Below are 72,089 nucleotides of genomic sequence, written 5' to 3'. Positions count from 1 at the left end.
CTGCTAGACATGAGGCAAATGCATTCCTGGAAACTCAGTATGGACAAATTTGACTTAGTAATTTTTTGACTTTTCACCCCAGAATTATATTGAGGAAGACATAGGGATGTGGGGTTTTTTCATGGATCAGCTTCATATTAATCACTTTTTAAAGCTGTTTACTTATAGCAAATTTTCTGATTCTTACGGCAACACCTAAAAAGTACAGTTATTCATGCTTTATTCTAGATTCCAGCACAGTCAGCATATGGTACTTAAGCATTTTGTATTTATTTGGGGAAACTTTGAAATGTGATGTGCTAGATCATTCCTACAGACTTGGTGAAGAGGCTATGCAGTGGCCATTTACTCACTTTTATTTACCCCTAAACTTGTCTTTTTGGTGTTACAGGTCTGGCAGTGAATATAACTAAAAACTATGTTGCCCAGATAAGAAGCAAACTTGGTTTGATATTTACCCTTGACTCCTCTGCTGCAAGTAACTCTTCCAGTCTTCAGGAAAAGATTTTTCTGTCCCTGATCTAGCTCCAGTTACACTTTGGAGACCTTTTCTGAGGGATATATCTCTCAGGATGTACATGTCACTTGGATCAAAAGCTTTTCCTGTGATTCAGATTTATATGAAACCTTGTAATTCAGGTTTGGTCCTTAATGTTTGACACTGAAAGTAGTTTGGCTTTCTCCTCCCTTTTAGAAGTGCTATTTCCTTCATATGTAGAATTTCTTTCCCTCTTCCCTTCCAAATTTTTGGGCCGTGTTGAGAGGAGGTTTGATGATAAAGGACCAGAGAGCCAAGTGCCGTGTGACTTCCTTGAACGACGGTAAAAACAACAGGAGACAAAACTGATGCAACAAATCTAAACCTCCTAATCCTGTGGTGGTGTCCTCACACATCTCTAGAAAAAGGCAGCTCTTTGTAAGATGGCTGGCCTAGGAGAGCTCTGAATGAACAAATAAAAACCAGGTTTCTCGCTTAAGCTGTGGGCTTTTTTTCCTGTCTAGCTGTTAACTTTTCCAGCTTTAAGATAGAAGCACTCTCCTTTGTTTTCTCCCACCTACCCTCAAACATGATGGAGTGTTCCATCTGTCCTCACCTCAATTGCCAGTGCCTTACTTATGCTAACAATAATTTTTGAACTGTACTGAAGCACCACTTTATACTTATTGCCTCAAGGAATGGGAAAACCTTTCAAATTACTTAGCTCCTAGGGATTATCAAGCCTTATTATATCCATATACCTACTGTCTGATAGAACGGAGCATCATATTGCTCTGTACAGATGTTCAGAGCCTTGCATTGTAATAATGATGAGATTTTCTCATTTGGCTGCATAGTACCACTCTGCCAGTTTAAATCTGCTTTTTTGTGCACATTTTGCATCTGTGTGTCGCTGCACTGTCTTCTGCATGTAGGGGCAAATGAGGAAATTAACCCCACTCAGTATCTGTAAACTTCCTCCTTGATTCTGTCTTCTCTTTCAAAGGTCCCAAATCAACTGTTGCATGCAAGGGGATGCATGTAAATAACTCCATGGTTACTTTGATGGCTTTTATCACGTAAAAAAAAGCTGAACTTTCTGAAGTTAGGTTCTGGATGACAGTCATTGAATTGTAATTTCCAAACTGAATCCCATATTTTTTTGACATTAGGTCATTCTTACTTGAAATATTGGGTTATTGCAAGAATTAGATATGGTTGGTACATACAGTTGAATGTCATATTTGTTTATAAACTAGTATCAGCACTCCATATCCATGATCGCTCAGGCAGAATGGCAAGTCCAGCCTAAGGATCCTGTAGAATGATTGAGGTATCTTATCCCAAACTCATTCGGGATAAAAACACTGCCTCCTTGATACTGCCACTGCCTCCTGCCGCTCTGGGAAGTCAGAGCGATGGATTATTTCAAGGCAGATCAGTTTCCCAATGTAGCTCCAATTCAATGATGCAGTCAGAAACTGTAGTTCCAATATAGTTTTGAAACTGGAAAAATCTTTCCTGAAGAAATATTCAATGCTAATAGGATGACCTGTGTCTAGAGTATTTTTCTTCCCTGTTTGTGTGATTATGAGAAGTTCAGAGGTAATTTCGCAAACTTGTATCCGAATGACTCAACATTGTTAAATGTTCAACCACCCACTGTGAATTAGCATAATAATCAGTTTAAGAATATTCTATATTGAAAAATGATCAAACATCTCCTGTATTCAGTTCCCCAGGGTTTTCCAGAGCTTTTACACTTATGCAAGAATAAGGTTTTAATAAAAAAACCTCAGTGTTTCATTAAAAAAAAAAATCAAGTCTACCTACAAATTTGTGCTATTGTCCTAATAATTGCTTTATACTTTAAGTAGGCATTTTTCTTTAGCTAACCTTTGCCATGCACATTAAAATACATTTCAGAGGAAAACTTTAGCAATGGTGGCATCGTAGTGCTCTGAGCATTAATTTGTAGCATTACCTGAAGGAGCAATACTTACAGGGCATGTTTCTCATGGAACATTTTTCTTAGTAGTATTGCATCATTTGCGTGGTAAGAGCTACAGCTGCAAAAGTCACTTCAGTGCCAAACCACAGACAAGTTGTTAATAATGACATGCTACTGAATTGCATTACATTAATTCTAGATTTTTTCACTTTTCATGAAGAGATATTGTTTGGTGGTCTGAGTATAATCCTGCACGTCGTGATTTTCTGCTATACTCGGAAACATTACTGTCAACGGTGTTTTGGAGAACTGATTCTATCATAGTGACTAATAAATGTTCTCTTTTCTGTAGAATGAAGATGCTTTCTCAATACTCTACTGAGAACTAATATTTGGGCTTTTAAAGATGAAAAGCCTATCAAGTTTTTGACCTGGTGGTGTGTTGTGTAAGAAGCTTTGAAAGCTGAATTTGACAGTGATTGTAAAACCCACCGTGTACCAGGAATGGTTGCTTTTGGTTTGGGGTACAGATCAGACAGTTCGGAAATCAAGCAGCAGAGACCCAACCTGCAATGACCTTATGCTTCATTTCAATAATAATAATAAAGTCTAGAAGAAATAATTATTTCATATGATGTAAGACTCATTTCCTTTGATATTGAAGTTATCCTGGGTAATAGGTTGTCATGACAAACGTCTCTCTAGCTTTTTCCTTATCTATGGTGTAAATACCAGAATACTGGGAAACAGCCAGGATGGCATTTGGCTTTCCCTGTTCTGAGGACTGATCTTTCTGGGAGTTAGAATCACATCACATCCTTGCCAGAGGTAATAAGGTGAAAAAAAACCCCTCTTTTATTTAGCCCCTAGAGATGTATTTGTCTTGTTAACGGCTCCCAGCAGGTGTCTGTAGAAAGTTTACCTTCTCTATTATGAGTTGAATAATGAGCTTGTGAGCACTAATTGTTTCAGTATGGGTTTTTATTTGGTATCAGGGTACCCACTGAAACAAGTTTAGTGGTTTATATAATTGATCTTTTCCAACAGGTCCTACCACTGGATCACCTGATGATAGTGTATTTGAAAAAAAAATAATTGAATACCTTAACTTTGCTAAGCAAGTTGTTTTCTACTGTAGACTAATAATCAATATCAGAACTGTGAGTGAGATCAGTAGTAGGAAAATACCTTATTTTAAAGCTTCTTGAAACCATCTTTTAACTGCCTTCCCTTCATATCCTGTACCTTACTCCAAAAATAGAATAGTGTTCATTCATAAATCCTGTAATACATGTCTTCTTTTTGGCATGAAAATGTACACAGAGTTCTGATCAAAAGCCTATCAAAACAATTGAAATATATCTACTATCTTAGCTAATTTTTAGATTGGACCTATGTAGTACTGGTAGTTGTTCACGTGGAGGAAAACAAGCAGGGGTGGGAAGGTGGATTCCCTGAGCTTTTCATTAGAGTAACCCCTGTTCATAATGACGTGGCAGATACATCCTCATCCAGATGGACAAATAAATGAATGCATGAGGTTTGATCTAAAATGTCAGAGCTTAGTCAAAATCAGTTCTGAACATGTACTGGAACATTTTAAGTTGGTTTTTGAGATGTAAAATATAACTGCATTGTTTACAGGGATGGTGTTATGCAGAACAGTTTCCAGTTTGCTGATTTTTTTTTCCCACATCTAATAAGCTTTGAGCATATCTTCAGGTCAGGCAGTGTAATTGCATAGCCATTGAGTTTTACATGAACTTAGTAATTGATTCAAAGTTAAACAAAAGGTGATGCATGTGGAAAGAAGAAATTAAAATTTTATTAGGTTCAGCAGCATCAATCCTGATGTATTTTCCACTTTATCTTTCTTTCAATCTGAATTTTAAAATGCTGCTTTTCTTGACTAATTTTATTATTTTATAACTCACTTCAAAAATTTATATCAACTTCAGATGTTCAGTGTTTTTTGCAAATGTGGGCCCATGACTGGTCAATTTAAACTGCAACAAGGTCATGTCTACCACCCATAATTCTTATAATGAAATGCCTCATAAAATCTGAAAAATAATACATGAGAAAGTGCAGAGGGAACAGGGCCTTCTGCAGCTGTTGAAAAAGCAATAAAATGTTACAGTATTTCACTGCAAAGGAGCAATAACAAAAACCTTTCCAGCCAATAATCTGACTTGATTTTAAAGAACATTCAACTTGCTTTATAGTGAAGACATTTTCTGAATGTGTTATATATGTAACACAGAACTGGGTGCCAACCCGGGTAAATAATGTGGTGCCTGTTCTGATTTTTCTGTGAAATAATCTCTGCTAGGCTTCTATTTCCATATCGGAGTGCCAATGACAGTAAATAGGGATTGGGACTAAAAGCAAAAATATGTTGTGGGAAAACAAGGGCTCCCAAAACTACTTTGTGATGTTTCCACAATAACAGTAGCATTTGTTTTATTAATACCATTACACTTGAGTGGCTCTTCGGAACATGTTGGAATTATCTTAAACTGTTGATTTTCTAGCTCCAACTAAAACTGTTTTAAGAACAAATTAAACCAGCTTTTTTTGTCAAAAAATGTTCTGGAATTCTATTAAATTATGAACTTCAGAGAATGTTGCGAGTTCTATTAATGGATTACCTGCATCAAAATGACTAAATGCCATCCCTACTTACAGCCTGGTTTCATTGGGTTCTTCTGAATTGATGGTGGTTTAATTGAGATGAGTTGGGGCTTCTGTTGCTCCCCAGAGATAACTGCAGGTTATAATGTAAATATATAATGTAAATAAGGTGCATTTGTTGCTGTGTGACGGAATAAATGACTTTGCCCTGCAGTTGCTACAGCATAACACAAAAACACACCAATCTGTGGAATACCGGCTCATGTGATTTTATTTATATATATATATATATATGCATGTATGTATGTTCTAGGGTTGTCTGTGTCCTAGTTATCTATATGCTTGTCTGTGGATTAGGATTACAGATTGTTTTAATGTGAAGCATAGGGAGGTACCAATGACTTTTATGTATTTCTTTAAATTTTGATCTGACAAAGCACATTAAATCCCATATTGATCAGCAGGATTTAAATGCACATTAGCCATTCTGCCGAGCTGCAGCCAGAATGTTTAGAGTTCAGTGGCAGTGGGACGAAACTCTCTTTTGTAAGCTATTAAATAAGAAATTTGTGTGAGGAAATTTCTGTCACATTTCTCCAACACTTAGAATTATCTACATTTCAAAGTAAACTGGCTTGCTCCTGTGTAAGTGAAACGGGATTATTTCGCTTTGCTCTAAGATTGAACAGACTATCGTGTAGCTTTGGAGCCTTGGTCAAAAGCTGAGACTCAAGTGGGAAGAGTATAAATGACACATTAAAGTGGTGAGTCATAAAACCTGTGATAGGTTTAAAAATGGATCCATGTTAAGAAAAAAACAAAAAAAAAGATGAAAGGGCAATTGACAAAATGGCATTACTCTAATAGCAATCACCATATAGCTGAATAAAGAAAGCTAGTGGGATGGTTCCATAGTTTCAGGAGAAAATACTCCATAACATACTTATTTATGTATGTGTATATATATATATATATATATATATATATATATATACTTTTTACAGCTTTGAAGTTCTAGGATTAAGAAAAATCACATGCTTCCAGTATTGCTTAGAACCCAACTTCCAAACAGATGATATATCACCATAAAAGTCCTTTTATAAATAGCAAAGTTGCAGTAGTTCCCTTTCTATACAGGAAGTGTGTGACATACGGGTATGTGACTAGCCTCACATGTTGCTCTTACACCTTTCCTCATGTTTTTTATATGATATGTACCAGTGACATATAGTTGTGCCTCTGTGTAATTTCTGCCCAAGGGTGGAAGAAATGCAGATATAATTGGAATTCTTGATGCTTGGAATCACTAATTTATAGTTGCAGACGATGCATTGGAACATCTGTGAAGTCCCGTTAACCTCTGATTAGACCATCTGAAACGAGTTTCTTGATTCAGTTGCCTGAGGCTCATGTCCACCCATCGCCACGTTTGGTACTAGCTGATGTGGTCTGCACCCAGCATAATTATGAACAGGCAAGCTAGCTGTGAATATTTGTGTGAACACCAACCTCTGATGGCTGCTTTTCTTCCTGGGCAGGAAATGGCTTTCTTCTCTTGCAAAAAAAAAAAAAAAAAAAAAGTTTTTTTTAAAAAAAACCTGTTCTGCTCTGGTCAAAATGAGGTCTCTTGTTGGTTGTGTTTTGGGTTTTTTTTTCCTTTTTTTAATAAAGACAGAAATCTGAATACTCTGCAGCTCTCTCGTCTGGACCCTCCACTGATACGTGGAAGATGGAGGTTCTGGGTTCAATCTGGTCCAGCAGAGATTTGAATCTATCTCCTTAAGTGTGACATTATTGGATGTTTTGGCCAGATCCTGCATTTTGGTGTTGAAGTACTCAAGAAATCAGTATGAATTTTTGAAAACTTGTTGATCTTCATGAATTTAAGTTGTCATGGAATAAAAGAAAGGAATGGAAAGTTCTGACAGGTTTGGTGTTAAACCTCTATTTGATGTGGAGTGAGAAGGGACAGGCAACCCGTGAGAAATACAAGTTGCTTTCAGTATTGTATTTGTTAGCGTGAACAGAGAAATGTTTCTTCAGTTGCCAGAGCAGCATCCTTCCATTCCTTGAGTTCACATGAGTTTAAAAATGGTCATTTAATTTATAGTGATGCATACACGATATCACATTAAATCCTGGAGCTGGAAAACACAAATTACAAACAATAAATCCGCTATACTCTGTGCGTTTAATGGTTAGGGTAGTATATAAATTAGCTTTGAGGAGTTGAAACCATTTTGAATTCACCTTTGTCTTCCAATAAATAATCTCTCCAGACTGAGAATGTAGTTGTTTATTGTTAATAACTTTGTTTAAATATCACATTGGTTCCTGTAGTCAGAAGAGCAAACCAGGGCAAACTTGAATCCTGTCCAGGTGTTTCTCAGTAGTAGCTTCTGCATCTGTGTTCATCAGACTCTTTACTGGATAATCTGAAGGAAACCACTCACCCCACTATCCTTTTCTAGAGATCAACTTCCTAAGGTTTAGTTCTGAGTTTGTCTTTTAAAGCAGTGCAGATGCTGGGGCCATTTGCCAAGTTAATAAGTTCTGCCCGTGTGTGAAATAATTGCAGGGGACAATGGATGCTTCGTGTGTAACTGCTCAGTGTGTGAAGAAAAGGGCAGGGTACGGTGTTAGTATCTCAAAAGTCTGAGGAGGGTGTCGGCAATTTTCAAGCCTTTGACATAAACAGCCTGTTCTAATTCTGTCATTTTGACTTCTAGACCAATGGGAAAGTTATAGTCCGTTGTAAATGATGTGAATATGTAACGTTAGTTTGATCATCAAAGAAGTAATAAGAGAAATAGCAAAGACAATGTTGGCTTGCTACTGACCCAAATAACCTGATACAAATAAAACTTTCTTGTTTGTGCATTTTTGTACTGCGTCATCCTTCACAAAGAAGGTGACTTACAATGAGATTGTTAATCCAGTTAATGCCAGAATTCCTCTACCTAAAGACAGCGAAAAACAGGCTATGGAATATTTATGTAATTTAGAAATCCTGAAGACAGGGATGGTAGAACTCTTATTTCAGATGGTGTTAGCCAGTGCTAGCAATTGTCTGAGAACTGATTGTTCAGGATGGATGAGGTGCTAGAAACACTAGAAAAGGCGGCGTTGCTCAGAGGGCTCAGGGAAATAAAGGGGAACTGGCCCAGCTTCAGTTCCAGGAAAAGTACTGGAAAAGTCACCAAATGATTGGGAAAGTAGAAAAGAAAAGAGACATGAGTAAGAACCAGCATTGTTTTTAAATCTTCTCCTGACAAATCTATTTTATTTCTTTGATAGAGAAACCACTTGTGGCTACAGGAAAACAGTAGATATCCTGTCCTGTCATCAGCAAGATTTTTTTAAGCTCTCTTTAGTGACATTTTCAAACAGAAAGTGGAAGTATGTCGTCTTTTGATTCAAGGATTTTGATCCTCTCGTGCAGTTTTTTTCTCTTTCCCAGTAGCCTTGTGGGTGGGAATTAGTGTTCTAATCCGTATCAGAGCTGGAACACTTTTATGCATCACTTAGTGATGCGTAAAGTATGCTATTTTTCCACAGGTGTCACAAGATCTCTGTCATTGTTGCAGCAGAATCAGGGGAATATTTAGACAGAAATCTGGCCAGAACAGAGATACCCATCTTGGAAAAATGCAAACCTGAGCAATAAACAAGTTAGTGGAAAAGGTAGAAACATATCAGACAGGATGTGACTGAGCTGAAAATTCAAGAACCTAATCCAGGCTCTCACTACAAGAGTGCTTTAACAGTACCTTTCACTGTTCTAGTAGTGTGTACAGGGTTTGAGTTGTTAAATTTTATAACTTGCTGCAAGAATAAAATCAGAGGTAAATTTTTTTCTTGGTTAAATGTGCGGGCTTGCTCGCTGACCTTTGTTATTTATTTATTTTTTAACTGTGTACCCAGCAGCTCCTGGGTCCAACTGAGGAAGACAACACATATTGTAATACATTTCTGAAAGCTAGATATTGAACTGTGACTTTAAATCTGGGGGGTATAAACGTAATTAATAGCTCTACATTTATGAATACTATGTATTTAAGGAATCTTGCCCATGTAAAGACTTGTTACCTTGTTTTAGCATTAGTGTTATCCTGTGGGAATGGGAGGGCTGCAGGACAGAACAGCCTAAGTGAACCGGTTCACCTACTGGTAATAGGGGATGGAGAGCAGCGTAGCACAGGGGGACACCAAAGTTGGCTATTTTGGTGCTTAACTGAAACAGCAGGTGGGTTTCACAGCCTTTGATGACTCCAAATTTTGTCATGACTGCGCTGTTGTCAGTCCATGCAACCTGTTTGCAGATTCTAAGGGTTCCGAGCTGAATAATATAGTGATCAGGCAACTCATTCCCTGTCAAATTTCTTTCCTTTGTGTCGGATGTGTCCATCCCCTGCTGTCTTTCATCAAGGCCTCTCTTCTCAGGCACGTGCAGCAGCAGCGAGTACCGATTGCAGGACCAGACTAATGCTGAGGGCTTCTTCGAAGACGTATTTAGCTTGGCAGTTTAGTTATTCTGGCCCATCTGTCTATTCCAGTTGGGCTGAAATGCCACACCACTTCTTAGCTGTTCTTCCAGCCATCGTCTGGTATGCCGACAACCAAGCATTTGGTGTGATTCATAGGAGAGAAAGAGGGGGGGCATCACTGATGAGAGAAGCTAAGGTTTTGTTACTGCTAGAGCCTTAAGACTTTAAAGCGGATGTCAAGAACCTGAAGATAATTTCATTTCCCCTTATTATGTATATTTAAAAATAAATCTAACCACCTGATTGTGAGAAACAGGGATGGTTTCCTGGGCTTTTTATGTAGACTTGAGTGCAAAGTAATTGTTTTTGATGGATGTAATTTTCATCAATAAATCATTGAATTTTTTTGACCCAGTTCTGATGTATGCAGCAAACATTTACCTCAAGCTTATAAAATCTGGATGTATCACAATGAAGGTTTTATGCTGAGGTTAAAAGTTTATGGCGATCTTTCTGGTATATCAGTTTTCAACTGGATCCACATATGAAGAGCAATTTTATAGGAAAGTCATAAGCAGTGGTGGTTCTTTCCAAACTTACTGCTTTGCTAATAATATTCATTTAAGGTAACTTATTGCCTTTAGTGATCTGTTGCTTCCCAGGAAGTAAGCCTTCAATATTCGGTCCAGGCACTGTCTGAATAGTTTGATCTTTGGCTTATTATTTTACTACTTCATGCCTTGATGCATTTCTCTGAGAAATAAGTATTAAAAGAGAGACTGTCTTGAGAGTAGAAGAGGAACTGCCTTGTGTTGAACAATTACAGAGCTTGTTAAGGGTGCTTAGGTCACCCATCAAATGCTGTAATGCCTCCTGGCACTCCCTCCTGGTTGAAATGTAGTTATTTTTGTTTGCTATTTTATTCCTAAGTTATAAAGGTTTTACTAAAAGTAAAACTACTACTAAAAGTAGTGTACTGTAACTCTTAAAAAAAAAATAGTTTGTATACATCTTCCTGTTTCCATCCAAAGGATATTATTCACAATGGGGTTTCAATTCATGGTGATATTTTGGGGCTCTTAAGTGAAGCTTATCAACTGCCCGTATCATCTGTCTTGAGGCCTCTATAAGAACATAGGATGCCTCGTAGAAAAGCTTTCTAAAATAGTATTGCATTGGGTGTGACTAGCACTGCTGGGCTTGGAATTCGGTGTTAAAGGCACTGGAGGGGAGTGGGTGAGCAGCAGCGTGAACGGCGACGCTGGAGGACTGTCACAGTCCCACATAATGGGCAGCTCTGAGCTGCACAACTGCCAGACTTGCAGCCTTGCTGCCTCCTCTCTGTGTGTGCTTCCACTCTTCACAAGGGATTTCTTGGCAGTGTCATCATCTGCCTCTGTGAGCATGCTAGGAAGCAGCTCAGCTGCTTGGTGCCTTCCACACGAGATCGTCATGGCCCTTTGCTGCAGGGACAGCCTCAAACAATGCAGCAAAGTCTGCTGTTACAGCCGAAGGGATGCTGCTCTCTGCACACTCCTGGGTGGTATCAGTCAGTCCCCAAACCCCACAATTAGCCATCCTCTGCCTTGCCCTATCTGCTGTTGACAGGCCAGTCTGGTTTTGAATAACTGTAAAAACTGTCACCTGTCTAGAAAGCTGCAGCCCAAGGCTCTGGCGTTGCCGTACAAAGGGACCATTAGCATCCGAGCTGCTTCCTCATCAGCCTGTTCATTCTGCAGATGGCAATAGCTCAAAGTCTGCCAGGCGTTCGCAGCTTTCGGGCTAATCCTTGTGACAGCACGGTTCTCCTCAACCAGGAATGCTACTGCGGATCTTGAGGTTGCTGCCTTCCAGCCCCGTGAGATGCTTTTACAGAGATGGAAGGGTTTACTACAGCGTGCACAGCTATGTGAACATACGCAGCCTGGCCTGGGCTCTGCTCTACCCCCGGTCATAGGGGACAATGTAATGTTAAGTGTCTGTGATGTTTTATAAAAATAAAAAGCTATAGCATTGCCCATTGGTAGCAGCGGTCTGTGCTGCTCTTGTCAGTGTCCTCTGTGAAAGGTGGAAGGCTGTGTGTGACAGGTTTGGTTACCCAGGAACAGAATTATCAGGGAAAACTGGCCTTTCCACAGCTTAAGCAGAGATGTAACATCTGACATACCGTGTGTCAGGTTCTTGTTTGGCCTGTGTTGATGTGACTGGCCCAAGTGAGACGCACAGATTCCTTCTGCCACTTCCCAAATATTCCAGTTTGCTCAGCTACTTGCATTTTTTATCTGTAAAGATGCAGCAATTTCCAACACAGATTTTTCCATTAAATACCACTGAAGTAATACAATGCGGGTGAGGGGAAAGCCTGTATTCTTTGCAATTGACAGAGTGTCTAGTTCTGTCAGTTTGTTCGGTCCTGAATTCAAGGGTTTTTTGCTACTTTTCTTAAATGCCAATTCTATTTAAGAAAAGTTTCAGCTCCTTCATGTACTGTGATAAGATGTCCCATGGAAAAATGTGGTTTTGTTGAAGCCCTAGTTATATCCGTACAGATTAAAGAACTGGAATTATAGTACACTTTCTTTTATTTATTTTTTTTTAAGACTGATGTCTGTATTCCTTCTAGGTGAGTGCATGCATTTTCCTTCTAGTTTCCTCCCTTGTATTTTCTTTTCAGGCCATTAAAGGGTACAAGATAGAGCAAGAGTACTTATTCTGCCAGAGGTGTCAGACAGACTGGCACCTACCCCTTGGCTGAATAGCACTTTCTTTTTGAAAAGAAAAAAAAAAGGGGGGGGGGGGGGAGGGGGAGAAAGGATGGAGGGGAGGGAGGACATCAGCTGCTGTGTGAAATCAATCTTCCAGTCTGTTGTAGAACAGAGTTTGCTTTGTAAAGAGGAAGAAAAAAAGACCTTATAAAAGATGCATGCTTCATTTGTGTGTTTGCTCTTGGCTTCTGTATCCTTTGTGCTTTTCTTTCAACACTGCATCAGATACTTCATAGAGTACAAAATATTAGGTGTAATTAGGACCTGTGGCTACTAGGGTACTAATGATGGAGTTATTGTTAAGTCAGCCTTTCCCATTTTGAGGAGTGACTCCAGCTTGATAATTTTCTAATTATCTGCAGGGACCTGTTTCCTGACAGTTGCAGGCTCATAGTCATTTTGCAAGAATGATACTTGAGAGGTGAAAGGTGTGTTTCCAGCTTGCTGGAACACCAGAAATCTACAGTGTGTCCATTTCAATTTATTGCCCTTATTAAGCTCTGTTGAAGAATATAGTATCTTCTTCATCAGTAACATAAGGAATCTCAAGTAACAAAACTCATCTATGCTCAGCTTTCCTGAGCTAGCTTCTTAATATGAGTAAATTGAAGTCCTCCCAGGTTAGCTTGAGATTCAGAAGTCTGCCTGTATCCCGAAGGGTAGTCCTATTAATACAGCTGCTTAAAATAATTAGGCATCTTTTTCTGTCAGTTATGCTAGGGAACTTTTCACTAGAATGAAACCCTCTTTCTCGTCCGTAATCCATGCGGCTCAAGTTATGTGAGACATCGGCAGGGAAAAGTTGGGAGAATGGGGAAAGGCAGAGAGATCAGTAGTGCTTAATTTTAGTAAAATATATTAGAAGCTTAGAGAAATTAATCTCCTAATATGATAAATAGAGAGCAGAGCTCTGAAGTTAAGCTCATGCTCTGAAATGCCTAATACAGGAACCGACCACTTGTCCAGGGAACTGGAATCCAGCCGTGGGTACTTGAGGTTGTTGATTTGGGTCTCTCCCTTTCACACCCTTTAAAAGACCAGCTTACTGATTTGCTCGGGATTTTGAAGAAAAGAGCAATAACATTGAACTGGCCATTTAATAAGGGTAAACTTACTATGTAGGTTTGACTGTCGTGAGGTAGATGCTCATCTCTTTTTCCCCTGGAGCACTACGTGCGCGCTGCATCTGCCTCCTGCTGCAGCTGATCCTAACCTCCCGAAGGTCTCCTGCAGGGCTTCGGACTGCTTGGCCTGGTGCAGGAGGAGGCGATTTAGCTGTCCACAAGCAAATAAAAAGCTCAGTCCAAACTGCACAATGCCACACACAGTTTTGGTGGTCAGAAGACACATGAGTACATTCTTACCTGGTATAAGTTTCCCCTGGTGCTTTTGGCATTTCTGGATCAAATTGTCTTTTGTTTGCATCTCAGCTCTGTTAGAACACCGGGCACACAGGTAGATTGGAAAACTGGTGTTAGTAGTATGATTTTCCTTGTAGTTGTTATATATGTAGCAAAATACAGTGTATCAAACATTGTAGCATCTAGGAGAATTGCATTTTCAATCTTGATACTTCTCTTCTATCACTTGAGATCCCAGGTATCCACATCACTTGAGATCCTTTTCCACATCAACCAGTTAATGTGGAGAGCCATCACAAAACTATCACTTTTTATTATTCCTTCCTGCCATTTTTCTATTTACCTATAAAAGAATTTGCTTAGATAGCTAAACTTGATTTTGGCTATTCGTTTCTGAAAAGAAGCAATTCTATATGGCTTGAAATTGTGTGCCTATGCTGGGCAGTTCTTTAAGGAAACCAGAATGAAAGTGCAACACCTCATCCCTCTCCCACTTCTGCCCAGCTAGTTTTAAATTTCTCCTTTAAATGCAACATCTGTCTTGCAACCCTTAGTTCACATTTTTCAAGCTGTTGTAAAATTTCCAGCCTTTCAATAATCTTTGTATTAATTTCCTAATACTGAAAATAAGTAATTACTCACATTTTTCAAAATGTGCTCCAAATTAAGAGGCTAGACTGCATCTTCTTTTACTAATTATTTCAGGAGAGCTAATCTACAATGTGTGTGACCTTTTTTGAATTTGGACCCATCTGGCACTTTCAAATGGAATTGAGTATTGATCTCCACACTGTTAATTTATTGTTTAATTAAAAAATCATAGGGCTGTGATGTGGTTTGATTTCACATCCTTTTCCACATCAACCGGTTAATGTGGAGAGCCATCACAAAACTATCAGGTTTTATTATTTTTTTTTAGTGGAGCTTCCCAGAAATGTAGGTCTCCTCTCATATACTATACTAATGGTTTGGAACGCATTTTAGCATAAATGACCTGTGGGAACTGCTGTAGAAACTATATTCTGAGTTTATATCGTTTTGGTATGACCAAGGTGCTATGCTTCCTGGGCTTGATTGAATACCTAGTATAAATATATATACCTAGTGTAAAATGTAGAGAAGTGGTTATTAAAGACCAGTTGTCTTCGTCAGGGGTGGGTTTGCTGTACTGCCCTCGCTTATTAGGGAGAAGAAACTATGTTTCTTCAATGAGGCAATATCATCAAACTTTGTACTGTCAGAGTTCCCTTCCTATAGGTGAAAAATGTTTAAAGCAAGCTTGTGTTGTTGCCAAACTACCTATACTTTATGTACCTAGAAATGTGCTTAGGCAAGACCGAGCGTGGTATGTATTCTGCAGAACACTTGTTTCCCAACTGTCTTAAAAGACACCTCTTAGAAGTGGTTATTGTTCCTGCCTTGTATTTTTATGACTTAATACTTGTTTAAATTGAGGTCTTACTGAAGCGTAATGTCTTCTGCCTCCTCAACCCTTACTTAGTACTTCATCTAGAATCTCCTGTGAATGAACATTTAAATCTAGAAATCCTGGTAGGGATACTTTAGCCAAGGAATTCTCTTACAGCCAGATCTTTTGGAATATATTAAAGTTGTTCTAAAATATTCTTGTTTGACCTTCAGCACACCTGTGTACAAAATATTAAAACCAGATACCTATGAGATGTGTTCAAGTAGCAAAACTGATAATGGGAACTTAAATTATATGCTAACATCTTTAAAGCAAGCCTTTAGTTCTACAAGGCTGTAGAAGCAAGGCAGGCTGGAGCAGGGTGCCATGCAGCAAGGCTTCGCTTTGGCTGGGTCCCTTGTAATTTGTCTGATGTGAGGATTCCAGAAAACGGATCAAAGGGAATTGTGAGGACTGCAAGACTGGAAGCCTTGCTGTGCTCGCTGGTTAGCTGGGCAGCGTTTCTTAGACATCTTAAGGTGCTGATTACATCGTGATTAGCAAAGTATTATCAGGAGTCATGCATGGGTCAAAAATCTCAACCTCTTGAGCAATTTAACAAGAAAGTGGATAAAACATGTATATCCAGCCAGGCTTGGAGAAAGGGCAGGAATGATATTTTTTTTCTTCTCTTCCTTCTCTTTAAAGTTCTGCATAAAAGAATCAATATTTTTCCTACATGACCTCTTAATTTCACAATATTAAAAGCAGTAACCCTTCTGTAGTGTCAGTTTCTTTTCCAATAGTCAGTTTTGAGGCAAAAATTAAGAATATTTAAATTATTTATCAAGTCATATCTGACCAGAATGAAAACTTGCCAGTGATACTTTGATTTCTTAAAAATAGATATTTTTCCATCACCAAATAATTTTTGATAGAAATAATATGATCACACTTAGCACAAAAGAATCCAGAAATAAATCACAGTGGTGTTAAAATTAATTTGGCCTACACCTTCAAAAAAAAATCTTTATCACTTAATAACTTGGGCTTAGTTATTCAAGTCATCTTTGCTTTTCCTAGTCCACTCCAAAATAAATAGCATGTCAAAACAACACATTGCTAACAGATCATACTTCAAGAAATTACAGGACCAAGAGCTCTCCCAAATTATGGCAGTTTGAAATTATATAGTTTGTTTTTCATTTCAAAATAACATTATTAGGAAATCAGGTATCACTTTGGTGTAGAAATGAAACCACGGTGTTCTTTGCAGATAAAGGTATGTGTAAACGCTAGCACAGTTTTTTATTCAATCAGTCAGAATCCAGTAAAAGCAATTTATCTTTGATCTTCTGAGAAGAGCCTGCAGTTTGTTGTTATTTAATATCTTAACTGTAATTGGAAATGAAAAAAAAAAAAGGAAGGGAATCTGAAATAATCCCTTTCAGTTGTATTACTCTTGGAGATTCAACTCTTAAAAAGAGAAAAAGTCAACAAATTTTTACTTGCAATGTTGTTAAGGTTCTTTCTTCACAATGCAAATCCCTCAGTTATGCAGAACTGTGACAAAAGTACGTGTGGAAAGGATTCAAAACCTATTGGCAAACCAATAAACAAAAAGTTGTGATCTGAAGCCCACAGAAATGGACAAGTGGAATCTTTCTATTAACATCTCTGGCCTTTGTTCAGGCCCTTGGTTTATTGTCAGCAAAAAGTCCTTAAAACTTGTTTTCAGATGCAGTGTCAAATGGAGGTTTTCTTTTAATACACCATAAAAGATGGATGGAGGGTTAGAAAGCTGCAGAATTACCAGGTAAGGTGGGAAAAAAATGCTTTTTAGCAGGTCAAAGGAAGGTCACTTGTTTTACAGTATAGAAATAAGCCCTCACCTGAGAGCGACAGTAAGCCTTTTACTACTCCAGTTCAAGGAAAGTAATGGGCATCGGTGTAAACTGTATTCTGAAGGGCTTTCACTGCTGTTATGGTTCAGACATAAATTAAAGGGACAGGAGAAACTGGACAGTTAAGAAACAGTGAGAAGAGCTGGTTTTAAGAAAGATAGAAGGCCAGAAGCAGCAGTTGTGAAGCTGCCTGGAAATAGCCAGGCTGGGTGCACGGTTGGTTAGCCAGGATTTTTAGCAGATGCTGTGAGGAGATTGCAAATTCCCTGCTTCCTCATGCACATAGAGAAAATCATAGAAAAGGAACCTGTCGAGGAGAGTTGCCGGTTTCCTTTAGGGCATGTTATCCATACCAGTTGCCTGCTCCCCTAGTTTGAGCAGGGTCGGTTGAAGTACCTGGTGTTAGGAGCTGCCAGATGCAGTAGGCTGTAAGGGCTCGGTGTCCCCAGGTCCAGCCAGGAGTGCCCCTGAGCCTGTTGTCCCAGCAGATGTACATGCAAACCATGCACACGCACATGGCTGGCTGCTCCTGATCAACACGAGCAGCAGCACTGAGGAGGATGAAAGCCTGTTAGTGGAAAATGTGCACCTATGTATGACACAGATCCCTTCAGTAGCTGCTCTGGGACAGTCTCTCCAGTAGCTAGCCCCTGGGTCCTCTGATCTCCCTGTTGCCCCATGCAGACACACACACACACAGATGGTTACTCTTAGGTCACTTGTTTTCTCTAGTAGCCAACCCAGAGTTACAGCCACTCCAGTACTTGGCTCCCAAGCCTCTTATCCCACTTGCTGGTTTATCGAGCTTGATGCTCACTGGTAAATGCACACACAACATGCGCACTCACACAGTGTGTATGTACTCGAGTCTCTCCAGTTGCTGGTACCTGAAGCATGTGGACCTGTAGGACCTGTGGCTGCATCTTCGGTAGCTGACACTTAAAACTTCCATACATGCACAGATATGAGAGAACCTCACCCAGGAAAATAAATGGAAATTGAGCTGAACACAAGGCAGGAGAGTTTGCTGTGGTGAGGTGCAGGGCATGGCCACACAAATGTACTGAGCAGACACCTGCTTACATGTGAGCAGTGAGAACCTCTACTGCTGATCCACGTGGTGAGTGACACGTGTGGATCGTGGCCTGGCCATCCTCTTCTAGTAGCCCAGTAGGAGCAGGGTCTAGGTGGTCCCTTTGCTCTGGTGACACACCGGGGCTGTCTGCCAGTCATTGTTCCTCTGCTCATTTGTGTATATGGGCAAACTCAGTGATCCAATGCAAATGTCATTCAATTATTCTACCCTCTGATCCTTCCAGATTTGCAGTCTGCTTTCTCTGATCCTGCTCTGGCAGGAGATGAGCCTGGGGCCCTATTCCTGGTTGTTTCACACACAACTTCCTATTACGCTCCATGACATCATTAAGGTGGAGCTAGATAAAGCTGTTCCAAAAAGCAGGTTACCATATAGGTCAACACAGAGTTTCACAGCAGCTTCATGGCTGTTATACCAAGTACTTAGATATTGTTGTAAATATTGCTTGATTTACTGCATGTGGACTTGAATGGTATAGATGGATCACAGTGTGCATTTAGAAAGCATTCGGACCATAAAACCTCACTTTTTGTAACCATCTGAATATGATTAATTGTTACAATACAACTTATTAATTAAACTTGGGAAGCAGCATAATTGGAACTAGCATCCTCAATTCACTTGAATGAATTTCAGCATTTATTCTGCAGCTATTTTAATGAAATGCTGAAATCATCTGCGTATCAATCTACTCATTACCAAATGAGATGAATGCAACAATCCTAAGTATTCATGGAAATATCTTCATTAGAAAAATCATGTAATTAACCTGGAGTGTTCTCTAAATGAAGCGCCTAAAATGTTACATACTTGCTTTCATAATTGCAATTTGAGAATATTAGTTTCTCATTCTGCCTGATTATATTTAAAATAAAAATAGCATTCAGCATGATTTAAGCATTTTGCACAAAAGAATAAACTTTAGGAAAAAGCTAGCAAGCAGGGCATTAACCTTTCCTGTTATGTTTGTTTTATTTGCTTTTAGTATCAAAAACTGCACTTTAGCAAGAATTGTTTGGTTGTGGGTCTTGTCTTTGTGCTGAAGTCTGTCTGCTGCTCTCCTCATGCTGCTGCTGCTTGAAGGATTTATCAGCCTTAAGGACACTTCACTGCCTTCACCCCATCCCCAAATACTTCAGCTAAAAGGTAAAAATTATCTCTGTTCTGAAATTTGCCAAGAAAAGTAATACACTGAACCTAAGTGTATGTCAGCTACCTGCTTTTAAGAGCCTTATTTTTAAGGAAACATCTTTTCTTCTATTTGAAAAATATGAATGGTTCACACTAAAATAGAATCGCTACTTTAGATAAGTAATGGGTTTTGCATAGCATGCACTTGCCTCTCTTCCTTTTCAGTCAGTAGTGACATGATAGAAGGTCCTGCAGAGGTAATGGTGTGAAGAATTTCTGGTGCTTTAAGACTGAAGCATTTCTTACCAGGTGGAATATAAATGCAAACTGTTTGTGGATTTTCTAGTGAAAAAGAGTTTCCCAGAAATACTTGTAGGGACCCTAAAGCTCTTGCGTTGTGCTGTTTTCTCCTCCTTCAAGCACATTGTATCTTTCTGTAGTCTGTCTGCTTCCCCCTTCCTCCTCATGTTTTTCCTCTGATACTGCAGGCTCCCTGGGGCTAAGGATTCTCTCATGAGATTTTGTTAACATGATGTGACTTGATTCTGGCTGAGTCTCCTATGTATTAGAACACATAGAACAGCCAGCTATGGACTGGCTTCAGTTGTGTTAAAGATGCTCCTTTTTTTTTTTTTTTTTTTTTTTTTTTCTTTAAGGAAATGAAGGAAGCAAATGGAAAAGCTGTGTAGGAATTTGTCCTGGATCATTATCAAGAAAAGGCTGGTAACCTCAACATAGAATGTTCCTGGCTTATTTTGCGGACAAGGGGATAACCCTAAATAAATGATGATTTAAAAAAACCCAACCCCAATGAAAAAAATACAACAACAACCAGGAAAAAAAAAAAAGAAAGAAAAAAACCCAACAAAAACCAAACCCAGCTAACTGCCTGAAGATATTTTCATTAGGTACTGGCAGTAAGTGCTTACATCTCAAGGACACCTGGTCTAACAGGGAAAAGATTATGTGAGTGGTATATGAATTCTGTTTATTTTTACCTTGAGGTGTGAGGATGAAAGGAAATGGTATACTTTAAGATAGAGAAACATGACAAGTACACTGTACAAAATCTGACAACTTTTAGGTAGTCTAACAGTTAAGCAATGGTGTTGATGTTACTCTGCGTTTCATTCATCAAAGGGTAGGTGTGGATCTGGCTAGCAAAATCTGTAGTAATGCAGTACCTCAGATCTCGTGTTTAGATCTCTGAATACTTTGCAAAGGATAACTGGTTTTCCACCCCTCTTTAACACAGCATTTTTTAATTGACTCTTCAATTAAGTATTAGGCTATGAGTTAATGGTATGCTTGTCTCTAGAAGTCTTCAGAAATTTTATTATAAGAATACAGTTTAAAACATTAATTTCAGCTTATTTGTAAGGATGCAGCACACAAGAGTTAATAGAAGGAAAGTTCTCATATCCTAGAGGGAGCTATGCAACAGGACTTCAAACAAGTATGTGCCCAGCTGTAACGAGTGCCTGAATTTTTCTCCTGTACCTGCTAGATGATTGTGATCTCTGGTTAAACAAAAGGCTTCTTTTTGATCCATCTATTTTTCCTCACTTCAGTGAAAGATTCTTTATTCATTAAATTAAGAAGCTACTCTCTAAGAGATTATGGTGACACCACAGCTTAACATTATAACTTTAAGCAATGAAAAACCACCCCTTCAAGGAAATTGACTGAAAGGCACTTCTTAAAATACATGTTATCATCAATCATTATCATCAACAGGTGAACTATTCAATTTCTAGTACAGGATTTTTTATTTAATACAGCACGTTATCTCTTTTATTTTGGTTTCTTAAAGAAACAAGATTTATTAATTCACTGTCTCTTTGTTCTTCTAATAACTTTGGATCCTATTAGCTCTTTTCAATGAAACTTGATAGAGATATCATGGCATCAGTGATATTTTCTGTTAACACTTCTGTGAAAATAGGCAGCTGGGCAGGGAGAAGAAAGCCAAGTGAATGGTCTTACAGTGGAAAAGGTTGCTACGTAAGCTCAGCCACGTTATCAGACATCAGTGAATCTACACAAGACAGTATAGGTAACCTAGATTTATGGAGTCTTGTGAAGAAATAGTTACTGTTGATAACAAGATAAAGAGTATTTTTATGCAACTACAGCAGACATATCCACTATTCCTGTTATTTCTACAGACTTTCTACACTACCTTGCCAAAATAGATCTCTGCTATTGCACTACATTTTGAACTTATTTCTGAAATATTTCAGTTTCCTCAACTGGTCATTTTTGCCTTTCTTTGAATTTGAAGATGTCCTTAGTATAACTCCTGCATGGTCAGGGAGAACTTTGCTTCTGATTTTGATGGGAAAAGAGACACGAGGGCAGTAAGAACTTGTAGAAGTCCAACTTTGTCGTGCATCAGGCCTGTGTGGAGCCTGGCCCACCGAGGGAAGTGTCAAAAGAAAAAGCAAGAGAAGACTGAAGAGCAGGTCCTGTCCAGGTATTGCATCTCCATAGGAAAATGGAGATGATCCAGAAGCAGGATTTAAGTTTGAATGTTCCACTAGGCAATTAAATCTAAGCCTTGTGCAATCAAAATGTACTTACAGAAAGCTACTGATAGTCTTGACACAAAGATTTTGTGGAAACTGCAAAGGGTCAAGACTTCTTTGGAAAATTCCTGTCCAAAGATCTGAAATCTTTAGGATCCTTGCATCTCAAAAGCCAGAGTTCTTGGGCTTTACAGGGTGTAAGCTTTTCAAGCTGAGAAATCCAGAGGCAGTTCAGAAGCTTATTTTAACCTGAGGAGGTGAGGAAAAATTGCAGTTTAAAGCTGCCATTCACTTTTTTGGGGTAGATCAGTAGTTTCCCAAAAATACAGTCTCAGTCAGAGCAACCCAGTCATATTTTCCTCCTCGTGTCCTAAGGCTGAAAGTCTGTTACTGTGTCCATGCAGGGGCAGAGACCACCCTGCCCACCTCCTCTTGGTAGAGAAGACAGTGTTTTGTCAGCTTGCTGACTCTGAAGGGAATTCTCTGCTGGCCACAGAAAAATGAGTTTCCAAACGATGGGTTTATCTCCACCCCGCTGCCTCTCATTTTCTTTGGCTCCAGGATTTCTCCCACATTGATTCTGCAGCATTTTTCTGTCCCTCTCATGCCACGCTGTATTGCCTTGGACAGTTTCCCCACTACAAATACTGAGCCTGTAAAAAAAGCTGCAAGCTACTGATCTGACATTGTGAAATTTGTTGTGTTTAATGGGTTTCTGCAAGGGGGATTGTTGAAGGCTTTTTGTCTCTTGTTTTTCCTACAATGTCGTTGAGTTAAAATGCTGCTGGAGCAACGTTTTCAGGCAGCAAGAAGCTTTTTATTTTCGAGGCTGTAGATGGAGCATTCCGAGTAGCCTTAATCACATACATAAAGGTTTTAGTATTTCTTTTGTATGGTGTTTTATGTTGTCAACTGCTGTAGTCAGAACCATTTCTGAGATTCAAGATCTATCACATCATTGGGTTAAGTAACTTAGGAAAGCAAATCTTTATGGAAGATGTAAAGAGACCCGGAATATAGAAAATGGGGCATTTTATTAAACGATGTATTAATGAGGCTTTACATTTTCAGCATAGCACCTGTTTATACTGACAGCACTAGAGTTCATGAATGTAACTTTCCATATTGAATATATGGCTTGTTCTTTCTCTTGTTACAGCCTGATTATTCTGGTGTAAATGCATCACTGCAGGTAGATTCTTTTTTTTTATTGTAGAACAGCCATCTGTGTTTTTAAAAACTTGATGAGGCTTTGAAAAGCCAAGCAGCATCAACTACTTACAAAAGCCAATTCTGATAACTTTAGAATCAGAGCATTCAAAAAGTCTTCAGCAATAAGTGAAACTAGATTGTATGGTGCAATGGGAGGCTTATGTGCTGGTTATCTATGTGTGTTCTCCTTAAGCACCTTTTCCTTCCACTTGCCAAATTTAGATATTAGATTAAAGATTTTAAAATGGTGCCCTGGGCTCCAGTTTGGCGATCTTAATTATTTACTGCCTGCCTGCACACAGTCTTCCCTACTTAAGTAATTGCACTAACAAATTACAGTATTAAAATGTCTGTCTAAACAATTTGTAGGCACAGTCTGATATTTAGATGCTTAAAGTGCTTCTCTGAAATCCACAGTTTATTGTGCATGCAAAATTACACTTGAAAAAGAGGAGTGTTTCTGAAAAATCAGGGTCATTTATGTGAATATATCCAGTGGTTGTAACCAGAGTAATTTGTATAATTATAGAAAAGTACTGGGCTGGAATCCACGGTAACTTCATCTGAGTCTGTGATACCTGTCAAATGGAATAAGATGCATTATAGCCTTTGCCTCTTTAAAAATACCCAGGTAAGTGATGCCTTGTCTTGATTTTGCCTCTTTCATGGGAGGATTGAAGGTTCTCTGTAGACATTATTTTTATACTGGGTACTGCTGTTGTGAGGCACTCTGATTTGTTTCACTTACATGAAACACCAGAAACTAACTTAGCTGAGAGAAATGAAGTGACTTGCCCAGGGTGACATACATCATCAGTGGCGAAAGCCAGGCAAAGAACATGGATTTTTATTTTACCTTAATTACTCCCTTGGAAAAACAGATCTTTGTGCTGTGTCAGTGCACAGTGTCATGTGTGCAGTGCTGCCGAGGTGTGAAGCAGGTACAGGATGCTCTATGAAAGTGAAGTTAAGGGTGGAGTCATTCAGCTAACTTTACTTGCCCTCAAACAGGCGTTGTCTTTAAGCTTGATCTCTATGGGAAGACGGGTCACCCAGAAGGCGATGATTCCATGCTAAGAGTGTATATGACTTGCTCCCTGGAGGCCACTCTCTCTCTGGCTCCGAGGCAGTGCAGATGGCAAGGTTAGCCTCAAAGAGCAGCTCAGCTGAGTGGAGTAGATGAGCTGGACCTCACCCTGAGGAGATATTGAAGGTCTTCATACTCCTTGTGAAGTCAGTGATGAAAAAGGGCTCCCCACAACTTAATTGAGCCAGCATTTAAGGTAGAATTCAGTTCCACTGAGCTTTCAAACGTTTCGGTTCCATGGTCAGTCCTGGCATCCCTTCTGAGGATGCTTAGAAGCCTCCTTGGAGGTGTACACTGTGGGGGAAGAGGTACCTCAGCACCTCTCTCTTTTTATAATTAAGACTCTGTGAATGCAGGCTCACAAGCATGCAGCAACTAAAACACAGGGCTGGTTGTTGATGCCTTAGATGAGAGTAGGAGGATGTATATGAGCTTTTCTTGTGAGCATAAACAGAGGAGAATGTTTTGACAAGTCTGAGCCCCACGGGACTGGGAAATAGCAGTTCACAGCTCCACTGCTCTGCAGTGATCCCTCACATCACTCCGTACAGAGCATCCATCACGACCTGCAGGGGCGGCAGGTTTGCTTGCAGAAGGCCATGGGTTCACGTTCAAACACGCAATATGGCACACTGGAAGTTAATTGTCTGTAGCTAGGTGGTACGAGTAACTCAGCAAGGTGGATAATACTCAGCACGGAAAAAAAAAAAAACATCCCACATGGCTGTGGGAAAATTATGGTCCTTTTGTGCAAAAGGCCTTTGAGTCTGCCTGTGTAGTGGCTGCAGATGTGAAATAAAGCTGAAATGTAATGTCTTGTCCATACCAAAACCAGGCCTGTTTGAAAGACCTGGATAACAGATTTTTCCAGCGCACTGAAAATGAGCAGCAATGCAGCTTGAAGTAATGAGAACTTGTATTTTTGGGGGAGGGAGGTATAATTACAGCAGAAATTGTGGAGGCTTATCTTTAAATAGAACTATCTTGCTACAGAACTGTGAGCAGGTGGAGGGGATAGTATAGAGAAGGGTGGTAAAAATCTAGCATGATCTGGGTTTCGTCTGATTTAGTATTCTTAACGACGGCAGCTGATGTTTGAAAGCATTGTATTGAATCTCTCGCTAATGTTGGTGATGTTACATGAGATAATAGATGCAGAAGGATCTGAGTGAAGTGCTCCCTATGTGACTTCCATTGTGAATGCAGCAAAACATTCCAGAAAAAACCGAGAAAGTTCAGGCAGATGTATACAAGAAAATTCACAGCAGATATGTGATGGCTCATAGGAGATAGTGCAGAAGTGAGATGAAAGCGAAAATGAGAAAGTATGGTTTTCAGCTTTCTAGTCAGGTTGTATGGCAGACACTTTCTATCTTTCCACTTAGTTAGGTACAAAAGGGGTAGTATTTGTCCATCTCTTGCAGGTGAGAGATGCCTGTAAACAAATCAGCAGGGGGAAAGAAAGTGAGGACATGTTCCTGCATTTAGAGTAGAATATCACCAATAAGGACTATGTATGTTCACAGTCCTTTAGGGAAGGAAAGATGATGGACAGGTGATAGTAATCTGTGATTCCTTTTTCCAGCAAGCTGCTTTTGTACTTCTATACAACTTCTCCAAGGATTTCTATCTACAGAAATGGAGAATAGACCAGTTCAGTTCCAAATTCATATACTAAAGCATCTATTTTTTATATTTTTATATATAGGATTTTCATATATATATGATTCTTTTTATACGGGTTATTTCCTATATGGTCTATCTCTTTCAGCAGAAATACCAAGCGACCTAATAGAGTTCATAGCTGTGGCAATTTGGTGTTTTGGCATCATGAGTTTGACAATAACAGAATTAATCTGTTTCACAGTAACACTGAAGAAATGAGACAATCCAAAGAATAATGGGTTAATCTCGGTAGTTTATATTTCCTGAAATCATTTGGGAAGAAACTAAAACTTATTACTGAGGCAAGTGTTCTTGTTAAAAAGCAAAAACTTGCTTTGTCTGTTAAAGCAGCTCATGCTTTCTGAGCTTGTCATTGCTGTAGGAGCTGCAGGGCTGAACGAAAGAAGATGACACCACCCAAGGCACTTAAATGTTGTCTTTCCAGGCTGTTGAAGCCGAGGAAGATAAGAGTGATCCCAAGAATAAAGTATTGAGTGAAGAGCCAAGGGGCATCCCTTCATTTCCCAGCCCTGATACAGTTTTCTTCAACTGTCTCAGGCAAATCACTTAATGTCTGTGTCTATTTCCCTCTCTGTAGATTTGCAGTAGTACTTTTCCACCTTATTTTGGTGTTTGATTTCTGAAGATCTTAACAGCAGCACGACATTGCATACAGTAGAGGAAAAGTATTTTAATAAATGACATTTCACTATTAAGGGTCATGATGAAACATTATGGCCTTAAGGGATTGTCTGGGGGAAAAACTGCACTTTATTCTCCAAAATTTTAAGAATATGTTAACAAGTTTGAAACTGAAAGGTTTAACTCAACTGAAATCAAGGGAGCTATACCAAGAATTTATTTATTCAAATTGTTTTAAAAATTAGATGCTTCTGGAGCAGCTACTGAAAGATTCGGAAATACTGTGAAATTCAGGTCCAAGGCACATAGCACAGGAATCCTGAAATAGTATTTGAGCTTACTCAAAGTGGGTGGTGAGATCTTCGCCTAGTTACTCAATAGGTGAAAGACAACTATCCTGATAATGATGTGAATTTGTATGGGAAGGATATATGCCTTGTGGATGGTGTAGGACTGTCCTGTGGTGAAAAGTAGGTTGTTTCAGCCTTCATGTGCTTTTAGACATCTGAAAGTCTGTGCTGTTAATGGGGACTGCTGAAGTAGAAAGCACTACGTGATATTTGCTTTATTTTTCTACCTTTTGCTTCTCTTTGAAGATTTCCAAATTTGTGGCCTTTAAAAATGCCCCTTTGGGAAGGAACAGAAACAACTGATGATTCCAAATATGCCGCTTCTGTTTCTACCTGACTCTTGAAATCTTGTCAGCAAGTTTTCTTTCTCTTCTGTGGCCTCTCTGCTGTCGCCATGTGGGGAGGTTCTGGGTAGGGACTGAACAGCGTGCCCACGATAAGCTCAGGCAGAACACCTTTTGACAGAACTATGTCCAGCAAACTTCAGAGGCAGTTTTAACAAGGCTTCTGGAACTGATAGGACTGTGAAGTTAGCCACTGTGACAGCAATCTATAAGCTGCGAATAGAACACGGCGCTGATTATATTGATTTTGAAACCTACCACCAAGGCTGCTATTCATTGACGTTCTTGTTGGCAGTGTGTCATGGAAGCTCCACCTCTGTTAAAAGTGAGATGTATTAATAGTAGACTTGTCAGATTTGCCTGGACTCAAATCCAGACAGTGCAGGCTTCAAAGCTATCGAGGAGATGCAGAATGTCCTGGGCAGTTTAGACGTCTCTGAGTTTGTTTTTACTGTAATCTGCATTCCTCATCTGAAGGGTTTTCTCTCTGGTGGAGTCTGCTGAACGCAGCTAGTAGAGCAGTCGTAGACTCTAATTAGTCATTTTTTTTGGCTGTGAATATCCATTTTCTCAAGTTGACAGTTGCATAGACTCCAGGATTGTTCTTTGCCCATGGAGGGTGTTCTTAAAATGTAACGGGGACAAAACATTTGGGCTGAAGTCAGCCGTAAGCATCTGGCCTGTGTTAGCACGAGCGATGGCAGCTACACCTGGGTTTGCAAAGTAGGGCACCCTGCAAGCTCGGGGCCCCGTGGTTCAAGTACTTCCCCCAGCCCACCAGAAACTGTCAGCAAAGACACAGAAATGAAATGAATTGAAAAGTCTTGACGAAAACCTTGGGGGGCTGGTGCACTCCCTCGTCTCCCTGCAACAAGGAAAGTCTTTAACTTTTTTAATTGCTTCAATTTTTTTTCTCTTTGATGGTGACATTTTTTCCCCAAGTGACTACAATGGTAGTCCATTTATCATTTTTCCTTTCCCAAGCCCACGTGACTTTGTTTTCCTTAATTTTATTTAATTGATTATAACTAGTTGACTCTCAGTTTAGGGAATAGAGGTTTCTGAGCCTGCTGGTCTGGTCTTAATTTGTTTTTGGTGAAGCCTCTTTCTTCCACCCAAGGACTGATGTACAAGGTTATTACAAAACAAAACAAAGCAAGAAAAAAACCATAAAAGCCATGCCAAAAAACAAAACAAACAAACAAAAAAACCCCCCAAAAAACCCCAAAAAACACCCTCCCCCCCCCCCCAAAAAAAAGACAGATGAGAGCTACTAACCTCTTTTTAGATTAATAGAAAGAGAAACTGCTTTCAGCATCTCACTGGGTGGCCCAGTTCCACCACATAGGGATTCACTGCATGCCCACAATAGGGCTGGTTGAAGTGGTTGCTTGTTGGGAAACAAAGGGCTTGAGGAAGGTGGCAGCAAGGGTACAGCTGAACGTGGGAGATGCCCTACCCCTGGCACTGCCACGGATTCAGCCTCCAGCCTGGGAAGGCACTAGACGCTTACCTGGGTATTTGTAAAGCCTTCAGCCTGCTTTTGATGTCACTGCGCCTCAGATGCAAGCGCAGCTAGATCTCCTGTGAATCAAGCTTTTTAGGTATCTATCTACACAAACATATATTCTCTTTTCTTTCTGGAGTGTGCATATATTGTATCAAAATCTGAGAACAAGGCACAGTAGCTTACTCCAGTGCATCATCTCCACAGTACAATAGTTGTTTTGATCTTTTGAAAGGGAAGGAAAACAGATTTCCTTGGCAGTGAAAAGAATTCCATTTCAATCTCTGTTATGCAGATAATTTTATTTATTTTCTTGGTAAAATACTTGGAGATCCTTGAGAGAAAATACTGTTTACTTAATAGATGCATTTAAAGATTAAACACTAGCTAAATAATACTGATTCATGAAGCTTCATAATGCAGCTGCTTCCTTTCCTGATTCCTTGGGATTAACCCCTCCTCCTCTGTGGGGAACAGTCGGGGGTGGTGTGCCCCACACACCGGTCCCTGAGGAGTATCCCAGGAAGGAATATGCGATGACTGATGGAATTGCTAGACATGATCTTCATGTTTTATTTGTTTCCTTTCCCCACATAATTTCTGCCGTATTTTCTGATCTGGGAGGACTGCAAGGAGTCCTGTGATCCTCCACAGACCTTGATGAAACTGCTGGCAAAATTGTTTATTTTTGCTGTTTTATGGTTTGCGTGTGCATACTCGCCAGGGGTGAGGGGCACTGCTCAATGGCACAGTGCTATTCCCGTTAATCTGCCTTTCTGTTACCTGGTGATTATTGCACGGGCTTCCTCTGTGAATTAAGAACAAAACGTGCAGGAATCCTTGCTATACCATGAAAGCCAAGGGAATCTTGAAACTTTTTTAATTTTTTTTTTTATTTTTTTTATTTTTTATTTTTTTTGGTCCAGAAGTTGTGCTTTACCCAAGAGCACCATCTTCTGGCTGTCCTGGCTTTCCATTTGCTGAGGTTCAATCAAATTCTGCTTATAGGGGAAGATGCCTATGAAGAAGTGAGAGCTTGTAAACCCGTGCCTGGCGGGGGGCTTGCTGGCGTTTTCTGTTTAGCAGATGCAAAAGCTCTGTCTGGACTGTTTTCACTTGCTTTTGCAGGCATGGCAGCATTCTGACCTGTCCGTTCGTGGTGGAGCTGGGGAAGGGCTTCAGAATTCTTTGTGTTTCTTGGCTGGCTTTGGGTACTTATCTGCATTGTCCTGCTACTTGTATTCTTGCACTGAGTTCCCTCTTCTAGGCTCTGACTTGGTTGCGAGTGCCTTAATTTAATTCTTCTGGGCTACTTTCTGACCATTAAAATCTGTGTATCTTGACCAAATGGTAAGTCCTTCTGAAACACTGAACATCCAAAGAAGTAATTGTGTTAAGGACCTCACTTTGGTCCAATGTGAGATTATATCATTGACTTGAGATTTGGGGATGGGATGGATGCTGGTTCAGGTCAAGGGAAACCTTATGAAAAGCCCATCTTTAAAAACAGTATATAAGCATGATTGCCAAAAGAATCTCTTTTAAATCAATGCTCTTCTCCGGTGTCACAGCAAAAACAAGCAGAAATGTAGTGAAGTCTTTAAGTGTCAAAAAGGGACCAATTAACAATCAGGTTAAGATAAAGTTTAAATTCATTCCAGTTCATAGATGCACTCTTTTTACAGGTACTACTTTAAACTTTTTTCTATTGTTCCATTACAATCTGGAAGATAGTGTCACAACTGGGAAGAAGTTCACCATGGCAATCCTATTACTTGGCTAATGTCTTGGACAGACAAGATACAGGCATCTATCAAATGTGTCATGGCCATGTGCTCTGCCTTAAAAAAAAGTTCAAAAAATCATTGCAATGAGGTGTAAGATGGAGACAAGAAAGTCTCTCTGACCTCATTTTGCACTGATTTGCTATTTCACAAGCCACATAAACTGGGGGAGATTTTACTTACTAGGAGAAACTTTGGAATTGCAAGGGTGGTTAAGCATGGAAGAGATTTCCTTAGGGGTGGTGAAGTCCTTATCCTTAGAGGCTTTCAAGAACAGATTAGAGAAACGTCTGTCAAGAATTGTTTGTGTGGCTGAGCCTGCCTTAGGGAGGATGATAGACTGAATGACCTTTGAGGTTCTCTTCCAGCCCTATTTTGATGATTAATCCTCAGAGGGAGTGCATATAGTCTGTGCTACATTTGGTCTGAGCTAGGATGTACGCATGTTGGTTGTTAGTGCAAAGCAAACACTCTGGCTGAACATCACTTATAAATTCTGCTTCAAGTGCCTGTATTGCAGAACGGGAAGCTGGTTTTATTTGTCTGAATGGAACAGCCTTAAGGGTGAGGTGGCTGAACTCCCCAGGATGCTCTCTCTCGTAATTGGATGGTGTTAACCTCTACTGGAGGCAGGAGAATGCCCCTTCTTCCTACCCTGGTGAATCATGGTAGATTCTGCTAAACTCTTTCAGCCACATATAACCTTGCTGTTTTGTCTGAAAAGATGGTCAACTCCTACTCATGCCACTAAAGTCTTTCTTCACCCTGTGTTACCGTTCCCAATGCAGATCCTGCATGTTGTACTAGCAAGGAAAAGTAAGACTGAGCTTTTCAGGGTGCTTGTCTTCCTAGGTAAACCTAGAGAATTTAGCATGGCAGGCCCTCGGGGTAGCTTTTTTGAAGTCTTTTGGGCATTATTGCAAGCACATAATATCACATGGGAAGTGATAAAATGGAGAATTCCTTTTGGAAACACTTGGAGACCTCTGCTGCAGTTACAACTCCCTATCGCTTCTGACTGATGCGGCTGCAGAGACAGAGCTACAAGTGATCTTATCACACGAATCTCATTAGAAAGTGCCCACTGAAGTATTTTCAAAGTGCCTTTTCAAAGCATACTGCTTTCCACCCCGCTTCCATCAGACTTTTACTTTGATGGGTGCATTTTTAGTATCTGAATGAAGTCAATGGGAACGTAATGTATCCGTGCCTTTTTTTTTTTTTTTTTTAACTTTCCCTTGATAAACCAGTATTTCACTGGAATTAGCCCACAAGAATAGTGCTTAAGTTTAACATGGAAAAAATTGTTCGACAGGACTCACTTTGGGTCTTACACACTGTAAAGGAGGTCATATATTCAAAAGGGATCTAAATGCTAAGACTTACCAGATAGGACTTGTATCATGCTCTTGACAGGGTCTATTTATGCCTCAGTAAAAAAGTTTCTTGCCGATTAAAGTTACAGTAACTGGTACAACCCGTCTCTGGGTCTATTTTTAAGCTGCATAATGTACTGCTCAATATCCTTTGATTATAGCAGAGATTCAGATTTTATCTGAAGAACATGTCTGTGTGTGAATGTGCTGCAAGAGCTGCAAATCTATAATCTACACCAGATCCAGGGTTTTTCTTCTATTGCTTTTTAAACCAATTTGGTCTGGTCCCTGAGTTGCAGCCCCCGGTAAGTGCATGTGACACCATCTGGTAGCTCAGTGCTGATCCTAGACCTGTGTGAAAGCCATGAGCAGAGGTTTAAAACGGTGATGTTTTGGTTTATTTTAGCAAATGCCCTTTTGAGACATTGAAGATGCAGAGTAAAGTTTTCTGGGAAACCTCCTAATATGCCTCTGTTCAGCATTTAGCAGCAGCTCTGTAGATCCATCCCCTACTCAACGTCATATTAAGTGTGAAAAAACTGCAGATAATTCAAATTTGCAACATTTGGGTTTGAAGGTTGAGCAACCACCAGTAGGAGTGTCTGGGTGATCACTGGAATAGCAGCATCTGTTTCATAATAGTTGAAATGCATTCCAGTTTAAAGAAACAGGAGTGACTGTTACTTAAATTCGTATTTGGATCCTGAATTTCCCAGAAGTCCTAGAGGTATCTGGAGATAGATTTAGCCTACAGCAGACCCCTAAAATGTTTGAAAACTGAGGTTATTTTAACACCTTTGGCTCCTTCATCTTGAAATATCTTTCCCTATCCCTATCATTTTTCTTCAGGGTGAAAAGGATTTGGAAAAATGGGGAGTTACTAGTGAAAGAGAGGCATAGCAAGGATTTTGTCTGAATGTCGTGAGCCTGGAGGTCTAAGGAAGTCATGTCAGCAAGTAGTTTTCTGTCTTTTGTAGACAAGCTATCTCTATCAGTGAACTTGCACCCTTACGGGTCTGCTGTCTGTAATGGTATAATGAAAGGCTGGAAACCTCTGGGGCAAGAGAAGTGACCTACAGGAACACCAAGTGTAAATGAGGGGCTGTTTGCACTGATTTTGTTCCATTGTGAGCAGAACAGAAGGGAGGTTGACCTGCCTTGCTGCCATATCACCTGAGTGAGCCAGCAGAGCAACCTCGTTCTGTAGGCTGTCCAGGCAGAACCTTTCACGAGTGCTAAATTTGCATTTCTTTACAAAATGTTCTCTCCATATTATTTTTGAATATGCAATTACATGGCAAGCATACTTGTATTTCTCTTGATGAGAGTGTTTACAAGACTAGCATTTGTGATGCCTTTAAACCTGAGATTCTAATCTAAAATCTAATTTTAGAGCTGATTCTTGCTTTCTTCTATGAAACCTGGTGTTGGCAATTAGAAGGTGGCCTCAGCTTCAGCTCGCAAAATTTAAAACAAATGATGCGATTCATTTAAAAAAATAAGGAAATGTTATTTTCCCCTACTTTATCTTTCATGCACGCATATTCTTCACTGTGGAGTCCCACTAATAGTAAGCACGTTATAAATGAAGTGTACTCACCAGGTCCCAGCTTCCAGCTGAAGGGTATTGTATGGGGAGATAGAAAGGGGGCACCTCAAGTCAGGATCCCAATCAGCAGCCTGATAAAATGGGCATTGCGTGACTACACCCTGTGGCACCCTGGGGCTGTAATGAGTAACGGGGGTCTGTGGCCTGCAGCCCTCGGACTTTGCTGCTGTCCCCCAGCAGAACTGGTTGGTGGCACTGAGCAATGCTGGGCATACTGGTCATCCATAAGGAATAACAAGCCCCTGCACTCCGGGGCTGTCGCTGTGTCCGGAGGTGGGGGGGGGGGGGGGGGGATGAACTTGCGTGTGGAAGCCGCTGTCAGGATTCACCTGATCTATCTCGATACCGCCTGATGTGCAGGAGCTGGAGACATGGGGGGAAAGGTTAAAGACTCGATGCAGAATGTCAGACCTTTTCTTTGTGTTTGTCCTTTTGCCAAAACAAATCTAGCGCTGGAGAAAGCTGTCAGCTTCTAGTGCTGGAGAAATATGTCTTTTCTAGCTACAGCTGTTACGGGAGGATCCCCTCGCTCTTGTTTTCTCACCATATCAGTCTCTCTCTCAGATCTTGTTTTTAATGAGATTTCTTGCTCCACAGAGGTACCGCAAAAGGCTGTTGGGCTGAAGGTCTTCACACTAGATTACGCATCAATAATTCACACCCATTAGCATTCATCCACATCACTGCCAAGGTGGTTGCTCAACTGAACTTATTTCTGACTACCTTTTTCCCCCTTTTATTGTCCTCTTTTCCACTCTACCTTACTCCCTTCTTGAAAAGACCCTCATCTGTACCAGCTGCCCCTTCCATTAAGTTCCATGGGGAACACTGACCACTGCTGTGGATATCGTGCGTGACTGAACCACTAAGAAGAAGAAATAGGCTATTGCTGAGCACCCTAGCTTTGAATCCTGCTTTAGGGCCAGAAGTGGTTGTGACAAGGGGGGATTCTTAGCAGTATTGTTCGTGCCTCTTGATCATAAACCTTGCAGCAGCAGGTCAGCCTGGACCAGCTCTGGGACTTCCCATACAGAAAGCACTGGCCTCTATCAGCTAAAATAGAAATATTTCTAGTAAAGGCCGGCCACTTGTGTTGGCTTTCCTCTGTTCTGGAACATGATCATATATTGTAATCTTAAGCAGGGAAGCTTTGAACTCGAGAGCTGATAATGGGAGGCACGTCCTTGTTTATGGCCAATTTCTGAAGAGGTAATTGGCAGATTATTGCTTTGCTCTGCAATCATTCATTGCTTAGCAGTCTGCAGTGGTAAAAATATGCTAAAGCCATTCCCGAGTTTTCTGTGAGGACTTTTCCATTTGTGAACTGTGACACTTCAATGGAGGAGAATCTTTTGGTACTTTTTCTTGTCCTTACTATCCACAGTGCACCTCACTCCGCAGAAAACCTGTCTGCCTACACCTTGCTTTTTCTCATTTTTAGATTACTGTCTCAGTAGGGTGCATTCTCTTGAAACAAACCTTGCATGACTGTAAAGATAAAGTATGTATAGGAACGTTAAAAATTGTTTGGGTGGGTCAGTTTATCACGAGAAGCAGACATTTCCTATCCCTCCAGTACAGTGCCAGCAATAAAGCCAGCTCTTTTGACTTTGCCAGTGACCTACTGAATGACTTTATCCAGCAAGGACACCAATTAGCAGTAGTTTAGTCCAATGGGATTGCTAGAGACTGCTAAATTCATGTCATGTATGCCTCTGAAAGGCCAGCACCAGCCTGTCCTTGCTGGGTTGGGTATGAATGGGCGTACGAAAGGTGAACTATTCTGTATTCTATTACTTACTCCCTTGGGCCACACAGTCTTCCCTTGTAAAGCTGAACTTTAAATATGATCGTTATTAAGGCTTGTCCAGGCTTGAGATTCAGCTCATATAAATTCTGACAGGAACAAATGACTCTAAATTGTGACCAAATCTTTCCTTCTCCCCATTCCCTTGCACTTCCAGGTCTGCTGTTTGAAGAGGAAATTCAATCCGAATAGCTCAGGAAGATAAGCAGCTGCTTTAAAACAAAAGTTTTCCAGTTCTCTTCCTAATACCAAAATTTACTGCAACGTGCTGTGCCACCATTGAAAGCAACATGGTTGTGACAGACACTTTTCTATTTCAAAAGTGACTCCTAGAGCAGGTAACAAGTGAAGGGGAGTGGAGCATGTCAAGCTGCATGCAGAGCTCAGTGGAGAAAACAACACGGTAGAATTCAGTTTCCTGGGTAAAAGCTCCATCAGATAATAGGACAAAGTGTGGTGGAAAAGCAGGTAGACCACGACAAATCTCTAATCTGTATTAGGAGGCAGCTAGATCTGAGAGTTAGGACACTAGGCATCCGGGACTCTGGGATTTCTGGCTATGCTATTCAAGGGCATGTCATTTCCCTGCTTCATCCCTGTTCTGCTCTACCTTTTTTTTTTTTTTTTCCCCCTCTTCATGTGTCAAGCACGAAAGAGCAGTGACTGTGGGTACTGCAAAGCTGGATTAATGTATGGTCTGACTTCAAATCAACTGATTGACTCAAACTCATGTCAGAGAGCTGCAATCTGTTCTTTCAGTTTGAAACAGCACATGCAGAATGGCAAATGAAAAGCAAGGGCCAGGAGCGGGAGCCTACTGCCACCAATTCTGGGGGTAAGAGGAGTCACTAACTAACACCCTCGCCTATCCCAACTCTTCTTTTGTCAGGAAGCAGCAGTAGCCAGTCATACTTTCCATGGGTCCAGCACAGGCAAGGCTGGCAGGCAGCCCATGGCCGTTTTGTTACCCACAGTAGCCTGCTGCTCAAGGCAGCCGCCTGCTTTGCCTTACCTAGGGCTGGCTGTGAAAACACACCGCTGTGAAAGACAGCCTGCATAGCACGTTTGTCAGTTCAATTAAATTAGCTTTAAAAGATCTCTTATGTTAAATAGATGCAGCTTTCTTACACGTTCAAGGACTGTGTGTACAGCATCTAGCCTGCCAGGCTCTGATCTCATTGGGGATCTTGAAGCAGTATCTGGAGCTAGCTAAATACAATTTTACTTAGGCTGAAACAACATGCCATTTGACTTAAGACAGTGCTACTCTGCAAAGCTGCATGAGGCTGCTATTAGTCAATGGCCCTTGTGAAAATACTCAGTGATGTTGCAGAGGGAAAGAGGATAAAACCAAACTGTCTTGTGCCAAGTGATAAAACCTTTTGCATATGGTTATACTACTATCCTTTGCCCTTATAATGCCTTTCACAGAAGGATCTTGAGACATTTTCCAGACGTTAGTTAATTAATCTCCATAACATCCCTGTGAATTAGGTGACTTATCTACTATTTTACAGATGGGTGAACTGAGGCGCATAGAGGTTAAGTGTCTTTCCCGAAGTTAAACAGTGAATTAGAGGGAAATGCTAGGAGTAAAATGAAGGGCCACAATTCTGTTTAACAACCCTGTTCTCTCACCAGCACTGTGGCTACCCGAGAAAGCTACCTCCCTCTCTACACCGTGTCCTGTTTAAAAGGAAAGTGGTTAAGTTCAAATATTTCTGTGGGTGTTTGCAAAACATTAGCTCATTAGTAAGTATTTTACTTGCAATTTAAATACATGACATGGATTTTGGGGTATTAAGTGAAAGATTGTACTACGTGAGACAGTGATTTCTTATTTGAAGCCAATTAAATCCTTCTCACAGGGGGATAAAATTGAGTTTAAAGACACCAACTGCATGTGTATGTTTTACCATAAAAGTACTAACACCTCAAACTGAAATGTATATTTCTGAATGGCTTCCAAGTTTGGCAATATAGGCTCCCTTGTACCTTGGAGAAATTGATTTTCTGCAAATGTTCAGCAGATATTTTTTATCATACTTCCCGCTGCCCCCCATCAGAAAAAGGGACTACTTCATTGCTTCGTATTTAAGCAGACACTCTGGAAGTCTGAGAATACATGTTTTCTATTTGCAACTTTGGACAACCTGGGGAAAGGAGGGAGGTACTCGCCACCTGTCCCATGTGGTGTAGCCTGTCCAAATCAATAAACACACCAGGAAGGGCAGCAGTCTTGTAGAGCACTGCAGTTACAGTCGCCACCTGTTTTTTGGCAAGTACTATATTTACTGGCATAAAGCCCATTCATCTTTGAAATGCTCCAGCTGCTGATGATCTATTCTACTTTAATAAGGTGTTTAAAAATCTCCAGCTGTTTATGAAGAACCAGCGCAAAGGAGATGATCTATTTGACAGGCAGAACGTGAGTATGGGCCCCACAAAAACACCATTGTGACTTTGGTGATTAATATTGACATGTTGAATTTGGCAGCTCTTACTGAAGCAATCTACTGCCAGATGGTGGAAGAATGGAGGGAGGCTGGAAGGGTAGGCAGAGGGACTTTCCACCTGCTGCTACCCAGTCAGTAGTCGCAGTGGCTGGCACAGCTCAGGGTGAAGAGGAGGCTGGAGGATAGTGCTACTACATGATGGGCTGAGTGGGAGGCACATTCTGGTCCTACATCCCATCTTTTGTCAACGGCAAACCTAGGATAGGTCATCAGTTCTTCTTCCACAAGGGAAACAAGCATCCATGGCCTCCTTCCAACCCGCAACAAATTACCTTTGTTCTTCCAATTAATTTAGCCTTCTGCTTAGTGTGCAGCAAATGTACAATTATCTCTAGAAATACAGAAATGTTATTTCAAAAAACTGTTTGAAATATCCCAAAGAGGCATTCCAGTAGGCTTTACCCTGTATTCTTTTATCTCCATTCCCACTTTAATTGCCAATGAGGCTCCTTGTTTTATACTATTTTATGGAGCTCTTCTTTCCTTTTCTGCTGCTATTAGAAAGTGGCTGATGTGGAAAAAACATGGAAAGTGTCATGAGAAGAATCATAGTAGAATGAGTTCATTTTGAAAAATCACTATTCTGGAGTCTTGCTGGTTTTTGGACTGAAACACCAAAACTTCAAGGGACAGGGATGAATTCTGATCAGCAGAATGCTGAATCTGCTATTCTTTTCTCTTCTTTTTTTTTTTTTTTTTTTTTTTTTTTCTTGGGGAGATGGGAGTACCAGGGTGGGTGGAACATCATCTCTCTTGACCATGTATTCTCTTATAAGAGTGGAATAGTGCAGGTATAAAAGTACAACTAAAATTTGACTTTTACTGTAATCAGAAATTGTGCTTATCCGGTGATTGTCAGGATGGGGTTTGAAATTCAAGTGAATATAAGAAAGTAAGTTGTTACTTTCATCCAAAAGTGAGATAACAGTGTGATCTGTGGCTTTCATCTGCAGATTCCCTGCCTCACCATCCCTGGAATCATGGGTCTTTAATATTCCGATCTGCCACCTGAGCTGGGGGGAGAAGAAGGACATCAGTAATGGACCCATCCATCCCATCTCACTCATGGTCCCAGCCCTTGAGAACAAAAAGATTTATTTCCTCACATTGTTCTGATTCTGTCTCATTGAAGTGGGTTGTTTCTGATTTGTGCTGGGATAATAAAAGAGAATAGGATTTTTGCAGAGGAACACAGAGATGCTACAGATTCTTGCTGTGCTTGGAGAGAAGTTTAAAATGTTCTATATCTATTCTTGTAGGATAAAGTGGGCCAGGAATGCTGCTTCCTATTTGGTCACCAACATAATCTCATTGCTAAGTTTCTGACCAATTTCTTTTTTCAGACACCAGATTTATGGTAAGTAAAATGCATTCTGATTGTTGCACTACTTGTCTTCACTTTTGCAGTACCTTCCCATGCCCGTTACATCCCTAAAACCCTGTGCACGTATGCCCACGTGGTTTTATCCATAGCTGATGTGCAGCATATATACTGGGATGGAATACTGCTGATAGCATTTAAGTATGAAGTATTTAAGACATGAAGTAAAAGACGTGATTTAAGACTTGAAGTAAAGAGTACCATTCTGTCCAGTTTTAACGCCATAGGGAATCTGGTTGCAATCTGACCCCATCCTGCAATAAGAGGGTCATGGTCCCCAAGGTGCTACTATGGAAATGTGTCTGTCTGTCTGTCTCTTAGACTGAGGTCGGAGAATGACTTCCCTTAGCAAAGAAACAGCTGAAAACAGGGAAGCACACTGTGAAGGAGACTGGCTGGGAAAAGCTGAAGGACTATGTCTTCATTTGCTTAATTATTTAACTTGTAAAATGCCTCCCGTAAGCCTAAGCAAAATGTATTTGCTGTCTGAGACATCTCTTCATCCCCAGTGAACTTCCAAGTGTTACACTTACACACCCAGAAATCACCCAGCACAACCCGGAATACAACTCACTGCTGGGCTGGGAAGTGACCAAGGAGTTCAGGACGGGAAATGAATGATGCCCTTATGCCCAATTTCAACTTCACAGGAATTTTGGGAGGCAGATTGTCAATACCCAGCCTGCCACCGGGTCATTGGGCTATCAAGCCTGGAGTTGAAAGCACCCTGGATCCTACCATCTGTTAATGCCTATCAGCGGCACTTACTGCCACGGTACCTGAGCATCTAATGGCTACAAGGAGCAAGGATCTCAGCTGTCCTCATCCAGAACCTGATCCTTCCCTTAACGCCGCGCTGAAGCGTGGCTTCATTACAGAGGGTAGAGTGCCATCTGCTGAATCAGGCTGACAACGTGGGTTTGTGCCTTCCTCAAAAATGCGACATGATCTTGTACGTTTATCGATTCATCCCAGTGCTCTCTGCTGCCTGTTCATTTAAGACAGCACTCTCCACTCCTTCGGTTCGCTCTGACTCCTCCTGTACGTTCTGCCTAGAGCTGCATGCGCTAACGGTAAAGAACGGACAATAACAGCGTGAGCCGTGCAGAACAGTCACACGAGCGATTTCCAAATCACGTTATTCCAACCACTTGTCCGTGTCGTTTTGAAGACTGTTTGACAGGCTTCATATAAAATGTCTAATCTTTATCCAAGTCTCATACATGTCTATCAGCTTTTAGGCTCTTTTACAGTTGTGTGGCTCTCGAACTCTTAGCTGTTGTGAATGATTATTGTATATGCCACTTGAAAGCCACCCAGTCATACTGACAAACGTGTACAGAACGTGGCTGTTCTGAGAGAGGAAGGGAATGGGGAATCCACTTAGTGGGCCAGAATCCTAAAGTAAACAGACAAAATAAGATTGAGTCTTAACTCAGACAAACATTGAGGTTTTCTGTAGCTAATTAATTAATTAGTACAGTCCCGGGTGGTTTTCAAGGCTATACACACCTGGTTATCTAAGGGGAAAATGGATGAGATTTGCTGTTTTCACGTAACCGGGGAGGTTGGCTGTCCCACAGGCTCTAGGTCTGACAGTTGTAAATGCTTTAGCGCTGCTTCACTCCTTTCCTTCAGGCAATAAATCTGTTCCTGCTCCTTGGAACAGGAAAAATCAAGGGATTGTTCTCGCTGTCATCGCAAGGCTCTGGCTCCAGTGTAACAGCTGCAGGTCTGTAGGCTGTTGAGCTACCTGGTGAAAGGCTGCGGACACAAGGAAGTTTGGCTCTGAATCTTACCAAAATTCAGGGGCTTGGCTGGGTCTGGCCTGGGTGTCTGCTCACCCATGTGATCTCTTCAGAAGCTCATCAGTCCCAACAGCTGTACCTGAAAAATGGTAAAATCAAAACAATGGCAAAAGTAGATGTTCTGTGCAAGCCAGCTTACACGGACTTTCAAAAACCTGGGCTAATTTCAAAGTGAAGCAAAACTTCAGCTGTAATAAGCTCCTGTAATAGAAATATAGCACCAGTTCAGAGACATCTGCTCAAAAAAAAACCATATTTCTGCTGCTGAACCTATAGACATATTTCCTTTGTTAGCAAGATTTTTGCCACTCAGTTGACAATTCAGTTCTATGTACTAGAGACCAGTGGGAATGGAATCAGTTAACGTTACCGTAAGACAGGATTTGACAGCCCTTGGAACAAGTAAGACGGGCTGATGTGTAAATAACAATATATATTTGGGTGAGGATTAGAGGAATTTTAGTCATGGATCCAAATTCCTTAGGTAAATAAAAATTCTAGTGACATTTGTACAATAATTTTGAGGAATTATACTATGCATATTTAGTTTGTGTTAAAGCTTAACGTGTAGGATCTCCTACACCAGTACAAGTGCCTTGTTTAGCATAAAGAAGTTGACCTGCTTGACCTGTTCTCACTGTTTCTGGTCTTCCACCTTGGCATGCATCATGCAAAGCCCAAAGAATTACAGGCTGAACACCATCCTTGAGGTTGGCCCAAGAGGATGGTCAAGTGGGAGTGCTCCAAAATCATGAAACCTCACTGAAATTTCTATCACTGAGCATCTGTAAGAACAGTTCAGCTAAATCTGTCAGACTTCATACCATAGTTATGCTTTGGAGCAGACTGAGATAGCTGATTTCTCAAGGTATTTTCTAGTTTTTTTCTATGATTCTAAAGACAGAATCATAGAAAAAAGAACCAGAACCTTGATATGACATAATTGTGGTTAGCAGTTCCAATTTCCCATTTAACAGAAAGAGATTTCAAGTAGTCTTGCGTTCCGTGGCACACAGCCTTTCCCAGTTTTAAATAACATTTCCAGTAATTGTATATTTATGCTATGCTGTGTGTGTTCACCCATCACCTTGGAGTTGCAGATACTGTTTGTGGTACCCTGAGGTGAAGCATGTACCGTCTGTGTCCTTGCAGTGAGGGCATGCACCCTTGACCCTTCCTCCCTCTGAGAGCTGAAATTCCTTGTTTATCTCCAGATAACAATTTTTATACTCAGGCTCAGTTAATACATGCTAACCTTAGTGTAAACTTGTTTTTTTCATAGATAAATTCCCTCAGGAAAAACTTTCTGCTTGATTTTTGTGGAGTTACTTAGCTGTAATCATACAGAATTCGCCGGGTTTCAAGCCGTGTGCCTCCTGCTGAGGTGTTCTGCCTGCTAATGATAGGCACTCAAGCTGTTCATTTTGTTTAGGCAAGGGCACTTGAAGGACAATCTTTTACTTTTACCAGCCCTTCCTATCTTGTACCAGAGAAACTGCAGAACTTTTGCAAAGTGTCACAATCCCTTTGCCTAGTAAACTTTCCACGGAAAATATGCGGGTATTGCTATCAAGAATGAGCAGCTTGTTTCTGTGTTTTTTAAGAGGTTACTAGAGGGAGAGATTTCTATCTTTTTTTGAGGCAAGCTGTAAAACAGTAAGAAAAAGCTTAACTGATACCAAAAATGAAAGCTTTCTGTCCTCGGAATGAAGATTCGTTATACAAACACCAGACAGATCTTTAAAAGTGAATTTGGAGAATGCAGTGAAAATAACTGTTCACTTAGTTCTAGGCAAAGCTGTCTCCTCCAAATGATCTGCTCCTTTTTATAGGAATGGGCTTATTTAGCAGGGGGGTTGAGACAGCCCTGTTGCACTGCACTGCACTTCTGCCTTCTCCAAAGCAGGCACCAGCCTTGTAAATCGCCGCTCCAGTGCCCATGTCTCTGCTACCTGAGATGGCGATTGCCCTGCGGGTAACCGGCACTGAATCATACCTGCACATGCACCTGAAGGGGCAAAGACTTGCATCTATGCCAAGTGGGGTTTTTTGGGGTATGGATACACACACTTTACAATGCCCCCATCTCCCTGTGCCTTTCAAGCAATCAGCCCCAATGTCCTTCCTTTCTTGGGGGAATTCAGGGAGGATGGGAACAGTTGCCCCTCTGTGCCTTCTTCAAAGAGCACAAGTATGTGTTCTATCCTCCTGCTAGACGAGTACTTCGGCTCAGATGCTTGGGAACGCATATTCCAGTAGTGGATTATATTTATACACAATGTGTTTTGAACAAGTAAAAGGTAGTGAATCACTTTACTGGTGGTACACGTGCAATTGGTAAAGCACTAATAATACAGGGGGTGGTAGCCCCTGCGTTCACGTTGCCTGCCGGCTAAATTCCTATAAATAAGCTTCTCCTTAAATTTCACTTATTTCTTTGCCAGCGCTCAGAATACAAAGTCATTTATGCTGCAACAGTGATTCTGTCTCCTTGTTTTTTCTACCGTGTTGTTTCCTTTAGTAGTGAATGAATGGAACTCAGGGTTGTGTTAGAGGTGTGAAAACATGAGGTATGCTGCGGTGATCCAACCCCCTCGTGTCTTCTCATTGCGGGGTTGTAGGCAGTGAAACCAAGTCGGCGCAAAGAACAGAAGGAAGTTTGCAGAAACTGCAGGTGCAGGTAATGCCAAGAGGGAAATGAGCAGATAGCCCCTGGCACCTTCGGGCTCTCAGGTTCCTGCAGCACAGTACGTGGCGACTGCTTGTTCTCCCTGACCGGAGAGACAAGCCGATTGCGTAACAGTTCAGTTTGAGGGGATTTAGTCGATGCCTGATAATTTTAACATTCATGGCAAGAGTGACTGCACCTATATATTCCCTGTAGAGCTCTGCGTTCACCTGTTACTGATGTTAAATAATCATCCTTTCCAGGTATAAAACATGAGGTTCCAGTGGGGAAAATCTGTAGGAAAAGCCAGCGAGGTGAGTACATTTGAGTATTAAACATGGCTGAGAAAGATTTCAAATTCTAATCATGACTTTTCCTGCAGTATTTGTTCTGCCCTATCAGCTAATACAGCAACGGTGCATGCATTAACATCCTGAAATTGAAATAGAGATCAAGGGTATAGGGTATAAATTGGTTTTAGAGCATAACGTTAAATAATCAAACCATGCTGGAGCAGCCTCTGTGACAAAATGACTTACATTTTTGGTGCTGCTTTTTAAATGTGATTATGCATTTTAATTGTTTAACTTCAGTCTATGGAGTAGTTTCAAAGATGTTTTAAAATAACTTACAGCATGAAAAGCCTCCCGATTTTTAAATACGCCCCAGGTTCAGTAAACTTGTTTTTGATTTTGTGTGATGTGTGAAACAGTGATTTTGTTCAGTGCTTTCAGGGGGGTGGAGCTGTATTTCCTGAAACACTCTGGATCAATGAGTCTACAAAAGTGTAAAGACGGTAGAAATTTCCATTCTGTTTGTTGTCTTGTGTCACTGGAAGAACATAGAGCTCCTATAAATTTTGCAGTGTTTGAAAGCACAGGGCACTTCTGCTAGTCCAAGGCATAGAAAGAACAGTGCTGGGACATGAAAGGCCTCCAAATAAAGATGCCAAGGGAATTGGTTTGCCTTGCTCCACTCTTTCAGCCATTCATTTTGTCATTATCTCCATGAAGCAGAACGCGACCCTCAGTTCCAGGTGGCCCAACCAAATGCAGAACCAGGAATCAATTACAAAACACAGTGAATGTGCTTCAGCAGTGCCCGGATCCCCTCCCAGCAGCATGAGGCAGGAGCAGGTTAATCTGGAAACACATCTCACAAGCTCCATAATGTCTGAAAACTGAGATTTAAATCTGCGCTTTATTTGGTTTTGCTCCTCGCTATAGAGAGCAGAAAATCATAATTTATAGTGCCATTTGTTAGCATTTATAACCAAATCTTTGCTTAAAACACTGGAAAGATGATAAAAAAAAAAAAAAAAGGCAGATGGTATCATTCCGCTAAATATTGTTTACTTTTTGTTGTTTTAGAAGTGCTCAAAATGAAATTGAAGCAAGAGCTTTATTGTGCAAGCGACAAACCTGTCCTTCAAGGGCTTCAATTTACTACTTTTCTTGCTAATGAGTGGGGCTAATAATCCAACTCATTAATCACCTTAAACCCCAAAGAGTCTCTTCAGTGGGGATGCAGGGTTGGCGGGGGCATGATCATGTCTGAGATCTCTGTGAAGCAATTAAAACTTCATGGTCATATTCACTTCTACAGTTGCTCAGTAGCAAAGTCTTAAACTGCTGTCTTAATTTTTATTTAAAAGTGGTTCTGACCTGAAAGAAAAACAATATTAATGTGAAAACCTTGTATAAAAAAAAAAAAAAGAGCATTTAAAACCAGATTATCAAAGGTACCACAATCGTCTCCTGAACTGCAACCTGCAACACTCAAACAACTGCAGAGCTCTTGCATATGGATTCTATACTGGTTCTGAATATATATTTTTATTAAAATGTTCACTTAAAAAGGTGAGAATTGGGGCTACTCCTGAAGAAGAGCACAATTCTTCTGATATGACAGGGTAACACTAGTAATTTGGAAAAAGGACTTGCAAAGAATTTCCAGAGCAGTGAATCCTGTTCAAGGATCTGTGGTTAATAGTCTTTTAAGATGCACCCAATTCTCAGTTGCATGGTACACTTGTCAAATTTATTAAAATGACACATCTATTTGTAACCCTCTGATAAGAACCTGATTAAATTTTTTGCCTGACTTCTTGGAGATCCCAGTGATGTCCCTTCTAATAAATGTCGATTGCATTTGTCATTAATTTTAACGTTTGCAGTCCCATTAAATTTTTATGAAGATTTGGTCTGATTTATAATATGTTTTGTGTGTCTATAGCAGGAGGGCTGGCTTCACTGGAAAAAGTATGAGGTTTTGGTTTGGGTTTTCCCCTCTTATATCACATTAACATTAATTAACAATCACTCTTCCAGTTGTTGGAAGTAGGTATTTTTTTAAAAGATAGTAGCATGACTGAGGTCCTGTACTTGTGTTTCTCAGTATGAATTTAGGCAAGCAAGCACTCAGGTGGTTTTATCTTTGGTGACCAGTCATTTGCACTAAAAATGTACTGTTCTATAAAGCCAGGAAGGAAGTCGTATAACTTTTCCTAAAAGACCTGGTGATGAGCCTTGAAGGGTCATCTTTCTGGTGCTTCACAAGTGAACAAAATCCTTGCAGAATCAATCCGTTTGCAAAAATCAATGACATTTGCACTTTTGGGCCTTAGATATTTAACTATTGCAGTGCTCTGTTTTTTTTTTCTTATTGCCTTCTAGTTCTAAAGAATACTTTCTAGAGTAAACATGTTTTGAAGAGAGGATCTGGCTGAGGTTCAGCCTTTTACAGTCTAACTGAATTGGGCACCTGTTGTATGATACAAAACTTTTGGTTTGCAGCGGTTGGCGAGCTAAATGAATTGCTGTTCTGATGTTGAGCAGCCTCTTGGGAAGCTAACGAATGCTCCTTCATTATCGCCACTGGGATGTGTCATATGTCAGAGCTCAGACCATGGTGGACACTTCATCACACAGAGTCTTCACACATGGGGTCTTAAATGCCTAGACACCGGTAGCTAGCCTCATGTCTTAAAGTTTGTCTCTTTTTCCTCTGTGTTATCAGTTGTTTAATGTTCCCAAACTATACAATGCCTGTCCTGGGTATCCTTGGCCTCCTGACTTCTCAAAGTGCATGTAAAAATGAAAGAGCGAACAAAATCTTCCTGGGAACAGTCCTGTGTTGCTCCGAAGGGACTGGTATTCCTATGCCAGTGGATAGCGAGCAGCTGAATTCAGCGATTCCCTCCGGTGTGGTGGTGCTGGTTAATACACAAAAAGCTTCTCTAATATGCTTCAAAGACACAGGAATCTGGTCTTCAAGCGTGTCTGCAACAGAAATAAGCAAAATCAGGAATTTTATCCATTGGGAAATTCATATTCTTAGAGGAGGAATTGGTCTGTGGAGGAATGTTATAAGTAAACCAGAGGTGCCCTGCAGCTGGACTACTTTGAGCCCAAGTAATTTGCACCTGGCCTTGTCTGCTGGCGGAATGCCAGCCCGGTCTGTGTCAGCAATCCCCCCAGCCCGAGCGGATGAGATTCCTGCGTGCCCATGAGATGGCACCTGGGCAAACATTTCTCCACCCGACACCTACATGGACCGCTACGCTGCATCAAAACTGGGGGTAGCTTTTGCTGAAGACAAGCAGGCTGTGCAGCGTGCGGGGTTTTTTCTGATCTAAACTCTGAAGGGAGTTCGGATGCGAAGGGACAGATCCTTATTTTGCAAGTGCAGCCGCCTGCCTGCCTGGGAGACGGGCAAGTAAGTGCCCTCTCGTCTGTCCCAGGGTTTTTTGCAGCTTAAGGAAGATGCAAATCTAAGGCCTGGCCCAGCCACTGATCTGCTGTGAAACCTGATGTAATTTTTCTCCTATCACCTCCACTTTTCGGGTAGCCCTTTGCCAGTTTTCTCCGTTTTTCCCGTAAAATAGACTATTTTGCTATATTTTCCATATCCGGGGGGGGCTTGCACAAAAGGATCACCGATCTTCCACCCAGACTTGTCACATGAACAGCCATGAATCTGAAACTTGTAAACACTTAATTCCACCGCTTCTCCAGCTGCTGTTCTGAACAGAGTCTAATCTCTTGAGCAAGGACTGTATATTCTGCAGGGTTCTGGCTTCGACTGGGACAGTTAATTCTCTTCCTGGTGGCTGATGCAGTGCTGGGTTTTGGATTTGGTGTGGGAATGCTGTGGTCAGGGACTGTCTGGTTCCTCAAGCCTTGCTGGCCGGAGGGCTGCAGGAAGCTGGGATGGGACACAGCCAGGCCAGCTGACCCAAAGGGATATTCCATACCATGGGACAGCATGCTCAGTATATAAATTGGGGGAGGGGGCAGGGGGGGCTGGCCGGGGCTGCGGGTCATTGCTCGGCGTCTGACTGGGCACCAGCAGGTGCTGGGCAGTGGTACTGTCCATCACTAGTGTTCTCTCCCTTCCCTTTGGATTTCATTCCTCTCCCCTTCTCCCTCTTGTTCATTATAATGGTTATTATTATTATTATTGTTCCTTGGGGTTTATGTTATCTCAGTTGTTAATTATCTTATCTCAGCCCTCGAGTTTTACACTCCTTTCCAATTCTTTTCTCCTCGATTATCCAGCAAGTGGCTGCGCAGCACTTAATTACCTGCTGGGGTTAAACCATGGCATACAGCTTTGTAAGCTGAAGGAATTTCTACATATGTATGGAACTACAAGAGCTTCATAAATAAAAAATGCCAGCTCTGTAGCAAAGCACTATAAAAGAATACTTTCTATTAATACATGTGCATTTTTCAGAGAGACAATTCTTGTTTAACCTCCCCTATCTCACAGTACTTACAAGATGTAAAGTTTCTATTCCCAGGCTTTCTTAATGACTTAATTTCATTAACTCTACATCGGAGTCAGAAAAAAAATATCTCAGTGAGCATCAAGGCTTTTCAAAACACGGTAAGGCTTAAAGCTCAGGACGTTATTTGTGTATTCTATTAATTTTCTTAATTGTAAATAAAGCCTTAGTGTCTTGTGTAATAAGCAATTTTCAAAGCAGCATGTGGCTCGTTGAAGTCCTAACATCTGACCTTGTACATTAAAGGTAACCAAAGAATTAATCTGAGTGGTGTTCCTTCTATTAGTGAGACTGTGCCCACTAGAAGGCACTATCTGCTAGGAAGTTACAATCTTGAGGAAAAGCTAAGAGCTTCATTAAGTAATTCCCTGTGAATACCTCCAGAAAAACTGCAGGCTCAGGTGTAATTTTAGAGGGAGTTTGGACAGTGCCTCCCGCCTTGGTTGCAGGGGCTTCACAGCAAACCCATATGGAATCAAAATTATGTTCTTGTTGAAGGCACAGTCTCAGATGTATTTACAATACGAAGGAATGAATTCCATGAGCTTTCCAATCTGGAGGAAGAACCACCGAGTGACTTCAGCCCTCCCCCAGGGTTTGGGAGACAGGCGGGTTAGGTCTTACCGATTTCCATCGTAATCTCTGGCAAACCAATTCCCCGTGCCTCACTCACCTAAGGAACCAACGGTTCTTTATTGGGAGCGTCAAGATAGTCAGTCTAGAGGAGGCCAGATAACATGAATTTGCCTTCATGTTTTTGCAGATTCATGAATTTGCAGATAACATGAATTGCACAAATATTCCCCGTCTCCCCTGCCAACGACAGCCTGCAGGAACCGCAGGATGAGGCCAGGTCTTTCTTGTCTCGTGCCCCCGTCCCGAGGCAGGCAGCCATGCAGGCAGCGGGACTCGCCAGCCATCTGGGAGCCCAGCTCTCGCAGGCAGCGGGTGTCGCAGTTCAGTGTCTCTCTGGCCTATAACCGGCTTCATTTAGTGCATGGACCAGATGGTATTAGTTGAAGAGCTGTGTGGGTGCAGTCTTATTTACCATATATTGTCTTTAGGGCAGAGATTAAATAAAAAATCCTCTTAGGGATACCGTAATTCTGGATTACTTATCAGTAGGCCTATGCGTTTCAATACAGGGATTTATTGTAACACTGTTCCTCTGTACTGAGAGTATCATTCCTGCTAAAAAGACAGAAATCAAGACGTCAGACGAGACAAGGCAGGAGTTTCAAATTTATTTCTGTTGCCCAGTGTAAAATGCATAGGCCATACAGCTCCTGAGATCTTCAACCTGTTTCTGGGTTCTCAGGTCTTAAGTGTACCATTCAGAAAACAATGCTGCTATTAACGATTGGCTGGGAAAACTGTGAAGACTTGCATGGTGTCACTCATATTTCTTGTCATAGAAAAAAAAAAATACCCTATTTGCTGTTCCTAACGTAGATCTTTTGTGACAGAACATCTATACTAAGTAGTTACCTGGAGACAGTTTGGAAACAGCTTTTTCCCCAGTAACAACTGAAACTGAGCTCTGAAGAGTGGAAGAGAAGCATGGGTTGAAGAAGATGGTGGTAATGGGAATCTGGAGCACAAGTGGTGCAAGGCGAGAGCAGAGACAATGAGAGCCTGAGGAACTTAGGCGCGGGGCCGGGGGTGGTCTGTCTTCTCCATCCTTAGCTGTTCTTTGTTTTCCCGGTAAGTGCAGGACCTGTAGACTTTCTACTCGTTCCACATTATTCTGTACCTCGTGCCCACTTACAAAAAGTAGTTTTGCCATCCCCTTGCTTCTGCTTGGGCTAGGATGGGAAAGAATGGAGGAAGCAGCAAGCTGAAGAGAGTGCATTTCCATCTATTTCACCTCCTCCTAGAAGGCATCTGTTACACCAGAACCCCCTTCCCCTCTTGCAGACAGGCAGAAGGCAGGCATGAGCAGATACCCATGCTCACTCACACAGGCAGAGCAGACAATTTTGCTGCCATGTCGTGGATCTGCTGTGCCTATGAATTACAGCAGGTCTGCTCAAATCCATATTTTGAATTGCAAACTGGAAAATGCAGCATCCACTACACCTGCTTGTACAAGGAAATCAGAGTAAGATGCATGTAATCTGTAACTGTTTGTGCAAATAAACTGTAGGAGGTAAATACGTCAATGATAAAATCCAAGTGCATGTTAACCATGATGACAGGTAGCAGAAAATTTCTCTTAAAGTCTTTCTACAGCCTTTACAGAGAGAAATAGCTAAAAAAATGCAAGCTGCAAACAGTCCTAAATAAAACACAGCACATAGTTTGATTCTAATAAATATATAGACCAGTTTTTGTCATGTTCTAATACGGAAGACAATCCCTATTAAAAACCTTGATCCCTTCCTTTCTTCCCAAGTGAGACAGCCTAGCGGCAGGGACAAGTATTTGTCAGATAAGATGTAACCCACATATTCAGAAAAAAGAAAACAAAACCCACCACTATTATTTGTAAAGTGTTATCAAATCCATATAAACTAACTTTAGAATTGTCACCTTCTGCTTAGCTTTGTCTATTAAAGGAACTGCACTTCAAGAAAATGTAGTCAAAAGGGACCATGCTTCGGCTTGTACGTGCTGTTCATAGGTAGAAGCTCTATCACTGCTTCTGAGTAAGAATAAAACATGCTTCTCAAAAACATGCAGTATTTAAAGAACTACAAGTAATGCCTTTCTGTCTGAAAGGCTTGTTTTGAATTGAATTGCTACTTTTCAAAATCAGTTGTTGTATTTATAAGGGAAAACTACCCCTACTGAAAAGTGATTAGAATCTTTCCAACGGCTTGGAGAGTCTAGCTGCTTCTTAAAGCTGAAATAATTTTCCAATAAGTTATTCTGACACAATAAACTTTGGGAAAGCAGGCCTACTACTGCTGTATACAGGACAGTACAAGCAAATTCAGGCATGACCATTTTTCCCCCACAGGAGGAATGTAAATGAGAATCTGTAGTTGTATAAACATCATACAAAATGATCTTCCACTTTAATACACCTTCCTATGAATGTTATCTACATTGTAATTACCTAGATTTGTAATCCAGATTTGACAGGGCATGAATCATGCTCACCCTTTTATTATACAAATACCTATTCTATAAGCAGCAGCTGTGCTGAAGTCTTTCTGTAACTTACACTAAATATAACTTCACATATAATGATGTAATTACGCTAGATTTTTGCTTTAATATATACGACCTATTTGTTACCACATAATAGTTTATTAGATTTTTTTAAAATGACATTACAAAGAGCCTAAGGGCTGGTATTACAAGGTATATCGATACATTTCCTATGTTCACAAAATTCCCCTATTATTATGAGCTTTTATTACAATTTCCCCTCAGTTTTGAAAAATGACCTGTCATATTGCCTTCATAATACACAGGTGCTAATTTGGTGGTGTTCAAAGAGCAGTCCTGAGCATGGTCCACATATAACCATTGACTGCCACTACTGCTTTCCTAAATTTGTATTGCAAGCTGGAGCAGCATTGCAATGATTGTCAGTAACAGCTGACATTGGTCATTTTTCTTCACAAGTGACATAGTACAGACTCTTTAAATAAGAGTTTGCATTGCAAAAAATACTCTAATGTAATCCATTCAACTCCAGGCCCATAAACGTGGATATGATCAGAAAAGCAAACACCTTTCTAAACCAAGTATTTTGAAGAGTTCCAGCTAGTTGTTATTGAAGAAGCAAGGCTTTACAATTCTAACTGGATTCTCTCCTTTTTTGTTACTCAATATATCATTGCTTTGTCAGCAAACTGTTTTGTACAACAAGCCTGTGATTTAAACTGAAAGACCACATATAGACACTCCCACAATCCCATCCCTGTTCTATCTAGTGTCACTATTTTAATCAGAATTATTGTTCAAAGGTGATGCTAAACAATGTACTGTCAAAGTAGTTTTAAAGTCTTAAAAAAACTTAAATCCCATAGTGAGATTTTTTCATAGTTAATAGTTCCTTGTCTGTCTAAATATAACAGATTTGAATGGCAGTGGTTGCTCAACTGTGTACAAACATCTCTATGTTAAATCTCTATTTCTGGTTCATGCTCTAGGAACACACAGGTAAGGTAACGCCAGGAGTAGGAGATAGGATTTTGATGTTCAGTGGCTCATGTTCCCAAAATCACCTTATTACATCTATGAGAAAACAACACATAGTCCTGAACTAGTTAAGTGACTGATGCTAGAGCTAAGATTAATGCTAAGTTTCGGTCTTGTGCTTCACTCCACAAAGTTACGTAGGACACGTTAAGATTTCCATTTGATGGGAATCACTAGATGTTTAGCTATCAAAAATGAAATGTCTAGAAAAAAGTGTAAGAAAGAGAAAAAAGTGGCCTCACAAAAAATACACCCAGTAGTTGAGATACATAAGATCTGTGTTTTAATAACACAACTAATTGATCCTCATAACAAGAATTCAGAAAGTGAAATTACAGTACACAAATCAAAATATAAACTAACCTATCCCTAACTATACAATATACATTAGGAATGCAAGCTCTGTAACAATATAAAATGCTTTTACACACAGTAGTTGCAAAAAGCGGTTCTGTAATTCCAAGGATTTGTAGAAAAAAAAGGAAGTCTTCCAGGATTCATCTTAAGTTATCAGCAACCTGTTGGGGAAAAATAATTTTTAAAATTACTCAAAAGAATTAAGGGAATCGTTCTTATCAGAAATCTTCACTGGGGTTCAGGCTAAGGGAACTGGCACTGGGGACAATGAAGCCCATAATAATTTGTATGTCTGTCAAAGTATCACAAAAAATAGGCACCTTAACAAACAAGATGTATACCCGTTTCAAACACACTCGCCTACGGTATGGGCTGCATAGTATTCTAGACTTGAATTCAGAAATTCAAGCCAAAGAGAGGCTGAGACATGTCTTAGCCACCTCAACCAAAAAGTTAATCTAACATGATACATCTAGTACTTCATTTTATTTAACAGTTGCCTTCCATGGATTACAAAAATCAAGCTCTACAAAAACTGAAGTGAAACCTTAGCGCTCACATATAATAATTAAGCACCACACAGACAAACCCCCCTTGTTTCTGCTTTAAATAGTTTTGGCATACTTGAATTGCCCCCATCTTCTGAAATGCCTCTAGCAATTGCTGTAAATGCCGTGTGTGGTGTTACCTGAATTTATTTACATGGTTTTGTACTAGATTTTGAACTGCTGCTTGCCAAGTAGATGAAACATCTACTCCTCCAACATTTTGGTGTAATATAGGGGCAGGTTATCGATTAAGAAATTACATAATAAGAATATATAATACCACATTTACTTATCAATAAGAAATTTCTTTTTTCCAGTGAGTGTCGCCCTAGAAAACACCTTGCCTCATGTCTGAGTGCTGTCTTACACCGTCCGAGTCAGGACCTGCTGCTCTGCAATGGTGTGTGTGAGTCACATACTCTCAGCAGGCTCCTAACTTACACAGGAGGAATTTACAGCTGATCGACAGTAACTCACTCATTAGGCCCAGTGCACAGCAGCAAGTCTGGTCTCCAGCAACTTACTGGGACTTGAAGTCTACAGGATGCAGCAGCAGATGGAAAAATAGCACCACACTCACACTGGCTTTCCAGCTATGGAAATTTGAGCTGCTATAGGTAACATACACAAGATTACAGTCTTTTTCAAAACACTCAGATACAGTAAAAGAAAACAAGAGAACAACTTGTTTGTTACCGATAATTTCTTCCCATCTCTTCTCCTTCCCATGCTGCAAAGATAGCCACTATTTCAGATCTCACTCAAGAGTACCAGAGGACGAATACAGCTTTTGCACTCCCTCAAAACTAACTAGGCACCAACAAAATAGCTCTCCTCCCAACATTTATGAGGAAAGCACCTTCAGTGAAGACGCGAGCAGAAGCCTACTAAGGACCGATTCTGAAGGCTTCCTGTATTATAGCATAATACATAATTGTGTATATGTATCACACAATTATATATATATATATACACACATGTATAATTCTGCTCTGCGTGCATTTCAGACTACCTCACAAACCAAAGGAAAAAGTCAATCTACTTTAAAGTCAGTAATTTCAAGCAACCCAAGGATTTGTTTCAAGGCTAGCAAGCAACTGTCTCACTTTAACTCTTGTTAGCAGCAGGGGTCTTGTTCTCGCCTTCCAATTCTTCCACTCCTGCTTGTGTCATGAGGTCTGCTATGTTCTTCTCCAGGTCGTCTATGCGACAGCTCATGTCATCAAGTTCACCGGAGTTAAGGAATACGACTGCAATCCAGTGGTGGTTGGGGTTTTTTTGTTTGTTTTTATCACAGCTTTGCTCAAGCTGTTATGGTCACTTTGAATTTATCTTACAAATCCCACTGGTAAATATACTTTAAAATACTTATGATTCTGTAGTGTATAACACCTATCTGACTTTAAAAAAAAAGGATATTTCTTCCAATTATTTGGTCAGACATAGTTTGAAATTTGTCCTGCATTTGCTGAAGCAATGTCTGCACCTAATAGAAAGGAAAAAAAGAAGTCTGTTTTGTTTCCATTAAAGAGGTTGTTACAGTATTTAATCTCATGTAATGAGATAAGTACGTTTGCTTTCATTGGTATGCTCAGTTGCACACAAACTCTGCAGTAGAAGTCCATATTTAAGTACCATTTTACATACGTATATATATATATAGGAACACACAGGAGAACTGAGGCTCACAGTAAACAACTTTAAGGTCTAGAAAATGCCTGTGTTCCGCAACCGGGAGTCAAACCACAACAGCTGCTGCCGGCACCCTATGTTAATCACATGATGACACTTCACACCCTACCTTAACCACATGATGACACTTTTTACACCCTACGTTAATCACACGGTGCCACTTTTTTCGGTATCAGCCTCCCTGCCGTCCCCCGGTGCTCCCCAGCCCTCCCCGACACGGGTCACCCGCCCGGGTCGGCGAGCCCCGGCATCAGCGCGGCGCGGGGACACGGGCCGAGCCTGCGCCCCGCCGAGGGGCCCACCGGAGCAGCCCTGCACCGGACGCTCTTCACACGGCGCCCGGGGAAAGGCCGCTGGCCCGGCAGCCCCCGCAGCAAGGGCCGCGAGTAGGCCAAGCTCGGCCGCGCCAGGGGCCGCCAACGGGGCGAGGCCGGAGGCTGCCGCCCCCCTTCCGCCGGCGCCTCTCCTCAGCCGGCGGCAACCCGGCCGCCCTGCCCGGCGCTCCCCGCTCCGCCCGGGGCGCTGGGCCCGGGCCCGGCGGCCTCACCACGGCGGTGAGGTCCTGCACAGTCTTCGGGTCGGTCTCGGCCATGGTCGGCTCGGCGGGCGCTGCGCTCCCGGCTCCGGGCTGCGGCGCTTCCGGGCCGCGCCCCCCGCTTCCGCGCCGCCTCTCGCGAGACGGCCCCGGTGCACTCTGGGCAGCGCAGTCTGCGCGGGCGCGGCGCCGGAGGGCCGAGCGGGCGGGCGGGGGGCGCCGGGGAACGGCCCCCAAAGCCCCGTCTCCCGGCCGCCAGCTCCCCTCCACCCGCCCCCGTGGTGTGGGGGCGTCCCTCGGCAGCGTGCGGGGCCGCGCACACCTGCCAAGATGCCCGTGGCGGTGGGGCCTGGGCCCCCGGGGCCGTCGGCCTGTTCCCCTGCCGCCCCCTCACAGCGCTGCTGGCCCCACTGGCAGCGGGGCCTGAAAAGTAAGGCGCTGGGGGGGGGTCCCCGCGTGTGCTAACGCCGAGTGGGAGGCGAAGTCTCGTATGAAAAGAGCACTGGCACAGGTGTACGGGAAAGGGAGGCGTTAAAAAAACACACCCCACCATCCCCCGAACCGTAAGGTTACATGTAATCTCCCATTTAGGATGGGAGCTTTCCTCACACAGTGCTACAATAGTTTTGCTCAGGCTCTTAAAGAAGAACTTTGCAACTTGGGGAGATACATTACACATGTTATTTTTCTAGACTGAAAAACGGTACTGTCTGAAGAGGCCATCTCCCTTTTTATCATTTTCATTTAAGCACTTAAGCCTGGCCAGCAAACATTTGCAGGTAATCTGGCTTCAGAAGGGGGCTCACTGTGGGAAAGGCAGCATTAGGGATTAGCACTGGAAGTCAGGAACATTACGTAAGTGGATTGATGATTAAAGAGGAGAAATTATTGTGGCATATTGGCTTCATGAAAGAAAGCACAAATAACAAAGTTGCATGCAATAGATTAAATTCATGTCTACCACAGATTAGTGACATGGTCTTTAAGATACTATAAAGCTCCATAGACTGGATTTTTTGTGGTGGCGATGGAAGCAGGATAAGCGTTTACTAAGTGTAATTTTAGAGGGTTTTTAGACCAAAACTCATTAGTTGTTTTTGTTTGTGAAGCGAGCCAATGTTTACACGGCTTGGTTATTGTGTACTGAGATAAGACACCATGAAGAGGGGTTCCAAAGATTGTTTATCAATATGGTGATAGGCACTTTATATATTAATATTTAAAAATACATTGAATATGAATTTGTAAGCGAGGAACATACCCCATTAGCAGTAGATGATTCTCACATGTCTCATTTCACCTGAAAGCCAATTCAATGCACCGAGATACTCTTGCTTTATCCCATAACTGATAACAAATGTGAGATGCAGGGCGTTTGCATTACTAATCTGCCTTTTGGAGCACTGCAGTAGTAATAAAAATACTTAGTGCTAGTTTGGGGAAATTTTGTTGTCTCTTTAAAAGTAAATATGGCTTCTAGTTCTGAAATATGTTATGAAATTAACTCCCATTTATTTGTTTGATGTGTTTATGAAAGGCAGTTGGTTTTATGACCCCTGTCTTGAATCAGATAAACTGTTGTTTTGAAAATGTTGTATATCTGGTCTCTTGATGCAGATCTCTCAGAGCTCTGAATGCTGGTGGGATCACACGACACACAAGCTGTGGCTGCTGATGGCCACTCCAGACCCCAAAGGATGCAGCATAGCAGTGTCTGTCTGGGGACTGTATCTTCCCCAGTACACTTTTGAACATATGACTGTACGGGGAAATAACATGGGGCTCACTGACATGGACTCTTTTCTGTGTGCACCACGTGTTGCTCAGGCAGACAATTGTAGCTTTCTGCAGTGAGTCCAGCAGATGCAAACACAGCAGGGAGAGGTCTGACATGTGGGTTCGCACCTTCTCGCCGCGAGCTGAGTGATCTTTATTCAATTATGTGTTCTGGTAAACTAAGTTGCTGTGTCCCGGTATCTTGTTTGTATTTGCTGCTCTCGGGTAGTGCAGAGAAGGGAGGAGCTTTCAGAAACTGCTTGATGTGTCAAGCTGTTGGAGGCCATTTCGGTCTTTTCTAGCCTCCTGGCCAGGGTGTCAAGGCTACAGCCCATAGGCCAGATGCCTGCCAGGAGAAGACATATGGTCCAAAGCCTCCTCCCTGCAGCAATCCTCCAGCTGTCAGCGGGTGGAAAATGCACATTTTTTTATTGGTTCTCCATCATTTAACAAGAAAAAATTACGGGTTGGCCTGATTCTCCAGCTTTTTTTCTTGTAAATGGTTTTGTTGCAGCTTGACACTACTGATTTGACTCCACACTTTGTGACCATACTGTTACCAGTTGTGGCAAGTTCAAATAAGCCACTTCAGAGATTCAGCTGGTGCCCTTTCTCAAACATCCCAATACCGCCTTCCATTGTAAGGTATGGATAAGCCCTAGATGGTTTTGATATCACTTAAAATCTGTGTCCACTAAGCTGCTGTAACAGTCCTTGTGATGCAGGGAGTCAGATCTGACTAACAAAATGATTCCTCAGGCCATTAAGGTTTTTAATAAGTGTCAGCTTGTTCTTATAACTTCAGGATTTTTTTTCATGTCAGGATAAAACATTTTAATTTGTCTCCTAGCATGGCATAGTTAAACAATGGCTGAAAATTTGCAGGGTTTTGTCTTCTTTTTGAGACTGGACTGAAAGAAAATGCTATGCAAGGAGGACTGGTAGGATTAATCATCCTTTCACAGTAATGTTCAGAGATTACTAAAATGAATTGAACTGGAGAAGGCTGAATTCTCTTGCTAGCTTTTTACTGACAAAGTCTTAATTTAAAGTATACAGAGAATAAGGACCATTACAATTTACAAAAAGCCTGTTGTTTTCCTTAAAATCAAGGGAAATTTACAAAAATAAAGTTAAAACCAGTTAATGAAACTCCTCTGAAATGCAGAGATATGTAGTTCCAGTGCAGAATGATTTGACATCATGTAGCAGTAAGTCATGGTCAGGCTTTGGGCAAAAGCAGGCACATTTTCAGTTTTCCAGAGGACTCAAAATGAACTTCACCTTTGTGGAAACATGACAGAGGCTTCTGGTACTGGTGTCTCTAGGTTGGAATCAGTTCCTGTTTCCTTCAGTGACATAGGATTAGAGCACAACAACTTGAAAAAAGTCTTTTAATGTAACAGCTTTTTTTTTGGGCTAGTTAATGCCAGAATCACCTCAAGTAGTTAATGCTGCAGAATTAATTGTATATTTGTTGTTAGGTCTTCTTTCCAGTAATCATAACACAGGGATTGGGAGGCATCTAATAAAATATAAGTTTAAAAAGGCAGAATAAAATTTCCCAAAGGCAACTTTTGCAAAGACAGTTGTTTTTGCAAAAGACCCTGTTCTTACCAGAACCACTGTTGTTGAATCTATAATGACCTCAAAGAGTTGTGGTCCTATATTTACATTTATTTTTAATAGCAGCTCTTCCAGAGGACCTTGTTCTTGGTAGATCTCTGGTGCATTAGCTCAGTGGTAAGAGTTTAGAAAAGGTGTTATTACGTCTGTGTATTCTGTGAGGCAGTAAATGGTAACTATACTTTAATTGCTTTGACTATCAGATCTTATTTGGGCTCCCTGATGACTTTCAGGTAATTGTGGTAGTTCTGAGTATTATTTGTACAATGGCTGTGTACTCGAATTGTTGCAGCTGTTCTTGCCTGCTCCTTCATTTGAGTGTGCTGCCATTATGGATCTTCACATACTCAGCACGTAAAATCACAAATAGATTTTTTTGTTCAAGCCAAAGACTTATGATGAAATCTTGAGAATGAAATTTTAATATCTCAATTGCAACCTCAGTTGCAAATGATTGAGAAAATATAAAAAATAGTACTCATTTATTACTTCGAGAGGAACAACATTCCTTAGACACTGTCAAATATGCACAAGGACAGATCATATTAAAAAAGGAACTGTGCTTAGAAAAACAACTGTCAAGGGAAAAGTAAATGTTCAGTATCATGACTCATGTGAATATTTAACTGGATAAAGCATAAATTATAGAAACAGCAAACCAGGTCTAGAATAAATGTGAAAATTATTTATATTAAAACAGAAACAATTTATTGTGCTTTTTTCAGATTATTCTCAGCAACTAAACCAAATAGCTTTTGTATGAGTAGTTCTCACATGAAGTTAACTCTTGTTGCAAAATAAATTAATTTTTACAGTAGTTGTTCCCCTCTGGTAATTTATCCTATATTTGCATTTTCAGTCTTTGATTAGCTTGCTGTTTCCTGCCATCAGAACTGATCAAGGAGTACTTCCCTGGGTGCTTCAGATCTTTTGGGCCACATGATGGAAGAGAAGGACAAGCAGGGATTCGTTAAGACTAGATTTCATTTTAGGAGGTTGGACCAGGGGAAGATGAGCAAGGTAAGCGATGGAGATATGAGGGATATTATCATATTTCATAAATTACCATTTCACTGCCTCCTTCTTCCTCACTCTTCCACTTCATTCTTGTACACAGACACTTCAGAATGTTAATTCCTCAGCATTGCTGCTAAAGCCTCTGTCACTGAGAGAAGAAAAGCTTTTGCGATCTATCCTTTTCCAAAAGGAAAAGCCTGCTGATGGTCAATGACCACAAAGCCAAAAGCCCTTTCCAAAAGACCTGCTGAGGTGCTGGAAGGAGAAGGATGTTACACTGTTCTTTCTTTGGATTTGCAAAGCTTTCAGCAGCAGAAAGCAATCAGAAACAATGCCAAAGCATGACAATGCATGGCAATATCAGTGGCCTAATAATATACGCTTTGTAGTTCATGGTAATATATGGCATTGCTTATTGGCATCTCTAGGGCCAGGGCAAGAGGAACTGTGCTCAGGGAACAACCTATAAGAGGACAATGAAAAAGTTATAAGATTATACCAGGTTACTTTTGGTGGAACCAATAGTTCTGTAAGGAAAAGGGTAAGTCATACTTACAAACCCAGACATTTTACTAACAGAAAAGTTGACTAAATATAGATACTCATTCTTGACAGGTGAGCCTTAAAAGAAACTATTCAGATGTGATTTGCTTCACACAGCCATCTGTCCTCTGATAGATTCAGTCTCTGGAGATGTTGGTCAAAGAATCCATGATTAGCACACGTATGAAAACATACACATGATCTACTTGATTAGCATTTTTACAATTCATTTGGTAGAAGTCCATTAAATGTAATAGTTAAATTCACCAAGAGAAATGTATGATTGTACGAGAGCAAGAAAGTGTAGTAACTTTATAAAGCTATTTGAATTTTGGTATTTGGGGGTACTTGGGAATACGGGGACATCTTAAACTGAGCATGAGAAAAGACTGCAGATGGGAGGGGTAAGGAAGGATGGACCTCAGAAAGAGACTTGACATTAACATTGCACCTTACAGTTCTAACTCTGACTTGATAAAATTTTCATGAGGACCATTGAATCCAAAATCCCATTATTTCTGATGGGCATCTGTACAGGACAGAAAAATTGGGCTGTGGAATTGTTACAATTGAGTGCCAAAGGATCAGGAGGAATTCCTATTGAAAAGAGAAAGTCTTCATTAGTGTGAAGTTGTCTGAGCTGCTCCTGCCTCAGTGCTACCGCAGCTAAGGTGGTATGAGAAGAAAAGAAAGGGCTGTACTCTGCTAACAGTTTTTTATGCACAATAACTAAATGTTCCCTTATTTTATTTCTGGCCATCTTCTGGATGATCAGTTAAGTTTAGGTATATCTTACTTTTTGAAAGTTAACAATAAGAATTAGCTGAGAATGTAAAGAATGACATTTCCTTGAATATTTTGTGAAGAATTCATTGGCATTTCTCTGCTTTGAATAGACAAAGCTGGATGTATTTAATTATAAGTATTTAATGTGTGGAGAAGAATAGGTAATTATTCTCAGTGTCTGTTTCACTAAGATTTTTTTCCCTCTGTTAATGAGATAAGAATAGTTTGGCAAATCAATCATGAATTTACGACTACATATCCTAGACTAAAATTAAGGACAGGAGAAGTCTTTCCTTATTGAAATTTGAAATGTTTCCTTCCAATTCCAACTCTATAAGGCCAGGAGAAAAGAATCATTTGTAAATGGACAGAGGTGCCACCTAGAAAATAAACAGGCAAGTGTGGAAGCCAGCAGGAAAGCCAAACCAGAAAAGGGGATGTTTGTGCAGCCACTCTGAATAATGGGTTAATTATAAAGGCTTTGCAGAATGTGTAAATCTATAACACTGGACATGTTGGGGCAGTGATAGCCAGTTCCTACTCTGGCTGCATCTGGTGTTAAATTCCTGTTGATTCTGGCACAATCACAATTTAGGTCAATGCTGAGCTCTTGTGCAAAGTCCACCCACTGAGGAATGAATAAAGCCAGCATTTGTTTGTTCAGTACCATGATAGGAAAGGAAAGGTTTTCTGACTGCAATATCCAGGCAAATATGGGTCTACATTTCACATCCCAAATTACTCATTAGAATGACTTCTTCATTTTCTGCCCAAACTGTCAGCAGTGCTCTCATCACATGGAAATCTGCAGTTGTCTCATCTGTTGTACATAGACTATGATCTTCCCCTGTTTGCAACATTAATATATCTGGTTAGTGTACACTTCTTTAAATGTTAACAACCTTAAAATAATGCTTGCAGTTCCCTGTATTTGTCCATGTGCTAGAAGAATTTTTGACGATGGGCAACAAAAAAGAATTCCTCTGTGTTCATCGTCCTTTTCCTAATTTTGAGCCATGTTGTTAGCAATTCAGCATGATGCATAAGCAATAAATACTATTCTGTGTCTCATATCTAGACAGCTGGTTCCCCAGATTTTGTGCAGAACTGTTTTACAACCTGCTTGCTTGGCATAGAGCAGTTCCCTGCTGAATTACTCACTTTATTCTCTGGCCAACAGACTGGATGCTTGTGACATGTCAAGTGAAATTCAATCACTACATCTGATGTAAACAAACTCCCAAGACTTGTCTCTTTGAGGAACAGAGCTTTTGATAATGTGATTGTCTTCTCCCAGTCTGTCCTTAGCACTCCCAAGGGAGGCATTAATAAAGTGAAGGCAAGATCCTTGTCATTTAATGGTAGTGCATTCCCTACCCTTAGGCCAGCTTAGATCAGGTGAGAATGAGTAGGAATCAGAAAAGAGAAAGGCAGTTTGCTCACAAGAATCCACACCAGAAACCACTGGAGTGAAAGGGGTCTCTCCAGTAACCCTGGTGGGATTTGTGGCTCACATGGATCCCTTTCAACAGATAGTGGGGCAGAAAGACACAATGCATTTGTGGAAGTGAGCATCCTTTTTTTTTTTTTTTTTTTTTTTTTTTTGTAAAACATTTCTTGTTTGGGGGCAATCACATAGGTTCTGGAGTCTGACTTTGGATTTTTGAGTCTTCAGGCTGCTAGCACTAGACACTGACTATATCAGTTGCCTCAGCAACAGAGACTGATTTATTTTTTCAACTCTACAGTCAGGGCTTGAGGAATAGGGTGGAGTGTAAAAGACAGGTGTACTTCTGCTGCCCCTGTCACAGAAAGGGAAGATTGGGTGTTTAAAAAATGGCAAAATGGTACTGTAAAATTTAAGCCTTGAGATTTAGATTTTCTCAAGTTGTTAATGTGGCATGGAAGCCACATATGTATCATTTGTTCTACCACACAGCAAAAACTGATAGAACAAAGGTTATTTGATATATTTTTCTTCTAATACTGGGGAAACCCCATCCTTTGTTTTAATCCTTTCCCTGCCTCAGTAAAAGCTTGAAGTGTATTCAGTAGAAAAAAAAAAAAAAAAAAGTAGAAGAAAATTGTTATCTTAGACAAACAGAAATACCACTAGTGAAAAATAAGTACTTCTTCAAGCACGTCATAACTGGCACTATGAAGTGCTTCAAAGAAAAAAAAGAAACTGCTTTAATTGTAGGCAATATCTCATACCAGCACAACATTCCTAGATCGTCTCTTTCTTGAGCCCCTTCCTTTTATCTGCAGGGGGAATGGAAACTTTTCACCATTTTCCTGAGCCTGACTGTGACAATCCACGTACTGGATCAGACAATGGAGGAGGGTTTGTAGGAAAGATTGCAGCTGGCAGACTGGTTCCCTTTAAAGGCACTCCTTTGAGAACATGAGAATATGCATCCCCCTGTTGCCACGCAACAGTCAGACAGAACCCTGGGTACCAGACACAGCTCATCCATCATGTCATGGTTCCAATGTCCTTTTCAAACATGGCTACCAGAAGTGTACACAGTCTTCCAGTCTCTGCCTCAGCTGTGCTGTAAAATAATTTTTTTAATCCTACTTACTAGTCCTGCATGATTACATTTAAATACTGTCAGTGCAGGGAAAGCTGTTAATGCGTGGCTGTGAAAATATGTCCACTGATCCATATTTCTTCTGGTTTTGTTTCTAAGTAAGCATTTCCTATGGGAAGCTGTGTCTCCAGCTCCTCACTCTGGATTCAGTTTGTTCTCTGTGGCACAGTGCTAAGAACATGCTACAGAGCTATTTCATTGCCAGATATGATGAAGACCAAGTTTTAACGTCTTCCTCTCTTTCCCCCTTATATTGGTAATATGAGTGGCTAATACTGAAAAGAACTAGATCTTTCTCTATGTTGTTATAAACTGTATAAAATGTTCAGTGCATTTTATAAATGAGAGTTACACTTGTCTGCATGTGAGAGAACATATTTGTCCTTGGGTCTCAAAACACTGCCTATTTTTAGACTGCACTGATAGTACATGATTATTTTCAGTTCTTAGATGCAATACATTTCCATACATTTCCTTTGATATTCAATATTGAGTGCTCACTTATGCATTAAAATGCATAACAATATACAATATCAAGCTATAAAAGTGTATGCAGGACTACTGCTGGAATCTGTGGCATGAATATCATTTCATCTAGCTCAGTGCAAACATGTGAAGCCTATGCCAAGCAGAAGGTTGTTGAAAGGATCACATAATCATAGCCCATGTGGATGAAACAACCAGCAAGTTTAAGAAGGAATGAAATTAAACTCTTAACAACACCCTAATTGCATGGCAGTAAAATTCAACACTTATAATTCTGATTACATTATCTTAGAAATGCTTTTACTATATCTTAAGCTGTAGAAGAAATCCTTTAGAAGTATAACCTGAAAGGGACACAAAGAGGTCACCTTTCACTTCCCTGCTCCAAGGCTACATGGGCTGAAAAACTTGAAGCAATGTGTTCTTTCAAAAATTGTATGTGTATGCATGACTGCCAAGGGAAGAGTTAAAGTTACATACTGTAAGTTTCTTACTTTTAGATGTCAAGATACATAACTTGAGCAGGGTCAGTAATGCATAGGCATATAAGAAAAAGATGGAAGGTGAGGGAGTCACATTTTGAAAATAAATCAGAACTGGAAAACAATCCTAGAAACAATGTGATAAATACTTGTGAATCAATACTTGTCAACGTGTTATTCATGCATATTGTGATTTCATTTTTCAGCCAGCCATGAATGAAACTTCATCTAAATCTAGTGGTTATTTTCCTGCACTTTCCATAACCAGACTGTTGCTATTAAACTAGTGCAGAGTTAATAATCTATGCTGGCTGGTTTAGTTATCACTTCTGTTCAGAAGTACCACCACAAGATGAACGAGCTGCCTGGAAGTCTACCACAAGAAGCACTAACTAGAGGAAAAGTTATTCCAGCAGGGGGAGATCGTGACCACCGACTCGTTGACCAGAGACTCAAGAAACCCCCAGACCCCAAAAGTTGAGACTGAGCATGCAAACTAATTAACATGAGAAGCAAAAGAATTTCTGGACAAATAGGAAACTGAGTATTAAGTAATGAAGGAATTATGCAACTTGTAACCAATGAATGCAGAAGTCTTTGCTTGCTGAACTGTATAAATATTGTGAAGTTTTGACAAGTGGTGAGCTAGGCATTTGTGGGTAACCACCTAGCTCCCTGCTTTGCGCAAACTAGAACAAAGGAATAGAAATACCTCGACTTGGTGTGTGAATTAGCGCTGTGCACCGGATAATGAATCCGCCTGCAGGACAACACTTCTGTGGGAAGCAAACTTCCATCGCTTTGGGCCTTAGGCAGCACAGCTAAATCTAACAGGATGAAAGCTTCACAAAGCAAGAGAAGAATAGGTCACCAGGTTGTGCTTCTGACCGGCTGTTCAGTTTCTGTTCTGCTTGCAGAGTTGCATATCTATGGACTACTGTTATGCAGGACAGTTTGCAAGATAATATATTGATAAACCATGAAATCAAGTTACTGATAACATCCAGGGTGTGTTTGGAAATGCCAAAGGTTCAGAGGATCTTCAGGTATAAGAAAAGATGGACTGGTGAGATTTATTTGGGTTTTTTTTAATTGGCATTTCTTATAAGCCCAGTGTCCACTGTGTTCAGTAATTCAATTCTATGGCCATAGGAAAATGGGGCCTTTTGGCTGGGCTGTGGATGAGGCAAGTGCTGGTGGTTTGGCTGGATTTGGAAAGGAGAAGGAAGAGGAAAAGCTCTTCTTTCATCTTTTAAATCAAAGCTAATGGCAGCAGTTGATTTCATCAGGAAACGACTGCTACTACCAGGAGGAACTCTAGGGACATTCCTTCCCACGAGTTCCTTTGCTCTAGAAGGATGAAGGAGTTCCTTCATTTCACAAAATTTCTTGCATTTAATTTTCAGCTCTGCCTTCATTTATTCAGAGTGGAGAATACTGAATGGCTATCCCTGCTGTTCCATATCGCAGTAATGCTGCTTCCTTTGGCTGCATAGGAACACGTAAGATCACTTGAGCCCTGCCTGTCACTGTCTGGGGCAGAACTGAGGCAAGGAGCTGCCCAGGTGGATGTTGAAGCTGGTTTATGCTTGCAGCAGAGTCCCCCTCTTGGCAGAGATTTTTAGTGCTTTGTCAAGCTGTCTGCCTGCATCAGTGAATTGCTTGTTACAAAGTCATATCAGAGTGTTTAAAGATTGCAATGCACCTGTTAATTTGGTTCGTTGAATTGATTAGGCGAGCTCAGTCGTGCTGGGGTAACACAAAAGCATTCTTACAGCGTACCTGCAGCATGCCAGCCTGCCAAAGGCAAGGGTAATCAATCAGTGTGTTGCCACCACAATTAATGTAGTCTGAGATAGAGTTTGACTTGAAAGATGAAGGGGAAATTAAGCGTAACACAGTGATAATAGAGTGATCAATGCCGCTTGCTGGAGACTTAGCATGTGCACTGAAAAGGAAGATATTTCAATGATAGCCACAGATGTGTAAACGAGGTGGTAAGTCTTACCTGAAATACAAAGCTAAATAGAAGTGACTGGTATGGGAGAGTTAACATCGGTGCTTTACTAACAAAGCAAGAAAAAAAAGAAGCATGATGTCCCAAACTTTCTCTTTCAAGAAAGCATAAATAGTTCTGGTGGTTGTCATGAAATTCCTTTTTCTCAGTATTTGAATCACGGTTCTGTTTATGAGAGAAAACATTGTGTGTAAAGAAGGAGTTAGTGGAGAAGTCATTTTCTTCTAGCACTTGAGTAGCCTGGGTTGTGAACCAGAAATCTGTTGTCATATAAACTCTTTTTTGTTATTAAAAGACAGCTTTCAATGGCAATAAAGTCATCAGTTTGGAACAAATTTTTTCTCTTCAATGGGGTATTCTGTAGAAGGAGCCTTCATTCAATAGCAGAATTTGTGCTGCGTATCACAGGCCTCAGATTCATCTACCGTGAAACCTTTTGGTCACCAGAGTGTTCCTGAAGACTGATCTGGGAAGGAATACTTTTGTGTCTTGCCCTGGGAATCCTTTGCAGTCAATAGGGTTGGTCTCTGTAGCAGGCATGTTTACAAATTTCTTTCTGTGTAATGCCATTTTGAATATTTTATTATTTTAATAGTTTCCATGAGGGAAAAGAGACTTCTGAATGTCTGATTGCTTATAGGATCTAGCATTTAGTATTTATTGTACATGCTTTTATTGATGGTTGTTGCTAAATAGATAACCTCATCCTTGTGTGTTCCAGTGCTTTTATAGAATGTCAAGTTCTCAGGAAATCATTAAGGAATTCATTAGGGATTTTCATCTATTTCCCATCCTTTGATGCATGTAAGAGTTTCAGTGTCACTCCAACTACATTATTTTCAGCATTCTGACTTGCTGCAAACACTAAGGGATGGATTTCCACACCCTGGCCTTTTTTCACAGCCATCGAAGTCCTTATTCAGAGCATCTAATCCACTCTCTGAAATGTTCATAGCTACTTTCCTCAATAGTATTAGATGATGAACCAGATAATGGGATTGCCTTATCCCAATCACATGCTTTAAAATATCTAGCAGGGTCAAAATTTCATTATTTCAATCTTCCATTGACCATGGTATGAACTCTTCCAATTCACTGTGGGCTTTCTACAAAATTACATTACCTAGAAGTGGCTTGTATGAAATCTTTGTTTAATATCCTCAAATAGTCAGTTGCTTTTTTCTACAAGATTTTGTTCTAAAATTCTTTTTCCGTGTGTTAAACTTGTATTTCTTGGCATTACTATCCATTCAAAGGCCGTGCTGTTTGCCTTTGTTTTTCATTTAATGTTAACCTCAGGTTAAATCCATTCACATGTCAATTGCCACTTGGCTGTAAATCTGTATAGGTACAATGTATAGAACTTTTAATTAATTGAAAAGATAGCCACAGTGAATCATAGAAGTCTAATCCAGAATGACTGTATTAGTGTGACCACCACCTGAGCAATTCTATTTATGGTTTAGATGATGACAATCATTGCATCATTGTTGGTGCTCTGAAACAGGAAGTTTTGAAGCAAACAGGAAAGAATTAAATTGATATTTGGGGAGTCATTTGAATATAGAGGCAAATCACCAGTTTCAGAGATCATTTGAATTTTAAAAGCCTTGGATGAATAGAAATTTTTCAGTACACTGCAGTGTATTAGGTATTCAGAGAGAAATTCAGCCTTGAGCAAGGGGTTGTCATGAAGCTCTGCTCCATCAGTGTCCTTCTTAGGTTCTATTTTCAACCCACTGTGAGTAAATTTTAGTCTCCCAGTATATGACTGCATAGTTCTTGAAATTCATTGCATTCAAAATCAGTATTGTTGGCGGTTTTCTTCTTTTGTGGAATTTTTTTTTTTTTGGTTTGGTTTGTTTTTTTTTTTTAAGTATATACATTTTCAATCTGGATGCAACCCAAGCCAAAACCCTGGAGTGTTTTCACCAGACCTGGATTTGTCCAAGCACATTATTTTATATCTGAATTTAGGTATTTGTATAAAAGATATTAGACTTGAGCTTTAGAGCTTTATGTACGTTTGGATCCTATTTTTTTGGGGACATCACACTGTTCCTAAACCTTTGTTGTCTTCCTTCCAGGATGTTTCAATTGAGCCAGTGCCAGTGCAGAGCAAGATCTGTTGTCATGATCAGCACGATCTTTTCGATCTTGCTTGCACCAGGTGATAGGTTGTAAGTGCAAGTAGAAGTGAAACTCCCTGCCGCACAGAGACAAGTAGTTCATTTTCTCTCCCACAAGGATCGTGTCAATGTGCCTTGCATCAACGGAGGTATTCAATCTCTTGCGTTTGTGCAGGATGTGAGTTCCATACCTCTAATTTTTAGCATAGCTCCCCCTCTTGAAGCATCGGTGGTAGGTAATACAAATCTCACAGAACTGGTCTAACAATTCCGTATCTTTGAAATGAGCAAGAAATAAGGTACAGCAGGAATCTGTTTTAAATCTAATGCTTTAACTGAGCTGAGTCCTGGAAGAATTAGCCTGGTGATTATGGGAGACTACAGCTAAGTGTCTTTTTAGATCAGGTAATTGGAAATTAAATCCCTTTTCCTTATCTAGTTAGTACAGCCTATTATTCTGAGTTTATGGCTCAGGTTGCTATCTGATGTTTAAAACATAGCATTTCCCAGAGCGTCCTGATGAGTTTAATGTAATTTGAGACTCTTTCATTCTTGAATGTTACAATTGCAATGGTATTAGGAAGCAGAGTGGTTAAAACGAGTTTCCATTGCTAAAAGAGATACTGGTAGATAATTCAGAAGTTCTCACAAGAGAAAAAATTTTAAAAGACTAGAAAGCTGAAAATAATCCATATTGAAAGACTCCCTGCTGTCCAGAGCAAGCATGGACTCCAGCTTCTTCAAGCTGCAGTTCCCTTTGCTTTCGGATAATATGCCAGATGTAGCCTGAATGTCTCCCAGATCAAGTGTTGCTTGATGAGAATGGGTTAGGGAAAAGAAATGTGGTGAGAGCTTTGCCACATTCTGCTCTGTGCAGCTCACCCTGCCTGCCAGGCAAACAGGCAGCAGAGCTATTATCATTCAAATACCAATGAGATGTGTGATTTAGGTTTTTCAGGTCTCTGCTTTTTATCCTCTCATAATAGAAATCATTAGGGATCCGCTGAAATATTCCATTTATCACAGTGAATTTAGATGACTGGTGACATTAAGTGCTGCTATGGGTCTGGGTCATGATTACTGCCAAGCAGAGTCCTGTTCTGGCTCAGTGAGTATGCATTAACTCAGATAGCTAGATTATTATCCGTCATGGCTGTTGAGTAAAGCACAGTTTTTCTAGCAACAGGGTGGGCCAGAAAATGTCCAAGAGAAGTGTCTGCCTCTTGTATCTGAGGATTAATTCAGGATCAAGTCTTCATGTGTTTGCTTTGGTAAATCAAAAGTGTTTGAGTTAATTCAGCCTTTCCAAATTGCACTTTTCTGCTTCTGCATGCTGACTGAGGCCAACTCCTATTTATGCACTGGAGGAGAGTTATTACCTATGTGCCTAAGGAAAGGAAAGGAAGAGCCAGGCTAGACAGCGATGAGGTTACAAGGAAATTACACTTCCAACGACAAACATACAGAATTATCACATACCATTAAGTGTTTTTCTCTTCTGTCACACAGTTTATGTCCAGTCTGTCACGGCAATCTTGCTCTGTAACTTGAGTGAATCTCAGCCTTTGACTTCCATCCTCTCCAGACAGGTTTTTAACTTGATAGCCAAAAAATCAGGTAGCTTACAACATAAATTCACTGTCTCAAGTTCCAAACACTGGCTTTAAAAATTGCTCTTTCATTATGTAAAATAAAGCAATTCATATCCATTGACAGTAGATACAATGCTTAGTGCACACTGGCTTGACCTATTTGATAGTTTGAAACTAGCTGCCTTCCAAATGTGCAAGTGCTTGCCCTGCTGCATGTTCCTTGTGTCTATAAGCACTAGCCTCATCTTCCAGAATGAAATAGGTTGGTTTTGAATTCTGAGTTCAGTTATTTTAATCTGGAATGAAATGCATGGATAGAAGGAGTTCATTTGTTTGTCTTGCTGGTAAACTTCAGGCTTCTGTTATTGTAAGATTGTTTATCAGAAATAATAAATTCATGCACTTTTTTCCTCTGAAACACTGACAAGGTATAATTATATTATGATTTATTTTACAACCTGAAGACCAGAACCTGAAATATTTGCTCAGGCAAAATTAGAATTCAAGGAGAGTAATCAGTCATCCACAACTAGGGAACTGTAATTCTTTCTGTGTCCATTTAGTAGACTGAGTACAGAATAACCCTGTTAGGACCTGTGGCAAATGCAAAGAATAAAAGTCAGGTGCCTTGATTTCTAATGCCCTTGCACTCTGAGTCTTATTAATGTACCTTGCCCTGAGTAACAATCATAAACAGTAATTCAACCTTTCTAATACCAAGGATAGAAGGTAGTACTGGAAATGATGATTTGGGACCCCAATTACCTAGCTAAATGGGAACACTGGACAAGGCATCCTTCAACTTTACCATTTCTTTCCATGTGGATATGGCGTATTAGTGGGGTTTCTCACTGGTCAGATCTACTCCAAAAGCTACCAGTCGTGTAAGGTTGTGTTTGGGTTTCAAGGGAGGGATGGTTACTGGGGTTTGCCCATGATATTCTCCTCTTCTCCAGGCTATACTAGGCATTTCTTATGGGTAGCTGTCCTACTGTGTGTTTTGAGATCCCAACCAGTCACTACAACTATGGATGTAAACAAAAAAATCTTATGGCATTTAACTCTATGGAGACACAAAAATAGATTACAAATCAGCAATATTTTCAAGGTAAAGAGCTGCCCACCAAGGGACTGTTAACGTGTAGGGAAACAAGCTGATTTGAGAAATACCAATTAATATGTCCCTAAAAAAATTATCCCTATTTTCAAGCCTGAATTTTCAGGTAACTGTAAACCAGCATGTAAAAATTATTTTTCAAGTCTAATTTAATATTTAGTCATAAGATCATAAAACTACCCAGATTCTGCATTCTTTTAATTTCCAACTGTCTCAGGAAAACCAAGAATTGTTACCATAACTTTAAGTCTTGATGTGTGTTTCGTTAACAAGAAACTTTGTTACATCACTCCGTAAGTCTTGACATTAACAGTCAATTTTTAAGCTTCTTTGTTCAAGTGAATGCTGA

General features: G+C 40.6%; 1 protein-coding gene and 2 long non-coding RNA genes across 3 annotated transcripts; 2 read left to right on the top strand and 1 right to left on the bottom strand.

The window, feature by feature from the left end:
- The first annotated feature begins 38,245 nt into the window (after positions 1 to 38,245).
- Positions 38,246 to 45,596, top strand: LOC129785719 (uncharacterized). Its single transcript, XR_008749858.1, has 3 exons — positions 38,246 to 38,999; positions 43,763 to 43,813; positions 44,870 to 45,596. It is a non-coding gene; the product is annotated as an uncharacterized LOC129785719 (long non-coding RNA).
- A 7,107-nt stretch (positions 45,597 to 52,703) lies between these two features.
- HSBP1 (heat shock factor binding protein 1) lies at positions 52,704 to 55,743 on the bottom strand. Its single transcript, XM_055818819.1, has 4 exons — positions 55,588 to 55,743; positions 54,768 to 54,834; positions 54,455 to 54,574; positions 52,704 to 52,961 (listed from the first exon to the last, which is right to left on the bottom strand). The coding sequence occupies exons 1-3, from the start codon at positions 55,630 to 55,632 to the stop codon at positions 54,456 to 54,458; spliced, it is 231 nt and encodes a 76-aa protein (XP_055674794.1). The 5' UTR covers positions 55,633 to 55,743; the 3' UTR covers positions 52,704 to 52,961; position 54,455.
- A 68-nt stretch (positions 55,744 to 55,811) lies between these two features.
- On the top strand, positions 55,812 to 67,231 carry LOC114010706 (uncharacterized). Its single transcript, XR_003552297.2, has 3 exons — positions 55,812 to 56,005; positions 59,837 to 59,997; positions 65,092 to 67,231. It is a non-coding gene; the product is annotated as an uncharacterized LOC114010706 (long non-coding RNA).
- Positions 67,232 to 72,089: the final 4,858 nt, after the last annotated feature.

The sequence above is a fragment of the Falco peregrinus genome, chromosome 14 (genome assembly GCF_023634155.1).
Source record: "Falco peregrinus isolate bFalPer1 chromosome 14, bFalPer1.pri, whole genome shotgun sequence".
Lineage (NCBI taxonomy): Eukaryota > Metazoa > Chordata > Aves > Falconiformes > Falconidae > Falco > Falco peregrinus.
Note: the sequence above shows the minus strand (reverse complement) of the source record. Positions and strands in the feature narration are given on the sequence as shown.

Coding starts and splice junctions, on each gene's coding strand:
- HSBP1 (XM_055818819.1), bottom strand. CDS start 55,632: ATGGCCGAGACCGACCCGAAGACTGTGCAGGACCTCACCGCCGTG. Junction 54,835..55,587: donor TGCAGGACCTCACCGCCGTG/GTGAGGCCGCCG, acceptor CCTTTCTATTAG/GTGCAGACATTGCTTCAGCA. Junction 54,575..54,767: donor TGACCAAATAATTGGAAGAA/ATATCCTTTTTT, acceptor ACTCCGGTGAAC/TTGATGACATGAGCTGTCGC.